At 34.1% G+C, this 72,089-nt stretch overlaps 3 protein-coding genes across 4 annotated transcripts in view; 2 read left to right on the top strand and 1 right to left on the bottom strand.

Annotated features, from left to right (window-relative positions):
* Nucleotides 1–904: 904 nt before the first annotated feature.
* LOC126890132 (cuticle protein 19-like) lies at nt 905–3,972 on the top strand (the record flags this gene model as incomplete). Its single annotated transcript, XM_050658982.1, has 2 exons — nt 905–1,138; nt 3,580–3,972. Coding segments are annotated over 2 exons (519 nt in total), but the record flags the coding sequence as incomplete, so codon positions are not given.
* A 23,635-nt stretch (nt 3,973–27,607) lies between these two features.
* On the top strand, nt 27,608–45,669 carry LOC126890133 (cuticle protein 19-like). Its single transcript, XM_050658983.1, has 3 exons — nt 27,608–27,619; nt 35,158–35,344; nt 45,453–45,669. The coding sequence occupies exons 1-3, from the start codon at nt 27,608–27,610 to the stop codon at nt 45,626–45,628; spliced, it is 375 nt and encodes a 124-aa protein (XP_050514940.1). The 3' UTR covers nt 45,629–45,669.
* A 24,230-nt stretch (nt 45,670–69,899) lies between these two features.
* Nucleotides 69,900–72,089, bottom strand: part of LOC126889990 (adult-specific cuticular protein ACP-20-like) — a 23,756-nt gene continuing 21,566 nt past the window's right edge. For both annotated transcript variants that reach the window (XM_050658791.1, XM_050658792.1), the window contains exon 4: nt 69,900–70,109. In XM_050658791.1, coding sequence (XP_050514748.1) covers nt 70,044–70,109 — 66 coding nt within the window. In that variant the 3' untranslated portion in view covers nt 69,900–70,043. The remainder of the gene's footprint in view (nt 70,110–72,089) is intronic.

The following is a 72,089-nucleotide window of genomic DNA, read 5'->3' on the forward strand; positions in this document are numbered from 1 at the left end:
TTTTCACTTTTTTTAATGTTTGTGTCCCCCATTTTCATTCCAATTTGCATTTGTAGTATTTCGTTGTGTAATAATTTACTTTATATAATTGGGATTCTCTAACTTTAGAACAGAACTTTAGAACAGTTACTTTTTTTGATGTTTGTGTCCCCTATTTTCATTCCAATTTGCATTTTTTTGTAGTTCGTTGTGTAGTATTTTGCTTTAGGTATATGACTGGGATATAGTCTAGGTACAGCTGCAACTATACCACACTCTTAGGTTTCTCAGTAAAAAAATTCATTAACTTCCTATGGATCTTTTACTCTTGATTTTACCTTGCATTATGAGTCTTAATATCCCATTTTTCGCACCTCTGATAATGCGGCCCAAAATATTCCAGCTTTCTTGTTTTCAAGTTCTTTGTGATTTCGCAATCCTTTTGTAGGCTTCTTAACACTTCTGAATGTGTAACTTGTTGGATCTATGGTATTTTAAAATCCTTCTATAGCATTACATCTGAAATGCTTCCAACTTTTTTATATTTAAACGACAATTTTCAGACTAAATTGTTAATAATTATAAAAAAAAGTCCAAAATATCGGTACAAAACATATAGGCCTTTTATATGGGCCTGTAATAACTACAAACTTTTTCAGACAGCTGGATTTGTCACAATCCCGAAGAGGGTCTTTTTTCCCCTGTACTATTAGAACTGTTGATAATTCAAAAAATCAATGTGACGTTGGTGAATTTTTACATTGGTTAATCAGCTTGAACGAGCTGAGCTTAACTGAGTTTCATTGTTGTTTTCTTTTTTTTTTAATTATTTTGTTTCTACTTGTCCTATTTAGTGCCAAATTTTTTAGGATGACCTATGCACTTTTTTTCATTTTTAACAAATAAAATTATCATTTTTTTTTATTTACAGATCATTGCAATTGCTACATTTGTAGCCGCCGCTAATGCAGGTTTGTTAGACTATGGACACGCCCCTGTAGCCCACGCATACTCAGCACCTGTAGCTCACGCATACTCAGCACCTGTAGCTCATGCGTATTCCGCACCAGTAGCTCATGCTTATGCGGCACCTGTCGCCCACCACGCATACGCCGCTCCAGCTTTGGTTAAATCTGCTCACCATGACGTAGACTACTATGTAAGTAATAGATACAATAATGTTCTGGTTGATTTATATAATATTATTATTTACTTTCAAAATCTAAAGAAAGATATCGTTAATGATAAAAGATCACGAAAATTTGGGACCATTTGTGAAACAAAGGAGAAGGTTTAAAGGAAGAAGAAATATACAGGGGTGAGAATAAGTCAAGCAATAGAGGAAAGAAATGAAGCACACAAAATGTACATAACAAGAAGAACACGGGAAAGACGAACATTATTTGAAGTCGCAAGACATAAAGCAGACAAAATATGTAGAAAGAAAAAGAGAGCCTTGAAAATAGACAAATAGAAAAAATAGAAGAAAATTTCAAAAACAACGAAATTAGAGGGGCATACGAATACCTAAAAAAGACAAGAAGTGGGTATAACCTCAAACAAGTCTATGTAAAGATGAAAGAGGGCAAAAAATCAGTGACCAACAGAAAGTCACAGAAACCTGGAAGCATTATTTTCAGACCCTACTTGGAACAAGGTAGACATGGAAGATGAAATGGGTATGAACTACGTAGAAGAGAATAAAATAGATGATGGAGTAGAAGCTCCAACTATAGAGGAAGTTCTCGAAGTTTTTAAGGCCCAGAAAAATAATAATGCTCCAGGAGTTGACGAAATACCAGGAGAACTGTATAAGGTAGGTGGCGACCACCTAGCAAGTCACATCCACGCGCTCATCAAATACTTATGGCAAGAAGAGAAAATACCCGACGACTGAAAGAAAAGTATAGTATGTCCGATCTATAAAAAAGGAGACAAACTCCAATACAAAAACTACCGTGGAATCTCTCTACTATGTACAGCATATAAAGTCCTCACGTATATTATAAACCAGCGGCTCCAACCACTAGCAGATAATATTATTGGAGAGTATAAGACGGGCTTCCGACGGGGAAGATCGACACTGGATCAAATAAGTATTTACAGTCAAACAGATCTTGAGCAAAGCATCGGAACACGATATTGATATTCACAGCGTGTTTGTAGACTACAAACAGGCATACGACTCAGTAAAAAGAAACAAACCATACTATATATTGGCTGAATTGGCAATACAACACAAGCTAATAAGACTCATTTAAGCCACAATGGATGAAACTCAGGCATGTGTAGGAATACAAAACCACCGGCCAGACTTTTTCAAAATTTCGCAGGGACTAAATCAGAGAGATGGGCTGGCCCCAACCTTGTTTAACCTGGCACTGGAGTATGCGGTTAGGCAAATGCAAACTGGACGCAGAAACTACTGACCCACCGAACGGTTCAACTGGCCGCTCATGCCGATTATATTAATATTATAAGTAAAACATCAACAGGAGCACAGGAAATATACGCAGAGTTAAAAACACTAACAAAAATGCTAGGTCTGGAAATTAATACAGAAAAAACAAAAATAATGACTCAGACGAGAAAAAATATAGTCCCAAAAATCATTATACATGAAGATGACATTGAAACAGTTGGAAAGTTTACATACCTGAGAACGGAAATACATATATACCGAAGGATCAGAAAATGGAGAAATACGGAAGAGAATAACGCAGGCAAACAGAGCTAATTTTGCCCTCTCCCATATAATTCGATCTAAAAGTGTGCACCGAAATACAAAGATGAGAATCTATAAAACTTTAATTCGACCAATATCATGCTATGGCAGTGAAGCCTGGGTCCTAAAAGAGACATCCAAAAACAAACTCGACACATTCGAAAGGAAAGTACTGAGGAGAATACTAGGACCCTAGGAAAACGGATTCTTCAGAAGTCGATACAACAACGAACTTTATTAACTTTATAAGGCAGCACCCCTGCCAGACTTCATTAGAATACAAAGATTGCAATTGGCCGTACATATGATAAGAATGGGAGAGGATAGGCTACCAAACAGAGCACTGAATGCTAGAATGCAGGGAAAGAGACCGGTTGGAAAGCCAAGAAAGCGCTGGGAAGACACAGTAAACAGCGACGCACAAGCCCTTTTAAGAGTCCATGTATGGAGAATAGCAGCCACATACAAGCAAGGGTCGAGGCAAAAAATAAAGAAGGCCAATTTGGGCTGTAGTGCCGTAGAAGAAGAAGAAGCCAATCAGCCATATTTCAGTTTCGACTGAGAAACGTAAGAGCACTCAATAAGGAGGGAAGACAGTAGAGAAATATTTTATCAGAATTCAGTATGAACTGTTAACTGTTACAATTGCTTTCACGGTATAATCGCTGATAAATATGCGTAAAATATAAAAACAGACAGTTAAAATTTCAATGGGAAGCTCTCGGGGCTTTTTATGTATCTCAAGGATACTTAGTGATAATAATTTTTCCTTTATAAATAGTACTTTGATATAGGTACTTTGTTGTTAAATTTTTTAATACTTTTTTATATACATAAATGTTTTACAATTACACCGTTTCTTTACTATTTTTTAGGCCCATCCAAAATACGAATTCAACTATGGAGTACAAGACGGACACACCGGAGACCACAAAACCCAACACGAAGTCCGTGATGGTGACGTAGTAAAAGGCTCCTACACCGTAGCTGAACCTGATGGTACCCTCCGTACCGTCCACTACACCGCTGACGACCACAACGGTTTCAACGCTGTTGTAGAAAAATCCGGACACCCCGTCCACCCAGCTCCAGCTTATGGACACGGAAAAGTACTCCTAGCCGCTCCTGCTGCCCACCACGCTCCCTTGTACCATCATTAAGGCACTCGGCATGTTCGTTGATTTTTGTCTAATTATTTATTTTGTGTTTTATGTGAGTTATTGTATATTCCATTTTGTATATATTATTAAAAAGCAATAGACTGAAAATGGCTTTTGATTAGGTTCCTATCTGAATATATAAATATACTTCATGACTTAAATTAACATTAACAGATAAAACACATAGTCACATGATTTGTATAAGAATATTAATTTAATGTTATCTTTATAAAGTATATGTTATCTTTATAAAATAATAGTTATTTATGATATAAGTGTTAAAAGTACACGTTTAAGGCACGCATGTGAAAGTTTGCAGAATGAGCGATAGCAAGTTCTGCAATTCACATGAGTGCCTTAAAAATGTACTTTTTAACACGCATATCATACAATATTTTTTCTACAAACGAAATTATAGGACAATATCTACAAAAACTGTTACTTGAACGTGACTGACATTCCATTTTTATATTTTTGACATTACATCAAAATTGTCTATACGGTCAATACGAACTGCAGTGCCTTAAAAATATTTTAAAGCACTAGGGCCTTAAAGTAGCATTTTTAACGCACGCACGGAGTGCTATGAATTGCATTTTTCTACAACCACTATTCAAAGTGCACTTTTCTGCACGGTTTTATGTTAGCAAACTTGATATTTTCTCACAGTATAAGATATTTGACATTAGTGTGCAGAAAAGTGACGTTTCTGTGCCGAAAAGTGACGTTTCTGTGCCGCAAAGTTCTTTTCTGCACAGTTGACTACCTCATTCTGAGTAACGTTATATTCTGTTTACATCCGTGGACTACCGCATTCTGAGTAACGTTATATTCTGTTTACATCCGTGGTTAAACTTTAGACAAATATATAACCTATAAGACAATTATTATATTTAACTATAGCATAGAAACTAAATTATGGATGTTAAAACTGTTTTATTTTACAATTTTATCCTTATTAAACATTTTATAATTATCAAATAACCAATAAGGATTTAGCAACCTGTGCAAGAGACGTCGAATGAAGTAGGTTTTGTGTAAATCCGTGACTGCATAAATATAATGTCAATAATGTGTAATAATTGTTTAAATTTAAACAAATTAAGGCAGTGCATTAATTTTTTAACTGATTTCTGTGTAATTTATTTAGGTATAAGGAATTTAAATTGATTAGTAGGTATTAATTAAATACAGTTTAAAATTTATCACATAGGTACTTATTATAATTAATCGTCGTTTGGAAATAGTGATTTTTATTTTTAGGAAAAACTGTGCTTGTAGAAAAAGTATAGTGTGAAACACGTGCAGAAAGATAATTTCTCACTCGTTTGAATTGCGGCACTCGCTTGCGCTCGTACCGCAACTTTTCAAACTCGTGAGAAATTAGTATCTTTCTGCACTTGTTGCACAATATACTATTTTAACACGGTTGTAGAAAAAATATATTTTATTAATAATTTGCCAAATAAAAAATATTCTGGACCCGATGGTGTTCCTGCTTCAGTAATTAAAAGTTGTAAATCAAATATAGCACCCACATAAGCTGATATAGTGGAGTCACTGAAGGTTTTCACCTCCGATTTCGTTGAACTTTCATCGATTTTCATGAAAATTGGTGAGTAATTAGAGGATACCTCAAGGAACAAAGGTGACATAATGTTAACTTGCGTTTTTACCCTGGGGGTGGGTGCCACCCCTTCTCGGGGGTGAAAATTATTTTATTAAAAATAATACCATAAATCGATGTAGGGACAAATTATAAGAAAAATTTGTTGTATCAAGCTATTAATATAAATCAACACTATTTGAGTTATTAAAGACCAAAGATTTTATTTTTTCGTAAACAAAATGGATGTTTTAAATCGGTTTTTCACGTATAACTCAAAAACTATAAGCTTTTACATAATAGTTATTATTACTGAAATTGATGCTAATAAAAAACTGAATACATTCCTCTCTAAAAGAACTAAATTAATGTTAGTTCAAAGTGAGTTATTGGCAGTTGAATGTGTATTCTTTTCGACGAATACTAAAATCTAAGTATTCAAGCTTAAATAACGGGAAAACGATGCAATGTATAAAATATACCTGCTAATCTTTTCAACGTTCTTCAAAATACCTATTAAATGAGCTTCAGAACAAGTTAATAGCGACAAAATTAAGCAAGTTATGATGAAAATAAAAGAACCCTTTCGAATTTTTTAGGAAAAAGTGAAAAATAAAAAAGACGCCATTTCCACAAAAATTAAAATTTATAATAATCCTTACAATAACTTTTTTATATTAGCATAAGTAATGATTTCAATAATTTTGACCGGTTTAGATTGCCTATTAAAAAAAAGATGTAATTTAAAAAATCATAATTTTTAAAATTATTGTAATTTTCATATATTCTTTTGATAACAACTCCAAAAATACTCAATATACGTAAAAAATAATAAATACGCAAATTTTAGTTTATTCTGTATCAAATATTTTACCTGTTTTACTATTTCCAGACGGTAATAAATAACCTAGATAGAAACGTTTAAATCTTAAATTTTGCTGTGAAAACCATGCAACTGGGGCCTTTTAACCTTTTATTTTTGAAAAAACCAGGGGACTAAAAGATTAAGTTCGACGTGGTTAAATTGCCCTTGGAATTAACTTCCAAACGGTTTTTAGATAAACCTGATATCTTAAAAATAAATGGAGTTATTAAAAAAAACAATAACATTTTTTGGAAAAATTTAAAAAAAAATAAATTTTGAAAAGTTTTGGTGCATAAATTTTAATGCTATCAACATGTTCGGGGGCTCATTTAATAGATATTTTTAAGTACTTTGACAAATGTTAAATAAGTTTTTGTTATAAAATGCATAATTTTCCCGTTATTTCAGCTTAAATACTCAGATGGTTTTACTCGCCGAAAAAAATATATATTTAATTACCTATATAATAACTCACTTTTAGTTAACACTAAAAGGGCCAATTTCTCATATCGAGTTCAACTCCAGTTTAACCTGAACTTCTAGTAAACGTCAGTTTAAAGTCAAAATCGTCTTTCTCAATTCCCGTTCAACCGATGGCAGTTTAAACTTGAACGATGCTTGAACGGTGGAATTCGGCCGTTCAAAGATTTCAGAACTCAGTTCAGATGATTTCATGGACTACGCATGCGTTGTATTAATACGAAACGCTGTCATAATATCATTATATCCTATTTTATTATATCAAGCCTAACGATAAACGATAACATTATTTGTGTTTTTATAATATTTATTTATAATTATTAAAATGACTATTTGACTATAAATACTTAAATTTAACTTTATTCAAAAACAGCATAAAAAAGGTAGTTCAAAATGGCGACAGTTTTTTACCTTTTGCCATCTATTGGCATTTCTCGAAAGCTGTAGAACGAGCACTGACATGAACGCGCAATGAGAAATGCATTTCAAACAGAACCGGATATCACCCGTGAACCCGGTTCAACTGAACCATAGATTAACGCAGGTATGAGAAATCGACCCTAAAAGGTTTTTCTAGTAAAGGATTTATTTCAATTTTTATTAGCTTCAATTTTGGTAATATTAACTTTTTTGAAAAACTTTTTTGATGAAAGTTTATGAGTTATTGATGAAAAATCGGTTAAAAACATGCATTTTTCTCAAGAAAAATTAAAATTTTTGATCTTCAATAACTCAAAAAGTTTTAATTACCCGTGTTGAGCTGCCCCCCCCCCCCCCCACTTGCAAAAATCAAAAAACAAATAGCCCTGATTTATGAGCTATTTATGAGCTCTCATATTCCGCAAACTAAAAATTTTGAGCTCGTTCCACTGAGCAGGAATTTGATACTTTGTTGGGGGGGGGGGGGGGCTGAGTCAGACCCCCCCCACTACTTAAAAATAGGAATATTGAATCGGTTTTTGCGGCAGAATTACGAGCTATTTATGAGCTCTTGAAATTATATAGTTTAGATTTTTGAGCTCATCCCCTTCACCACCAAACAACCCTTTAATTGATTTAACTTAATAGAAAAATGCTGAGAAAACTTAAAATATATCGTATTGCGGATATAATTTCTATAGCTTATATACTCTAAGAATAAACTATTAAACCACGTGCATTTCGATTATTGAGCTACAACCCCTTCGCAAGAAAACCACCCTATCTTCCCGGCTTAAGAGAAAGTTGTACTTAAAATGCATTAAACTAATTATTTGGCGACTACATATCATTGAATAATTTATAAGCTTCCAAATTACGCGCATTTAGATCAGTAAATTGCAATTTATTTGTATAGTGCAGTCACTGAAGGTAAAAATCAACGATTACCTTCAATTTCGGTGAACCTTCATCGATTTTCACGAAAATTGGGCAGTGGTTAGAGGATACGTCAAGAAACAAAGGTGACATGGTACCACCTTGCGATTTTACCCTGAGGGTGGATACCGCCCCTTCTCGGGGTGAAAATGGTTTTATTAAAAATAACTGCACAAATCAATAAAGGAACGAATTAAAAGCAAAATTTAATATATAAAGTTAATAAAATAAGTCAATAATTAAGTATTTTCTATGGGAAATAAGCCACAATTTTACTAAAAAATGAATTTATTAACGTTTCGAAGCCCAAATCGGGTTTCGTTATCCAAATATAAAATAATATTAAAATAAATTATTGAATTAAAATAATTTGTCAAAATAGAAAATACTTAATTATAAAAATGCCACAAGGAAATAGCTTCAGAATAACAATAAGTCAATACTTTTTAAGTTATTAAAGATCAAAGATTTTAATTATTCGTGAAAAAAATGCATGTTATGAAGCGGTTTTTCGTAAATCACTGAAAAATTGTAAGTTTTTACAAAAAAGTTAATAGTAGTTTAATTCGTATAGCTTATATTCTAAGAATAAACTCTTAAATCACGCGCCTTTCGATTATAGAGCTACAACTCCTTCGTAAGAAAACCATCCCATATTCCCGGCTTAGGAGAGAGTTGTACTTAAAATAATTTAAATTAATTATTTGGCGACTACATATCGTTTAATAATTTATGAGCTTGCAAAATATACGCATCTCAATTATTGAATTGCCATTTTCTTTCTATAGTGCAGTCACTGAAGGTAAAAATCAACTATGACCTTCGATTTCGGTAAATCTCCATTCATTTCCACGAATTAACAATAACAACTTGGGGTTTTAACCTGGGGTATATGTCACCCCTTCTCGGGGGTGAAAATTACTTTATTAAAAATAACCCCACAAATCGAGAGAGGGACAAATTGTAAGCAAAATTTGTTATATAATGTTATTAAAATAAATCAATACTTTTTGAGTTATTAAAGATCAAATATTTTAATTTTTGTGAAAGAAAATGCATGCTTTAAAGCGATTTTTCATAAATAACTCAAAAACTGTAAGTTTTTACAAAAAAGTGTTCATCACTAAAATTGAAGCTAATAAGAAATATAATAAATTGCTTACTTGAAAAACCCTTTAGTGTTAATTTAAAGTAAGTTATTGGTAATTAAATGTATATTGTTTCTGCGACTATTCAAATCTAAGGATTCAAGCTGAAATAACGGGAAAAAATATAACACTTAGGTACTAAATACTTGTCAAAGTACTTAGAAATACCTATCAAAAATGAGCTCCAGAAAAAGTTGATAGCATCAAAATCCGCTCACCAATTTTCGTGAAAATGAATGGAGATTTACCGAAATCGAAGGTCATAGTTGATTTTTACCTTCAGTGACTGCACTATAGAAAGTAAATTGCAATTCAATAATTGAGATGCGTATATTTTGCAAGCTCATAAATTATTAAACGATATGTAGTCGCCAAATAATTAATTTAAATTATTTTAAGTACAACTCTCTCTTAAGCCGGGGATATGGGATGGTTTTCTTACGAAGGGGTTGTAGCTCTATAATCGAAAGGCGCGTGATTTAAGAGTTTATTCTTAGAATATAAGCTATACGAATTAAACTACTATTAACTTTTTTGTAAAAACTTACAGTTTTTCAGTGATTTACGAAAAACCGCTTCATAACATGCATTTTTTTCACGAATAGTTAAAATCTTTGATCTTTAAGAACTTAAAAAGTATTGACTTATTTTATTAACTTTATATAATAAATTTTGCTTTTAATTTGTTTTTTTATTGATTTTGTGCAGTTATTTTTAATAAAACAATTTTCACCCCCGAGAAGGGGCGGTATCCATCCTCAGGGTAAAGGCGCAGGGTGTTACCATGTCACCTTTGTGTCTTGACGTATCCTCTAACCACTGACCAATTTTCGTGGAAATCGATGAAGGTTCACCGAAATTGAAGGTAATCGTTGATTTTTACCTTCAGTGACTGCACTATACAAAATAAATTGCAATTTACTGATCTAAATGCGCGTAATTTGGAAGCTTATAAATTATTCAATGATATGTAGTCGCCAAATAATTAGTTTAATGCATTTTAAGTACAACTTTCTCTTAAGCCGGGAAGATAGGGTGGTTTTCTTGCGAAGGGGTTGTAGCTCAATAATCGAAATGCACGTGGTTTAATAGTTTATTCTTAGAGTATATAAGCTATAGGAATTATATCCGCAATACGATATATTTTAAGTTTTCTCAGCATTTTTCTCTTAAGTTAAATCAATTAAAGGGTTGTTTGGGGGTGAAGGGGATGAGCTCAAAAATCTAAACTATATAATTTCAAGAGCTCATAAATAGCTCGTAATTCTGCCGCAAAACCCGATTCTCTATTCCTATTTTTAAGTAGTGGGGGGGGGGGCTGACTCAACCCCCCCCCCCCCACTAAAGTATCAAATTCCTGCTCAGTGGAACGAGCTCAAAATTTTTAGTTTGCGGAATATGAGAGCTCATAAATAGCTCATAAATCAGGGCTATTTGGTTTTTGATTTTTGCAAGTGGGGGGGGGGGGGCAGCTCAACACGGGTGTTTTAATTTATGTTAATAACTTTATGTAACAAATTTTGCTTAGAATTTGTCCCTCTATCGAATTATGGGGTTATTTTCAATAAAATAATTTTCACCCCCGAGAAGGGGTGGCATCCACCCCCAGGGTAAAAGCGCAAGTTGGCACCATATCACCTTTGTTCCTTGAGATATCCTCTAACCACTCACCAATTTTCATGCAAATCTATGGAGGTTCAACGAAATCGGAGGTAATAGCTCATATCCACTTCCAATGACTGCACTATTATAAATATATCAGGTACTCAAGTTAAGTTTCCGTCTAGTCTGAAACTTGGGTCAGTAATTATGCTTTTCAAAAAAGGTGACCGTCTGAATATGGATAATTATCGTCCTATATCTTTATTAAGCTTGTTTTCTAAAATAATCGAAAAGGCTGTAAGTAGTAGAGTTGAAAAATTCTTATCGAGTTTCAAACTGCTCTGTAATAATCAACATGGTTTTCGTCAAGGATCATCTACTGAGTCTAGCTTGGTAGAGTGTACTCAATTTATTAGTGATAGAATGGATGAGAGTCATTTTGTTGTATCCTTGATGTTTGACTTGAGTAAGGCGTTCGATACAGTTGATCACGTATTCATTAGCATAGTTGATCACGTATTCAATTGTTATCAATTGAGTTCTTTAGGTATTAGAGGTCCACTCAATGCTTGGTTTATGTCTTTGCTTAAAAACAGGAAAATGATAGTGAAAATTGATGATATACTGTCCAGTCCATATGACATAGATATGGGCACGGGCACCCCACAAGGAAGTGTCTTAGGTCCACTATTTTTTTTTAATTTTTATTAACGATCTTCCTTCTTATATATCTGAAGGCAAGGTCCTTATGTATGCAGATGATACGTGTATAATTCTCTTTGATTCTACAGAAAAAGGTTTAAATGAGAAAATAAACATTGTTCTTAATGAATTTTCAAAATGGTGTCATAGTAACAAACTCATGATAAACTATGATAAAATAATCTCCGTCAGTCCATAAACTTCCACACTATTTAAAGATGTTCACCGGACTGTAGTTTTGTTTAATAATGTTTTAATAACACTAACCAAGTCAGCAAAGTTTCTAGGAACAACTTTAGATAGCAGTCTGTCTTGGGTACCACAAACAAATATTACTTGTAAAAAAATAAAAAATTGCTTTTATCTTCTGTTGACATTAGAACAAAATGTTAGACAGGAATACGTTACTATCAATTTATTACTCTTATGCATATTCGTCCCCGCCTTGTAAAGCTCTGGAGAGATTAGGAAATGCCGAAAGGTCTTAATCTCGATGAAGGAAAAATCCGAATCTGCACCTCCACGTGGTAGAAGGTGGGCAACATCAATGTTGATGGCTAACGCAGATAGGGACCGAGTGACTGCCGGTATAAGCAATCCCCTGCTTACTGACCAACGGCTTCGGGCGGCTGAGTCGGTAGGTAGTAGGACACTCTTTTGTCCTGGAGCTGAGAAATCGACTCCAAAGGCGGAAGAACCAATAAATTGGTCAACGGCAGAATAATGCAGAAGGCAACGAGAAACCACTGCATTAAAGGTTCAACAGAATATCCCTAGTCATTCATCATGGCAAATACGCAAAAAAGTCAAGCCGTTACTGATCATGGAATTCGGAAATCAAGATCCGGCAGGGAAGGAAAAGATCATGTAAAAGACGAGGCCTTCCAGGTCGAAAGCAAGCAAAATCCTCGTGTGGATAATAAAATTATTAGTCTAAGAACACACAAATGTAGACCAATAAGACTTGCAACATGGAATGTAAGAAGCTTGTACCAGCCAGGAAAATTAGATAATTTAACACAAGAAATGACCAGAATGGAAATAAATATACTGGGCGCAAATGACGTACAATGGCCATACACCGGTTAACTTACCACCAAAAATGGCATGATGTATTATGCTGGGAACAACGATCCGGCCCATCGCTATGGAGTCGCAATCTTGTTAGACAGAGAAGCTAATAAATCAGTGATCAGCTTCACTCCTTATTCAGAGAGAATGATAATGGTTCAATTGAAGACGACCATACAACAAATTAACTTAATTCAAGTATACACACCAACCGCTGATAAAGACGGAGAGGAGATAGAACATTTTTACATGGAGTTAGACACAATTTTAAGAGCTATTAGAAAAGACGACATTACGATAGTAATGGGGGACTTTAATGCTAAAATCGGGAGAGGAAAAGTTGACAAATATGTTGGGGAATTTGGACTAGGTGTCAGAAACGAAAGAGGTGATAGACTCGTGGATTTTTGTCAAAATGAACATTTTACAGTAATGACACAATGTTCCAGCTACCCGAGAGAAGATTGTACACTTGGAGATCTCCGACAGACAACAAAGACCGCATCGTCAGAAATCAAATAGACTATATACTGGTCAAAAATAGATACAAAAATTCAATTAAAGCAGTAAAGGCGTACCCCGGAGCAGATGTCAACTCAGATCATAACCCGCTGATAGCAGTAATGCACTTGAAACTCAAAAATATAGTAAGACGTAAAAATAAACCATCACTTGATTATACGAAATTAAGAAAAACAGAAATACATCAAAAAATTATCCAACAAGTCAACTCAAATCTATCACAAGTAGAAGAAGAAATTTTAACATCAGAAGATGTCAATGAAAAATGGAATAAAATACACAAGGCATTGGTAAAGGCTGGGAAAGAAAACTTAAAGCCTGCAAAGACAAATAAAAAGCAGAAGTGGATGACTTCGGAAATTCTAGCATTAATGGAAGAGAGGAGAAAAGCCAAAGGGAGAAATGAGCAAAAATACAAATAACTAAAAAATAAAATTAAAGTAGAGATAAAAAAGGCCAAGGAAAAGTGGTTAACAGAACAATGCAAAGAAATAGAAGAGTATGACAGAAAATAGGACAGTTTTAATATGCATAAAAAAATAAAAGAACTAACAAGTACCAACAAGCTAGCACACTATGGGATACTTAAAGATGATAACGGTAAACTCATCGCAGATATCAAAGATAAATTAAGGCTTTGGCAGGAATACATAATGAAACTAGTCGACGATGATAGAATGATACAAGAACCACAGGAACAAACAGGACCAAAAATAATATTGTGCTAATTAGAACAGGCAATTAAAAATGCAAAGACCGGAAAAGCAGTAGGCCCAGATCAGATACCCAATGAGCCAATTAAATGCATTGACGAAGAAACACTGCATATACTTTTAGATCTGTTCAACAAGGTATATACAACAGGAGTAATACCCCAGGATTGGTTGCTGTCCACATTTGTAACACTACCAAAGTCAATACATGCGACATAATGCTCCTAGTACAAAACAATTTCTTTAATAAGCCACACACTTAGATATTTCTCAAAATAATACATGGAAGACTATACAAAAAAATAGGGGAAGATATAGATGACACCCAGTTTGGTTTCAGAGGAGGACTAGGAACGAGAGAGGTTCTGTTCGCTTTTAACGTTCTCGCGCAAAGACGACTAGATATGAACCAAGATCTCTATGTCTGCTTTATAGATCATTAAAAGGCTTTTGATAGAGTACGATATCAGAAACTCATAAAACTTTTAAAAGAGAAGAATGTGAACAGTCGAGATATACGGGTTATTGTCAATCTGTACTGGAATCAAAAAGCAACGGTTAAAATCGAAAAATGTCGAAACAGAGGCCATAAAAATCAAGAAAGGTGTTAGACAGGGTTGCGTGTTGTCTCCATTTTTATTCAATCTGTCATTGCTGTCTATTCAAAGTTAAGCAATGTCAGAGGAAGAACAGGGTATATCAATAAACGAAAAATCTTGAACAACATAAGATACGCAGACAACACCGCTATTTTTGCAGACAGTCTAGATGCACTGCAACTATTAGTAAATAGATTACATCAAGTCAGTATGGACTATGGAAATACATACAGTAGGAAGGTTGGATATCGAGGGAAAACAAGTAGAAAAAGTGAATAACCACAAATATCTGGGAACCTGGGTAAATGAAAACAATGACCAGGGTAGAGAAATCAGGACACGCATTGAAATTTCAAGACAAGCATTTATAAAAATGAAAAAGATGTTTGTTAATCGAGACCTTCCTCTGGAGCTGAAATTTAAAAGAGAATTAAGATGCTACGTGTTCTCGACTTTGTTGTATGGAGTGGAAAGCTGAACACTAAAAGTAGAAAATATAAAGAAGTTGGAAGCCTTTGAGATAGAAGGATTTTGAAAATACCATGGATCCAACGAGTTACAAATGCAGAAGTGTTAAGAAGGCTGCAAAAGGATTGCGAGGTGATAAAGAACATCAAAACAAGAAAGCTAGAATATTTAGGCCACACAACCAGGGGTGCGATATATGAGATATTAAGGCTCATAATGCAAGGTAAAATAAAGGGCAACATATCTATAGGTAGAAGAAGAATTTCCTGGCTAAGAAACTTAAGAGAGTGGTATAGTTGTTGCTCAGTAGATCTTTTCAGAGCAGCCGCCAATAAGGTACGGATAGCTGTGATGATAGCCAACCTCCGATAGGAGAAGGAACTACAAGAAGAAGAATGCATATTCCGGTATTTCATATAATGTAATAGTATGGGGCCAATCCAGTGTCGTACATCGAGTTTTCGTTCTTCAAAAACGGCCGATTCGACTAATATTCGACTTACCATTCCGAACCTCGTGTCGAGATACTTTTAGACATTTTAAAATCTTAACCGTCCCATCTATTTACATCTATAAAATAGTTTCATATGTGTTAAGAACAGATTCAATTTGTTGAAATTTTCGAATGTACATTCATACAACATCAGTGACCAGGCATAAAGACGACAACTTTATTCTGAATAAATTATACCACCATTTTTCAAAAAAATCACCTTTAAACTCATGCATCGCTTTATACAGGGTGGCCCGAAAAGATTGGTCATAAATTATACCACGCATTCTGGGGTCAAAAATAGTTCGATTGGACCTAACTTATCTTAGTACAAATGTGCTCATAAAAAAAGTTACAGCCCTTTGAAGTTACAAAATGAAAATCGATTTTTTTCAATATATCGAAAACTATTAGAGATTTTTTATTAAAAATGGACATGTATCATTCCTATGGCAGGAATATCATAAAACAAAATTATAGTGAAGTTTGTCCACCCCATAAAAATTTTATGGGGGTTTTGTTCCCTTAAACCCCCCAAACTTTTGTGTACGTTCCAATTAATTCATTATTGTGGTACCGTTAGTTAAACACAACGTTTTTAAAACTTTTTTGCCTCTTAGTATTTTTTCAATAAGCAAGTTTTTATCGAGATGCGGCTTCTTTTTTAGTATATTTACATAAAAATTTTATGGGGGTTTTGTTCCTTTAAACCCCCCAAATGTTTGTGTACGTTCCAATTAAATTATTATTGTGGTACTATTAGTTAAACACAGTGTTTTTAAAACTTTTTTGCCTCTTAGTCTTTTTTGACAACTCACCTTTTATCGAGATGGGGCTTCTTTTTCAAAATATGCCTAAAAATGTAAATTATAAATAAATTTTCAGATTATATTAACAGGTCTCTATAATCGTACTTAACCATTAACCATATACAAATATGTGGTGGATTCGACAAATATTCAAAATATGCCGATAAACACTGGCTTATCGAAAAAGTACTAAGAGGCAAAAAAGTTTTAAAAATATTGTGTTTAACTAATGGTGCCACAATAATAATTTAATTGGAACGTACACAAAAGTTTGGGGGGGTTTAAAAGAACAAAACCCCCATAGAATTTTTGCATAAAAACACCTTGCAATAGGCGCGGTTTTAGACTCACCGGGATTCCCAAAAATAAAGTTCCGTTCCCTCCGGCTAAACTTCTTCAATTAGCTAGAAACGAACTTCCCGATGAGTTCCACGAAATTCTAGAAAACACTCCCCTACTATATCGCAAATAACCAAACTGCATCCCAAAAGCTGAATCCAAGAGCCGTTCCACAAGTGACAGCTACCATCGCTGTTTGGCGGGTATCCAACGCAGAGATTAGCAAATACAGGACATAGCATTTCTTCTCGCTCGCTCCAGCTAGCCCAGCACATAGCAAAAAACCACCGTCTAAACCCACACTTCTCAACAACATGCTTCCCTTTGGAATCAACCATGTTCCACACACTCCCGCAAAAAAAAAGGGAGTTCCAGTACCCTGAGGAGGCTCAAGCCTAAACGGGGAATATAAATAATATGTCTTGATTGATAAAATTTTTATGGAGTGCACAAATTTCACTTTAATTTTTTTTTAAGATGTTGCTGAAAATTTGTTTGGCGGATTCTATTAGCGATTCCCACATGTCCATTTTCAATAAAAAATCTCTAAGAGTTTTCGATATATGAAAAAAAATCGATTTTCATTTTGTAACTTCAAAGGGCTGTAACTTTTTTGTGTGCACTATTGTATATAGGTAAGTGAGGTTCAATCAACCTATTTTTGACCCCAGAATCTGTGGTATAATTTATGACCAATCTTTTCGGGACACCCTGTATAATATGCTACCAGAACAATTAAAGAACTCAAGCTTAACAACTCAGTTTAAAAAAAAACTTAAAATATTACCGGAAAATTGATGTTTTTATTCCATCCAGAAATTTAAAGACAGCCTTATGAACTGCGTGTAGTGTAGTAGTGTTTTTGTATGTTATCTGTGTTTTGACTTTGATTATGTTAACACGCTATATTTAATATTATATGTAATTGTAATTATTTTTAGTTTTAGCTTATTACTTATTATTATATACTTATTATACTTTTTTTGACACGTCTAATCTGTATATTTACAGGGTGAAGGGATTAAATCAATTTGATTTGATAACACCAACTTTTGCATACTAGACCAGCTGTTATTCATGTTGTTATGATCCGAATTCAATTTGTTGACGTCATACTCTTTTAATGTCAAGGTCTCACAGCCATATATTAATAGAGACTACACATAACACATTAATCTGTTCTCAATCTTATTGTGATTGATAGCTTGGGGTTACAGAGCATTTTATGCTTGTTCATGAAACCAGACCTTGCTTCTAGAAGCCGATATATTACGTAATTTATCTTTCATATAGTATTAGCTTTCTTTTTGAAATAAGCTTCAATTTTTGATTATGAGGCTGTCATTTTCATATCTTTTATTATATTAGCAAATGGTAATATTAGCTATGTTTATTCTTATGAGATTTTATTAATTTCCTGTTAAGATGGTTTATATTAACTACCTTGCTCGGAATCAACTAACTATGCTATTTTTTATCTGAGTAGTAATCTGTTAACTTCAACTTCCTGGTAGCTTCTTTATGGTCTTTTCTAGGAACTTAGCAAACATTACAATACTATCGTGCTCAATGTTTTTGATCAAATTGTACAGCAAGTAAAAGTGTTGAGTCTAGTATACTACCTTTAGACAGACCTGCCCTAATTTCTCTTAGGCCAAGCAAATATAAGCCGAAGAAAAATCTCGTAGTTGAGAAACCTCAGAGATATCAAATCTAAGGACAGCAATGATGATTGTCAACCTCTGTGGTGGAAAAGACACGTGAAAAAGAAGGTGATTTAATCTGGAAACCAGTATATCTCTCATTAATCTGGAACTTTTCACCGAGAAGCCCAAAATAACATCTGAACATACTTAATAATAATTGCTACCCTACACATCTTACAAAAGCAATAAAAAATTTGTACTACCAGAAAAAATGGTAGCGAACAGTGGTAAGAAAAAATAAGAAATCGAAATCAACCAAGAAGTAGAAAATTCTTGCTTGTAAATATTTAAAGGCATTTATTAAGATATTACAACACTATTTTTTATTCTGGTTACCACACCTTTCTGTTATAAAAAACTGAACATCAATGTTGCGCCGGCACCACTGTCATGGTCAAGTGAATATCTTTAAAAATTTATAACCCATATACTTACATTACAGCATAGACTAAATTATTTATGATTATTGTGATTGGTGACAGCATGGTTGTAATACATATTTGGCAAGAAGATTACTTACAAATAAAGCCCAAATTGAATTTCCTATGGAATAACTGAATGCAATTTACTATGTTTGAATAGAATAAAATATAATATAAATCTGCTTTATTGTCACTGAAAATTTTTACAATTTTATGGACAAGCTTCCATACCAAGCCCTTAGAGGAAATAAGCCACAATTTTGCTTTATTAATAAATTTATTTGACGTTTTGATTTTCACTTCGGAAATCGTTCTTAAAATACAAAACGTTAATAAATTGAACACATTTGGATTTTGTTAATTTTATTAGAATACAGTTCATTCGATTACGTGAAATCAATTTTAACTTAAGAATATCCGTCAAAAAAACTCAAACCAAAAAATAATTTATTTAGGCGAAACATCAAGAATTTCAGAGATAGAATAAGTCTTCAAGAATAAGGAACATCTTACATTAAAAATAGAGAATTTGATAGATCTCAAATATGTAAACAGGCTTTCTCAAAATATCAAGATGAGACTGGTGAATGCCCTTGTATTCTCAATATTTCTATACGGAGCAGAAACTTGGACTCTTCGCGCATGCGAGCGCCAAAAAATTGATGCCTTTGAGATGTGGTGCTGGAGAAGAATGCTGCGCATACCTTGGACAGCTCATAGGACAAACGTTTCCATTCTAAACCAACTTAATATTAAAAAAAGGCTGTCCACAATATGTTTACAACGAATTCGGCAATTCTTTGGTCACGTGGTTCGCAGAGGTGACGACAGTTTGGAGAGATTAATTGTTTCTGGAAACGTTCCGGGAAGAAGATCAAGAGGAAGATCACCAACTAGATGGTCTGACCAAATAAAGCATTCAGCTGGAAACTCATTCTGCGAAGCTATTAGAGCAGCTGAAGATAGAGACCAATGGAGAAACATTGTTAGGAATATTGGAAGAAATCACGATCCTCAGTAATTGGAAAACGACAGGAGAGAGATGTAAACAGGCATGTAAAAATGAACACACAGTTTAGGTGGAAAGATTCAAGTATAGTCTTGATAGAAACAGATGGCAAAAACAGAAAAAATCAAAGAAGCAGCTCTAATTATTATATTAGCTGAAACCAATTATGACGCAATTTCTCGAATATGGTTATTATTAGTAAACCAATAACATATCGACGATACACAATATACAGGGTGTTTGGTAAATAATGGGCCATAGCTTAACCTTAGATTCCTGAGCTTAAAATAGATCGATTTAAGCTAACTTACCTTAGTACGAAAGTTAATAATAACCGAAAGACAAGGTGTCAAAATTAAACTTTTATTTTATTTATTCTTGAATATTTCCTGACAGGCAGAGGATAACAACACGAAATTTGGTAAGCGGAGGTTTTTTGGGATGACAAATATAAATTCGCCACCAAAAATGATGTATTGCCCAGAGGGCGCCACATACGTCTTTCAGCGTTCATTTAATACGTTAAATTTTTTTATCCCCCACGCTATATACTTTTTAAATCAAAACTTTTATTCTCTTAATATTTTTACTTAAAAAAGGTATACTAGATTCATCATGCTAAACGCAACTGTTTTCCAGATAAACGCATTTTGAATCTGCGATACAACATAATTTTTTGTATAATATCATTATAGTTATACTAGAAAAATCAACTTTAAACAATAATAATTGTGCCAGTTCTCATATTTATGTCATTGCATCGCAAATTACATTTGAAGAAATTTGCGATACATTTTTGGAAATTTTTTTGGTTTTAAGTTATTTTTCGGGTGTAACTAAAATGATATTATGCAAAAAATGATGTTGCCACGCAAGTTTAAAATGCGATTATCTCGAAAACAGTTGAGTTAAGCGAGATGAATCTAGTATACCTTTTTTAAGTAAAAATATTAAGAGAATAAAAGTTTTGATTCAAAAAGTATATAGAGTGGGTGATAAAAAAATTGAACGTATTATATGAGCGCTGAAAGACGTATGCAGCGCCCTCTGGGCAATGCATCATTTTTGGTGGCGAATTTAGATTTCTCATCAGAAAAAACCCCCGCTTACCAAATTTAGTGTTGTTATCGCATGCCTGTCAAGAAATATTCAAGAATAAATAAAATAAAAGTTTAACTTTGACACCCTTCTTCTTCACGTGCCATATCCGCGACGGATGTTGATAATCATCATGGCTATTCTAATCTTAGATGCTGCTGCTCTGAATAGTTCGGATGATGTGCATCTGTACCATTCCCTCAAGTTACGCAACCACTACGTTTTGACACCCTGTATTTCGGTTATTATCAACTTTCGTACTAAGGTAAGTTAGCTTAAACCAACCTATTTTAAGCTCAGGAAGCTAAGGTTAAGCTATGGCCCAGTCTTTACCAAACCTGGTATATTTTAAAATAAAATATACATCAGTATTGGGTGGTAGTTTTTAGAGTAAACTAAATGCAAGGCCAAATTCTTGGCCATGTCTGATTTATTAAAATTTTCGCTATACAATGCCTCAAAATACTAACCTAAAATGACAATTGCCAGTTTACTCGTTTATATTGTGAAAATACTTCTAAACGTCAACCCCTAATAATTATACATCCATAAAAATGTAAGTCGCTGTAATATGCAATGTATTTATTGTAATAATTGTAATTCCACTGTATATATTTATTTAAATATATTTATGTATTTATTTATCATCTAACATGTTTTTCGCACAAATCAGACGGATATTTTTAAACTATTTTTATTATAAAAACAATAGAAATTCGAAAATTGCTTACGTTTGAAATCATTTTAGGAAAGTGCCAAATCTGTGCCTTCCAGAATTTGTAAAGCAAACAGAGGATGAATGAACTGACAAGGAATATAATAACACGTCTATTTATCTAAGCGAAAACCACAGCGAATTGATTTCTAGTACTCATATTGCTTAAATAAATGAAAAACACGAAAGACAATTAAGATCTAGTTTTAATACAGAGCAGCACCATTCGCTTAACACGTTGACGAACAGTGCGTCAAATAAGTGTATAAGCAAGTGGTGTGACCACTATACAGGGTGGGGCATTAGTGTGACAAAGTCCAATTACTCGTTTGTCGTAAGAGATACGAAAAAAACTTATTTAGTTAAAAGTTGGGGCACACATAGTACCATAATTTAAAAATATTTTCAAAAATACAGGGGCGTGCGTATTGACAGGGTGACAGAAACTTATGTTTTTTTAAATGAAACACCCTGTATATTTTTACATTTTTGGATTCTCCTCAATGTTTCCTTTCTTAAAATATATGGTTTTGTAATATTATACGAGGTAGTTTAAAAGTTAATTACGTTTTTTTGTTAATTTCGTAGAAATATCTACACCCTGTAGAATTGTAGCGATATAACATCAAATTTTCTAGTTATATTCAAACGATTTTTAATATAGTCTACTACTGTTAACCATTAAGAGTATAGCGAAATGTGTAATTTTAGTATACAGGGTGGGTCGAAACTCGGAATGGGTATTTTCTGAGTTTTCTTAAATGGAACACGCTGTATTTTAGTATTGTAATGAAATGATATTTTATGGTACTTTTTTATTTTTAAAGCATTCCCTAAACCTAAGTGCTTTAAGTTGTAAGTTGTTCGTGATTATTTAAGCCAAACATTAATTGCAACTAAAATTACGTGAAATTGCATTAGGTAGCCGTAAAAATATCCAATCAAAAATAATTTTTCGAAAAAGAAAACACATAATAATCTAGCCTGATCCTTATTTTATTAATATTGGATGAGATAGCCAAATACATTCGTAGTTAATGTTGTTGGTGCTTAAAATATTAATCAAACATACAAAATTCTCCCTAGTTGGCTATGACACAAAATTTGCTTAAACATTTGACATTATACTATTTGTATAGTTGCAGTCGATTTGTTACCATTACTAATATTATTAATATAATATTAATAAAATTAATAAAATAAGAGTATAACAAAAATTAGCTACTTGCAATAAAAATTAATCATCTGCAATTCCCTGATAGACGACAACCAAAAAGACAAACTTTTGAAAGTATACTAAAACGGTTTCAATAGACTAGATACTTAGATTGTAAGAACGGTTGTACTAATATGCAGATCCTCAGTGACACTGAGGATTACATTTAATTCCTGTTTCCTTCATTAACAATAGTTTTTGTTCGATCAGATTTATCGTAATCTAAGTGTCCAGTCCGTTGAAACCGTTCTAGTATACTCTTCTTAGTTGTCGTCTATCAGGGCATTTCTGATGAAAAACTCTTATTGCTAGTAGCACATTTTTGTTATACTCCATTAGCACAAAAATCTTATTAATCAGTTCCTCATTAGAAAAATTCATATTAGTAATGGTAACAAAGCAACTGGAACTATAAAAATAGTATAATGTCAAATTATTAAGGAAATTTAGTGTCGTAGCCGACTAGATAGAATATTGTATGTTTTTATTAATATTTTGCGCACCAACAATCTTAACTACGAATTTATTTGGATATCTCATCCAATATTATTAAATTAAGGAACAGGCTAGATTATGATGTATTTTTTTTTCGAAAGATTGTTTCTGATTGAATATTTTCACGGCCACCTAATAAAATTTCACGTAATTTTTCTTGCAATTAATGTTTGGCTTGAAGAATCACGAATAACTTACAAATTAAAGCACTTGGGTATAGGGAATGCTTAAGAAATAAAAAAGTATCATAAAATATCATTTTATTACAATACTAAAATACAGGGTGTTCCATTGAAGAAAATACTCATTTCGAGTTTCGACCAACCCTGTATACTAAAATTTAACATTTCGCTATACTGTTATTTTTTGACAATAGTAGACTATATTAAAAATCGTTTGAACAGAAAATAAAAATTTGATGTCAAATCACTACAATTCTACAGGGTGTAAATATTGCTAAGAAATTAACAAAAAAAAGTAATTATCTTTTAAACTACCTCGTATAATATTAGTATCCTTTTCATACTTGGCAGGAAGTATAGGTACTGTACAAAATACTAAATTATGTTAAGCAAACCTTTCTGGCTATTACCAGAGGCGTACGGCCGGGGAAAGTGAATGGTTGACCCTTTCCAAATTCTACGCCACTGGCGGAATTGCTATTTTAGTTCAATTTTTGGATTCTCCAATACATTCTATGAAAATAATATACCCTTCATTCGTAACGATAAAGTCATTAATTTTCGAGATATTTGAAGTTAAAAATGAAACGACACGGTTATTTTGATTAATGTATTGTGTCGCTTCATTTTTAATTTCAAATATCTCGAAAACTAATCATTTTATCGTTACGAATGAGGAGTATATTATTTACATAAAAAGTATTGAAAAATAAAAAAATTACACTAAAATACCAATTTCTTCAGTGGCGTAGAATTTGGGAAGGGTCAACCAGCCACTATCCCCTGTCATACGCCTCTGGTAGTAGCTAGAAACGTATGTTTATCTTAATTTAGTAGGGTAAATTAAAATAAACATACATTTACATAGTAAAAAATTAAACGTATCTACAGTAGCTACACTTTCTGCCAAGTATGATAAGGATACGAAAAATAGTTTTAAAGTACTGGGTACAAATAGTTTTTAAATTTTAATTATACAGGGTGTAACAAAAATACAGGTCATAAATTTAATCGCGTATTCTGGGACCAAAAATAGTTGGATTGAACCTAACTTACCTTAGTACAAATGTGCACGGAAAAAAAGTTACAGCCCTTTGAAGTTACAAAATGAAAATCGATTTTTTCCAATATATCGAAAACTATTAGAGATTTTTTATTTAAAATGGACATGTGGTATTGCTATGGCAGTAGTATTTTAAGAAAAAATTATAGTTAAATTTGTGCACCCCATAAAAATTTTATGGGGGTTTGGTTCCTTTAAACCTCCCCAAACTTAAACCCCCCAATTTTGTGTACGTTCTAATTTAATTATTATTGTAGCGCCGTTAGTTAAACACAGGTTTTTAAAAACTTTTTTGTCTCTTAGTACTATTTCCAAAAGTCAGTTTTTATCGAGATATATGAATATTTGTCAAATCCACCACATATTTGTATATGGTAAACAGGGATGGGCGGTGTCGATAATGTCATGTCGACAATTCGATTGTCGACATGTCGACAATCATGTCGATGTCGAGTGATTTAAAGTTGTTGCCAATGTCGACAATGTCGAGTATGTCGACAATTAGCAAACGATCAGAATGACGTTCCGTGCGCACTAATTTGAAATTTTAGGTTAATCTGGCTGCGCTGACTTATTGAAAAAGTATGCATTAATGTTTCAACAAGTTGCAAAGAGACCAAATAATCTCAAACTTTTTAAACTTTTAACCTCACTATTAACTTGCGATTGTCAAATTCATAGGATATTCCATAATTGTTTGATTGCAGGTTTTTCAAGTGTAAATGAATTTTAAATAGATTCATATAGAGACAATTTATTATGTGCAAACCTCATGATAGAGTAATGCAATGTAATGAATCTAAAATATTACCATATAGATGCAAAACCAGAAAAAACCAGCAAAACAAATTTTCATAGATTTTTAATTTTCTATCGTTACTCGTAAACTCGTAACATTTACAGAAAGGTTTAAAAAAATTAAAAAGAAACGTAAACCTAAACGTCATTAAACGAAGTAAGATTCAAAACCACAATCAAACATATCTCAGTACATTGAAACCTTACCTTGTTTCCTAACATTTCGTTTACTTTTTTTTAAATTTTACTAACTCTTTATTATAATAATTATAGTATAATAATTACTGAAACAGTGTTGAATCTCTTCGTGCTTTGGCAGAGACTGCATAATAAAAACATGCAGACGTTTCTTAAAATAAAAGTACGGGACGGTGTTAGTTATCAGCCGATACAAATATCAATTTCAGAGAATAAATCTCTATAGCTATCCAGCTAAAATTAATTAAAATATTTCTTCTTACCTGTGACTTTGCAATCTTGCTACAGCTGTATTTTTTATCACATTTCCACATACACAACATTTAGCCGCGTGCTTTCCTTCTATCTTTAATACTTTGAATGATAATATATCATAGTTTTTATTCAGTTTTCTGCCACTCATTTTGATTCTGATCAGATCAGATCACATTCAAAGTTTACAACTGAATAATTTCATAACATAACCTCACTTTTTTCCATTATGGACACGTTGCTGACATTGTCGACATTGTCGACATTGTTGACACGTTCTCGACATTGTCGACACGTCTGTGTCGACAATTAAAGTCGACGTGTCGATGCCCATCTCTGATGGTAAAGTACGATTATGGAGACTTGGTAATAATATTAAAATTAATTTATGATTTACATTTTTAGGTATATTTTGAACCATATTAAAAAAGAAGCCACATCTCGAGAAAATATGCTTTATCAAAAAAATACAAAGAGGCAGAAAAGTTTTAAAAACACTGTGTTTAACTAATGGTACTGCAGTAATAGTTTAATTGGAACGTACCTAAATATTTATGGGGTTTAAAGGAACAAAACCCTCATAAAATTTTTATGTAAACATATTTAAAAAGAAGCCGCAACTCGACAAAAACTGCCTTATCAAAAAAATACTAAGAAGCAAAAAAGTTTTAAAAATATTTAATTTAACTTATGGCACCAGAATAATAATTTATTTGAAACGGACACAAAAGTTTGGGGGGTTTAAGGGAACAAAACCCCCATAAAATTTTTATAGGGTGCACAAATTTCACTATAATTTTTCTTTAAGATGTTCTTGCCGTAAGAATGCCACGTGTCAATTTTCAAGAAAAAATCTCTAATAGTTTTCGATATATTCGAAAAAATCGATTTTCATTTTGTAACTTCAAAGGGCTGTAACTTTTTTGTGTGCATATTTGTACTAAGGTAAGTTAGGTTCATTCAAACTATTTTTGGTCCCAGAATATGTGGTTTAATTTATGACCTGTATTTTTGTTACACCTTGTATATGAATCATATCGTAAATTACATAATCAAAATAACTGTGCTGCTTCATATTTAACTTCAAATATCTCAAAAACTAACGACTTTCTCGTTATCAACGAAGAGTATATTATGTACGTATAAAGTATTGGAGAATCTAAAAATGACACTAAAATAGTAATTCCTTCAGTGGTGTAGAATTTGAGAAGGGTCAACCATTCACTATCCCCTGTCGTACGCCTCTGGTAGTAGCTATAAACGTTTGTTTATCATAATTTAGTAGGGTGTATGGTAGTCGCACTTTCTGCCAAGTATGAAAAGGCTACGTCGAATAGTTTTAAAATGCTGAGCAATAATAATTTTTAAATTTTTAGATAAAACACCCTGTAACTCAGTAAGGAAAGGAACCACATTTTATTTAAGAGTTTTAGGTTAAATCTTCGTATTTTGTGCTAAGGTTTCTCCAGTTACTATATGAACAATTATTAATGAAACACCCTGTATACATTGCGCTTCACGAATTTTTTGTATTTTTGCAAACATTGATCAGTTGGGCATTTAGTTTAATGTTCCGTATCTTACAATTAAACTCCTTTACCGTGTTATCAGATCCACTACAGTTTCATCAGTATGACATAGAGAAACTTAAGATTTACTAACAATGTTTTATGAAAATATTGTAAGAATTTTAAAAGTTCGCACTTTCGATGCAATCTATTGCGATAATGAAATTATTGTAAATCAGTCAATAATAATACTATATAAGATTGACTTTCAATACATTTGGTCAGTAGATTCGTTGTGCTCGTTCAAAATGTTTGTACAGGTAAGAATAACTTATTTCAGTTATCGCAATAAATATTTTGGACATTAGTGAAATGCTAAATTCTTAAAAAAAAAACAAGTAAAATCCTTTATAAAAGGTATATTTATTAAAATTCCCTAACAAGGGGCTACATCACAAGCAGAACTAGTTTTAAATCTGATAACAGATCATCATCAGTGCTGACATGCTAACCATCAAAATCATTAGGGATTTTTGTATTTTGATGGTTAGCATGTCAACATCTTGTCAACACTGATGATGATCTTGATGAGTTATGAGTCGTGGTGGTCGTGATGGTCGTGATGAGTTATTGTAATTTATCTCAAATTAATGTGATATCTAATAGCATAAATACTTTTCTCGACTTAGTTTTCAGACACAAAGATCAACAAAAATATACATTCCAAAATACAAGAGGACACAGATCCGTTATTGATTATATATTGACAAACAGAAACATCCACCACTCTCAAGTACTAGACATACGATGTTTAAGTGCAGCTAATATTGGAAGCGATCACAACCTAGTACTTGGAAAAATCAGAATAGAGCTACAAAGAAACAGGAAAGAAGACCCTGTTGAATGTGAGACAAGAATAAAGGTAGAACAGCTACGAGACTTGTCAACACGAGATCTATACCAGAGAAGATTGCAAAAAGTACTGAATGAAAACTACATTACACCGGATGAAGACATAGAAGAAAGTTGGAGGAAGATCACGGAAGAGCAACGGAAGCACTTGGAGGACGTAGGATAAGTAAACATATACGAAAGAAAAGGAGAACTCCATGGTTCTGTGAAGAAATAAAAATAAAATGCCAAGAAAAAAAGAAAATCTACCTAGAATACAAGTCCAAAAGAACAAGACAAACATATGAAGAATATAAAAGAGTACGAAATGAATTAAACTCAATAGTAAGAAGGAAGAAAACAGAACATTGGGAAGCATTTTCAAAAGAGATGGAGCACGACTTTTATGGGATGCAAAGGGAAATGTGGAAAATGATAAGAGGTCAAAGAGCAGAGATGAAGGAATTGATAGAGGTAAAACATACTGATACAAATACATGGACAACTTACCTAAAAAACCTTTATCAAACAGCTAATCACAAAGAACTGGAAACACCACGATTAGAATCGGATGAGAAAACAGAAATTAAAGAGGAAGATATAAAGAACGCCTTAAAAAAGATGAAAAATCGAAAAGCTCCTGGGAAAGATGGAATAGCTAATGAACTTTTAAAGTACGGAGGAGATAGACTTCACAAAGAACTGAATATCCTTATAAGTAAAATAATAAATACAGGAAGAATTCCAGAAGAATGGAGAACCACTCAAATGATAGCGTTATTTAAGAAAGGTGATAGGGCAGACCCCAGTAACTATAGAGGGATAAATTTACTGAGCACTATACTGAAACTTACAACAAAAATACTTATGGAGAAAATAATGGCGTGCATAAATATATCGGATGAACAACAAGGATTTAGAAGTGGAAGATCATGTAACGATGCAGTTTTTGTGATAAGGCAAATAGCGGAGAAATCATTAGAATATAACAAACCAGCCTTTTTCTGTTTCATAGACCTAGAGAAAGCGTTTGATAGAATCCAATTAAAAGATGTGATACACCTTCTATATGAGAAAAATTTACCACTGGATATCATAAAACTGATAGAAAACATATATGTAAGAAATAAAATAGAGATGAAAGTCAATGGAATAATAACAGAACCCATAGAAACAAACACAGGAATCCGGCAAGGAGATTCACTAAGCCCTCTACTGTTTAACATAATATTGGATGCAATAATAAAACAAGTGAAGAAAAAAAGAGGGTACAAAATGGGCAATAGAGAGATAAAATTACTCTGTTACGCTGATCACACCGTGTTAGTAGCAGAGTGCGAAGACGACCTACAAAGATTATTGCACGAGTTCAACATTAACGCAAAAGAAATGAATATGAAAATATCAGTCCAAAAAACAAAAAGCTTAGTAATTGCCAAAGAACCAATAAGATGCAAATTGGAGTTAGACAATCAAATTATACAACAAGTAATGACTTTCAAATATCTGGGAATTAATCTATCAGCCGACAACAATATCGAAGAAGAGGTAAAAGACCAAATAATTAAAGCCAGTAGAACGGCCGGGTGCCTAAACGACACAATTTGGAAAAACAAACACCTAAGATTGGAAACAAAGGCCCGAATATATAAGTCAGTTATTAGGCCAGTTATGACTTACACGGCCGAAACAAGACCAGTTACAAGCAAAACACGAAGACATCTGGAAACCAACGAAATGAAGATCTTAAGAAGGATTGCTGGAAAAGGACTACAGTATAGGGTAAGAAGTGAGGAAATCAGACGCATATGTGGAGTAGACAATATAAATACCTGGATAAAGAAGAGAAAAGAAGAGTGGAATGAGCACATAAGCATGATGTCTGAATCAAGGATAGTAAAAATAGCCAGGGACAAGTCACCGTTAGGCAGGAGAAGTATAGGACGCCCAAGGAAAAGATGGAATGACAACTTAGGGGCAGAATGAAAGGCACCGTTGAATAAAAACAAGCAGTACTGCCTATATAAAAGAAGAAGAAGAAGAAGAAGAAGACTTAGTTTTTTCTAGTTTATCTAATATAATTGTGTCGGAACCATCTGATTCCTTGTTTGACAAAAGTGTTCATCATTCTCCAGTTTCTTTGGAATTGTTTGTTAATGTTAACTCATTAACTTTAAATTATGACGAATACTTTTGAGATTTTAGAAATGGTGACTAATTTAGCATAAATTATCTTTTGGCTGAGATTGATTGGAAATTAGTTTTCATTAACAAAAATATCAACGAGGCTATTAAAACCTTCTATGAAATTTTATACAATTTAATACATAATTTTTTACCCATCAAAAAATGTAAAACATCCACATATCCTAATTGGTATAACTGTGATCTAAAATCTTTAATATTAAAAAAGAAAACTGCTCATAATACATTCCAACAGACAGGTAGGGAAGAAGATTATAATATATTTTCAAGTATTAGAACTGAGTGTAAAGAACTTACGAATTCACTATATAAACGACATAATATTCAGGAAACTGAAAACAATAATATATATCTAAAGACCCTAGATCATTCTACCATCAGTTATTAAGTATGATGATTATACTGGGGAAAATAGTCAAATCGTTGATATTTCTGTAAACTTTTTTTCAACTGTCTACAATGATGTAATAATGTAGACAGTTGTAGTTAGTCAAATTCCTTTAAATTTGAGAAATCTGCATCTGCGAATGTAAGCAAGTATGTTGTTGACGTTAAGGAGATAGTTGATAAGATTCTGAGTAGCCCGTGGAAACTTACCAAGGGACCTGACGAAGTTCCATTGTATTTTTTTAAAAAATGTGTATACACTTTGGCAGAACCAATGCACCATTTATTTAACCTATCACTAACATCAGAGAAATTTCCCGATTTCTGGGAATCTAGTTTTTTAAGACCACTTTTTAAGTCTGGTCGGAAAGATATAAAGCTGAAAATTACCGTGCAGTTTGTATAAAGTCAGAGTTACCAAAACTATTAGATTTTTTTGTAAATAGGATGTTAAGTTTTGATTGTTAAAACATAATAATTGGTAAAGAACATGGTTTTAGCCAAGGTAAATCCACAGTTACAAATCTCGTGTATTATACAAATTTTATCATTAACTCATTGGAGTCTGGTTCTCAGGTCGATTCAATCTATGCTGATTTTTCAAAAGCTTTCGATAGAGTCAATCATGAGATCTTGATTGCCAAACTTTGTGGCTATGGCATTAGCGATAACATCTCAAATTGGATTATTAAACATTATTTGTCTAATCGTTCTCAAATGGTTAAATATGGTAGTTTTTTGTCAAAACCAATTCATATAACATCAGGTGTTCCACAAGGTTCTCATTTGGGTCCACTGCTTTTTAATATATTTGTTAACGATTTACAAACAGTAATTAACTCCGACCAATTTCTCTTATTCGCTGAGGACATAAAAATCTTTAGATCTACTCCTAGCCTCTCTGATTGTGAATGTTTGCAGTTGTCCTTAAATAATTTTGCACGTTGGTGTGAAGTAAATATTTTAAACTTTTACACTTACTAGGTTTAGTAAAACACAGGCTTCTTTTAATAATAATTACACACTTAGGTAATGGTACTGTTCTGCAAGAGATATATCAGGTACGGGATTTGGGTATAACATTGGATAGAAAACTGAACTTTAATGATCATATTAATGACATAACTTCACGTGCCCTTAAAATGTTAGGATTTATCCAGAGAAATTCAAAGGACTTTTCAGTTTTTCCGTTTAAAATATTATACTGTTCCCTAGTGCGATCAATTATAGATTTTTGTTGTATTATATGGTGTCCATTTTATAATACCCAGAAAACTCAATTAGAAAAAGTTCAAAACAGATTTTTAAGGATATGTGGTTATAAAATCGGTTTAAGACATGGAGATTATAATTACAGCTATATTCTTAATCAACTTAAAATGAACAAATTAGAGACAAGAAGAGCTGAATTCGAATTATATTTTTTACATAAGCTTCTAAATGGATTTATTAATTGCCTGAAATGTTGGGTTTAATCTCATTTAATATACCTATGCGAAGAACCCGTAATTCTGACCTGTTTTTTTTGTAGATTTCCATTCTACTAACTATGGACTTAATGAAGTTATTTCTAGAATGTTACGTACGGCGAACAATTACCAAACAGATTTAGAATTAATTGATGGATTCGACCGTTACTTGATGGAAGTTCATTTTATCTCACAATAAAACACTGAAAAACGTTTGTTTTCTATACTTCCACAAAATTTATTACAACTATGTTATTACTACAACTGTTTCGGCAAAGTGCCTTTCTCAAGTGATATATTTTACAATATGTTTGCTTTTTAAGTCTTTAACGGAAGAGGTTGAGGAGTGGGGAGCTGTTTATCTCGAGTTGGTCATTCAGAATTATATCTGTATTTTTCAATTTATTAATTTCCATTGATTCTAAAAGTGATAGCTTAAGGCCTTTATTTTGAATATGTAGAATTTGAAACTCTTCATTCAAAGAATGATTATGATCTAGAAGGTGAAGTGCGTATGTAGAAGTGTCTGTTTTTCTATTGTTGAAAGCCCTTTTGTGTTCTGCTATCCGTTTGTCAAAAGTTCTGCCAGTTTGACCGATGTAAGTTTTCGGACAGTCACCACAAGTTAGTTTGTACTCACCACTCTGTAGTTGCTTTCTCTTTCGGCTTTTATTGTTTTTAATATGTTTGCTTAAGTTGTTGTTAGTTCTAAAAGCTGGTGTTATTCCTTTCTTTTTTATGTATCTGGCTATTTTTGTTGTTATTTTGCCAGTATATGTGAGAGAGCAGAAGATACTGGGTTCTTTCTGTGGTGGTAGATACACTAATTTCAAGGCTTTCTTATGGAGTTTTTGGTTTAAAATGTTGTTAACTGTTTGTTCGTTATAGCCATTGTTTACTGCTATTTGTCTAATGATATTTAGTTCTGTCTCGAAGTTATTTTTTGTCATAGGAATTTCTGTCAGTCTATGTATCATGCTATGGTAGGCTGCTAATTTGTGTTGTGTAGGATGGGATGATGAATTGTGCATAGTTGTGTCAGTATGGGTAGGTTTATGATATACGGAGAACTCATGTTTGTTGTGTAATCTGGTACTATTGGTGGAGATACGTGGATGGCATACTAGTCTGCTTTACAGGAACTAACAGACAACTTGACCAATTTCTATCATACATTAATTCACTTCATAGTAATATTGAGTTCACAATAGAAACAGAACAGAATAATTCCATAAACTTTCTAGATGTAACGATTACCAGACTACACAACAAACATGAGTTCTCCGTATATCATAAACCTACCCATACTGACACAATTCATCATCCCATCCTACACAACACAAATTAGCAGCCTACCATAGCATGATACATAGACTGACAGAAATTCCTATGACAAAAAATAACTTCGAGACAGAACTAAATATCATTAGACAAATAGCAGTAAACAATGGCTATAACGAACAAACAGTTAACAACATTTTAAACCAAAAACTCCATAAGAAAGCCTTGAAATTAGTGTATCCACCACCACAGAAAGAACCCAATTCCTTCTGCTCTCTCACATATACTGGCAAAATAACAACAAAAATAGCCAGATACATAAAAAAGAAAGGAATAACACCAGCTTTTAGAACTAACAACAACTTAAGCAAATATATTAAAAACAATAAAAGCCGAAAGAGAAAGCAACTACAGAGTGGTGTGTACAAACTAACTTGTGGTGACTGTCCGAAAACTTACATCGGTCAAACTGGCAGAACTTTTGACAAACGGATAGCAGAACACAAAAGGGCTTTCAACAATAGAAAAACAGACACTTCTACATACGCACTTCACCTTCAGGATCATAATCATTCTTTCAATGAAGAGTTTCAAATTCTACATATTCAAAATAAAAGCCTTAAGCTATCACTTTTAGATTCAATGGAAATTAATAAATTGAAAAATACAGATATAATTCTGAATGACCAACTCGAGACAAACAGCTCCCCACTCCTCAACCTCTTCAGTTAAAGATTTAAAAAGGCAAACACATTGTAAAATATATCACTTAAGAAAGACACTTTGCCGAAACAGCTGTAGTAATAACATGGTTGTAATAAATTTTGTGGAAGTATAGAAAACAAACGTTTTTCAGTGTTTTATTGTGAGATTTAGAATTATTTAATACTTCAACTGCATCATTTAAAAAACGTGTTAAAAACTGTTGTAGCTAGGCTTCCGCATCTTACTGTATTTTATACATATTGTACAAAAACTGAAAAAGGGTTTGGCTTGTTAATAAATAAATAAATAAATGATCTGTTATCAGATTGAAAACTCGTTCTGCTGGTGATGTAGCCATTTTTAGGGAATTTTGATAAATAGTCCTTTTATAAAGGATTTTACTTGTGTTTTGTAATATATTATTATTTTTTTATAATGTCCCTGTCATAAGATTAACGTGAGCCACATGTCTATTTTCAATAAAAAATCTATAATAGTTTTCGAAACACCTATTAGAAAAAACTGATTTGCATTTTGTAACTTCAAAGGGCTGTAACGTTTTTTATGTGCACATTTGTACAAAGATAAGTTCAGTTAAATCAAACTATTTTTGACCTGCCTTTTACACCCTGTATTTTACCAATTATTTTGGTAACGCAAAATATTTTTTATGGAAAAATTGTAACAACTTTAATTTTTCATTTAGTATTTTGATGTTTTAATAAATATATTTTATTGTCTTTCATATTATAACCTAATAATATACGATATAAAATAAAAATTACCGATTCATTGAAAATAGCAAGAATCTGAAATGTTTGAAAAATATTCAATTACTTTTTTAAATCCCAGATTAGTACTAAATGAGTTGTTACTGAACAATGCGTTATATGTTTACATCTAAAATTCTTTTTTTGCAGATTTCGCTCTTTTGTTTTATCTTTGCCACGTGCTCCGCAGGCATAAGTCATTATCCCCACCCGCAAAATAAATATGACGTAGACTATTATGCTTACCCAAAATACCAATTTAAATATGGTGTAAATGATCCTTATACCGGCGATAAAAAATCACAGTATGAGACAAGAGATGGTGACAAAGTGAAAGGTAAAATTTTTATGGTTTATTTTATTTTTTTTTATTTCTCAATGATGATGAATATTAGTGATAAAGCGATGTATTACAAATACTGTATCATATTAAAGGGCAAAAATAAGCAAAAAATAACCATGTTGGTTTTTTTCTAGTAACATAAGGTATAAAAAAATGAAGATCCGGCAATTCTATAATGCATCTGAGTGGTATATGAATGATAGTGGCTGAGTGGATCAAGCAATCCTAAGCATGAAATGTGAAAAATTTTATTGTTACCATGAACAAAAGTTAAAGAAATATTTTATGTGTTAAAAGAAAGATTAACTTTCAAAACAGCGTATTCTAAATTTTTTAAATTATTTAAATAGTCCAAGGGTGTGGGTTTTATGACTTCCCGGCTTCTGTATTTCGTTCTCGTCCCCAAAAATTCCAAAAATTTCGAAAATTTTAGTACGACCTCTACGGCTTCTGATCGTTGAAATACAACAAACCGGCATATTTATGTTTCGTGGACCTTACGAAAGCATTTGACAGGGTCACATTAAAGGACGTTATTCACTTGATTTACTCGACAGAGGAACCTCTGGGAATAATTAAAACGATAGAAAACATCTACCAGAACAACACAATATAAGTAAAAGTGAAAGATGAACTAACTTACCCAATTGAAGCCGGCAATGGGATAAGACAGGGGGATTCCTTAAGTCCTTTATTGTTCAACCTGATCACGGACGAAATAATAAAAAAAAATAAGAACTAAAAAGGATACCAAATGGGAGAAAAACAACTTAAAATAATCTGCTATGCGGACGATGCAATACTAATCCCTCAAAGTGAAGATGATTTACAACGTATGCTGCAACAATTCAACATAATCGCCAGAAAATTTAACATGTTAATTTCCTCAATAAAGACAAAATGCATGGTTATAACAGCAGATCCAATAATATGTAAATTGGAGCTGGAAGGTCAGATAATAGAACAAGTGACGGAGTTTAAATACCTAGGCATCACACTATCTAGCTACGGAAGACTCGAAACAGAAGTGGAAGATCAAGTCAATAGAGCAAATAGAGTCGCAGGTTGCCTGAATGAGACAATAGGGAGAAATAAAAATATCGGAAAAGAAATGAAAGGCAGAATTTACAAAACAGTCATCAGACCAATAATAATATACGCGGCAGAAACACGACCCGACACAGAGAGGACAAAAAGATTGCTCGAAACAGTGGAGATGAAAACCCTTCGAAAAATCGATGGTAAGACTTTATGGAGCAGAGCTAGAAGTACAGATATACGACCGAGATGCAAGGTGGATAACATTAATAGCTGGATAAGAAACAGAAGAATATAATGGAATGACCACATCAGCCGAATGACAACAAATAGGGTAGTCAGGACAGCGAGAGACGGTTCCCCAATAGGAAGACGATCAGTGGGAAGACCACGAAAACAATGGAATGACAACTTACTAGAGGCACATTGAAAAAACAAACAGAGTCATGTCTATACAAAAAGAAGAAGAAGTATCTTAGGTTAAAAAAAACACGAGAACCGTAAACACGCCAAGTTTATAGCAGTTGAGTTAAGCTTTCAAATGGTGCCTAAGTGGTCAGGATCGGACATATACATGGCTCAGAGTAGCCGAAAAACTGAAAAATTTAACTTTGAAAATTTTGATTTTTCGACAATTACCAAAAAGGACATCGCACACATCTTATTGAAAATATAATGTCACTCAAATTCAATAAAATTTATACGATTAGATTCGTTTTAATAAAGCGATCAATTCTTATCATTGCGCCAACTCTTAATTATGATTAATTACGGCGCAAATTGCAATTAAAGTTTATCGAAATCACATTTTTGGAGTCCATAAAATGTTCGTTTACAATCATTATTGCTCTGAGTGCTATTCATAACAGCTTAAATCCCGCTGGGCCTAAGCGGATTAGTGAAACTAATCCGCTGATTTATGGAGTACCGAAAATCTGGGTATTTTAAAATATTTTTTCTCTCTCTAACTTATGTACCTACCCATTTGATTTCAGATTTATTTATATCAATTTCCGCTCTTATTTTTGAAAATAGAGAGTTGGCGCAATGATAAGATTTGATCGTTAATTTAAAACGAATCTATTGGTATAAATTTTATTGAATTTGAGTGACATTATATTTTCCATAAGATGTGTGCGATGTCCTCAACCTACAACTTGCGCCAGTAGCTAAGGGTTTGTAGGAGGACTTTAGACGTATCTAACCGTGTATAGCTCTTATCTGTGAAAATTCTAATTTTTAAGTTATAGGCCTCATAATTATGATCCAATCCACTTCTCATAAGAAAAACGGTTTTTCAAGCTAGCTAAATTATATACAGTCAACCCCGCTTAGTGGAATAGCCTTAGTGCCAAGTAAAAGTATTCCTATAACAGGGATACTGTAATAACCGATCATTGACGGCTTGTAGAACAGTTTCGAAATCTCAAATTTCTATTCCTTAAACCGGGATATTCCTATAACCAAATATGATTTCAGTTATCATCTTGTTGTTATGACGCATATAGTAGTTGTAGTTGTTACGACGCTAAATTTGAACGAGCACTCAGAGTTCAATATTTTTCAGTTATCCAAATATTTTATTTCAATCTATTCCAAGTCGAAAAAAAAATCCAGTGCACATTCGATACACATCAGCAATTATAATAAAAAAAAAGAATGTGTGAATACTTTGTACACACGTAAGAAGTTATACTTATAACAGAATAAAACACATACAAACACATTGAAAAATGCCACAAATGATTTCTGAACAATAATTGTTGGAAAAATTTTAATTAAATACGCATTTAAAAAAAAAAATTATATAATAATATACTTACAATCATAAAATGTATAAAAAAAATAAAAAAATAAAAGTTTGTATTGGGGATTGAACCCACGTGCATTATTGTGTTAAAGTTCCAGCACCTTTGGATATCGGCTGCGGGGACATATTATATGCATTATACTGGAAGATAGAGCAACTGAACAACTCTACACTTCCGAATTTAACCACATTAGTTTGATGTCTACGGAACTCAAATATTACAACACAACAAAACAGAGCTAGAAAACAATATTAGATGAATATTTTTAGAAATTTTGTTGGTTAGGTAGGTAGGTTTATTTTACATACATACTAGGTAGGTTTATTTTACATTTTCCAAATAGGTTATGTAATTTTTTATTGCGATACTGAAACATTTACAATTATTATTACGTACCTGTTGCTTTTAAAAACTATTTAAAAAGTCACTACAATTTATAAACTTTTTTGTTTCTGTCCTCACAACAATAAAACTAATATATTATACATTTGTTTACCTCCATATTGAACAATTATTATTGACAGATCATTTCATCACCCAATCAGAGCCCGTATAACGACTATTACCATACTGTCGGTGTGCGCATGCGCGCAGATTAATAATAAATAATCACCCTCAATCGCGCCTAAAGAAGTATAACTTCAAAAAGTATTGGGATGGCTGGAATCTGAATTCGGTTTACCTTACCACAAGTTTAGTGTCGTAACCACTGGATCATTTGGGCGATAATGCGATAAAGACGACCATTAATAATGCTTAACCTGTAATTGAGAAACACTACATCCAAGTTCATACATTTAAAGGTAAAAAGGTAAAGTTTAGGAAAAAAGGTAAAATTAAAGGAAAACCTTTCATGGTTGGTCACTTCGAGTATGGAGCAGCAGGCCTATGCCTATCCGAAGATGACTCCAATAATTACAGTCGAAAATCGTCGGTTCAGACTGCTGGACTGCGCTCCGTATTCTAAGTGAAAAATAAGATTGTTTTGCCTTCGCATTGCAACTGAATAAAAATGGTATACATTTTTGTTTTTATTAATATTACTCCTATAGAGTAACTAGGTCCATTTTCCGTTGGAACTTTATCAAGCTGCAGACGGGAGTTGTGAATTGCATAGTGTAGAATTCTTCCCTTTTGTCTTCACTGCAGCATCGATCTGGCTTGCATATTGTAGAAGCCTTGGAGGCGTCACCAGGGAAATGGACCAATAAGTTTTCAATTAAAAAATCTTTTAGTAATATTTTTAATATTTTTCAATATTATTAATGTTGCTATTAGGATTGAAAACTTTACCTTTCAATTGCCAGATGACGCTAGTCACCTAATACATACACGTCAGTTACAATGTGGGGATAAGCTTTGATACGCCTTTCCGAAGATGACTCAATAAGAGTCGAAAATCGTCGGTTCAGACTGCTGGACTGCGCTCCGTATTCTAAGTGAAAAATAAGATTGTTTTGCCTTCGCATTGCAACTGAATAAAAAGGGTATACATTTTTATTCTTAAAAAATAGTAAAATCCTGTATAATAATAATAATAATAATAAAATTTATTACACTTAAATACATAAAGTTTACAACAAAAGAAATATAAAAAGCCAGTCGAAGATACAAGTTTCAAATTATGACATACATAAAAGTAAAAAACAATAATTAGCAAGTGCACTACTTACATAAGTTTATATAGGTACATTTAGATATGTTAGTTCCATGTACTATTCATAAAATCGTTTGTTGTATACGGTTCTAATTTGCACAAAAAGCTTACAATTTCCCTGTTTATCATGGAGATATCATCAGATATCTTCAAGTGTAGAGGCAGGTGGTTGTAGAATTGTATACCTGCATATAAAGCTCCTTTTTCCAGTAATGTGAGCCTATGGTAAGGAATATTGTAGTTGAACTTGTTTCTGGTATCAAAGTTGTGAGATATGTTAAATGGCTGAAAGTACTGCTTGTTGGTGTATACAAGTTTGAGACACTCGTATATATATAGAGCTGGTATAGTTAGTAACTTTAGCGATTTGAAATGGCTCCTACATGATTCAGAGTATTTTAACTGCTTCATGACGCGTACTGCTTTTTTTTGTATTATAAAAACTTCGTTAAAAGAACTTCTACCTCCCCATACTATGATATTATATCGAGCTCTCGAATAAAAATTAGAAAAATAAAATGACTTTACTACATTGATGTTAACATTTTTTACAAGAATTCTCAAACCAAAGCAAGCTCGGCTTAGTTCTTTGCATAGATTCTCGATATGATATGTGAAATCTAAGTTTTGGTCAATCCAAACCCCTAAGCATTTGACATACTCAGAAAAGGGTAGCAAATGTTGATTTAGGTTAATATTGTCAGGTGTGTCTGGACCTCGGTTTGTTTTAAAGAATACAGCTTTAGTCTTATCAGGATTTAAAACTAGTCTTGAATTCAAAAACCAGTTTTCTACTTCTGACATCAAATAGTTACCTGCCAGAACTAGTTCAGGTAAATTTCGGGCAGAAACCAACAGTGTACTGTCATCTGCATAGTTAATAATTAATTCCTTAGTTTTAGCAACTGATGCCAAATCATTTAAGTAGATAATAAATATTAGCGGTCCCAAAACACTTCCCTGTGGAACACCCCTAGACACTGCCAGAGGCTCTGACCGCACATATTGCATTGTTTTGTCCTTAATTTTTAGTGCATGTGCACGTCCAGTAATGTAGCTCTTTAACCAATTTAACTCCACACCTCTAACCCCGTAGTGTTCAAGCTTCACAAATAAAACATCAAAATCAACGCAGTCAAAGGCCCTGCTTAAATCCAGAAAAATCCCGCATGAGACATTCCCAGCATCCAAACAATTATATATCTCATTAGTTAATTCAAATAGAGCAGTCTCGGTGCACCTACCTTTAAAGAAACCGTGCTGACTATGGCTGAATAATTCTTCTTTAAGGAAAAACTGAAACAGTTGATCATGGACAACCAATTCAAAAAATTTTGAAAATGAGCTAAGCAGACTAATTGGTCTATAATTATCAAAAGAATCGATATCACCCTTTTTTAGGCAGGGTTTAATAATCGCAAATTTCAGGTTGGTAGGAAAGCTCCCAGTTTGAAGCGAAAAATTTATTATATGTCTAAGAGGTTTACAAATATGAGGAAAACATTTTTTTAACAAGTACATGGATACTTCATCATATCCTGAACTCTTTTTCGATTCAATTTTTTGCATTATTTCTGAAAGTAATTCATAAGTTATTTGCTTAAAAATAAAGGTGTTTTTATTGTGCGGAATGTCGCATTTATACGTATCTTGATGTGGAAGTTCATTAGCTATTAATGTACAAGCTTTTTCATTAAAGTAACGATTAAATAAATTTGCCCCTATAAGAGTATTCTCAAAATATGGCTGATCATTATTTGTTTTTTTATGTTGTGTAAGTTCATTTATGATTTGCCAAGAAGTTTTACTTTTATTTTTTGAATTAGCTAATCTATGCTCATAGTGTTTATTCTTCTCTTTTTGTAATAACTGATTATATATTTGTTGAGAATTTTTAAACAGTTGTTTGAATTCTAACGACTGAGCCGATAAGCGCTGAAAATTAATCATTTCATTTTTGGCAGCTATTAGTTCAGGTGTTATAAATGTAAACTTAGGCTTTTTATTATTTGTGATTTTAAGAGGAAAATGTTTGTTAAAGTACAACAAGAAGGTGTTGATGAATGCATTGTATTTAGCATCTACTGATTGAGCACAGTAAACATTTTCAAAAAGTTCGTTACAAATGTCACAACAGAAATCTTCAATAGCTTCGTTCGACATAAATCGAATTTTATGTTTTGTTTCACTTTTTAGGTTGTGCAGATCTAAAAACAGTACCTGGCAATAATGATCAGAAAAATGAGTTTTTAAATTTTTTGAAGAGAAGTCTTCCATTTTACTTATTATGAAGTTATCGAGACAGGAACCGCCACTATTATTTTCACGTGTGATTTCTTTAAAAACAAGTTTAAGATCAAACGATTCTAATAGGTTAGAAAAATATCGAGAATATTTTGACGTAACTAACATATCTATATTGAAGTCACCTGATATATAAGTCTTTATGTTTTTTTGAAAAACTATAGTAAGTAGTGCATTCAGTTGTGTTAAGAATATATCATTATCACTACCTGATGCATGGTATATACATATGACAATAAAATTTAACTTACAGCTAGTAATCTTCACAGCACAACACTCAAAAATATTACTAATAATTAGATCATCAAACCAATGTATAGCACTAGCCACTATATTTTCATCACAATAAATTGCGACGCCTCCATGTAGATTCGGTGGACGACAAAAACTGGATATCAACTTAAAGTTAGCAATTTTTAATATTTGTATTTGCGAATCCGACAGCCAGTGCTCAGACAGACATAAAATTCGTTTACCTAAAAAATCTTCCAGAAACTCACTTAGTTCATTAACACAGTTATTAATACTCTGGATATTTAAATTGATAATGGATAATGCCGTATTCCTTTTCACTTGTGTCTTTTGGGTCGATTTAGGGAGAGGACCTTCTAAAAATCCTCATTTCGTGGACTATACTGATGGTACTTTTTAAAGTAAAATCTTTTATAGGCTACATTTTTTGGCCATACAGTGGATTTGTAGATCTCGTTTTTTAGTTCGAAATCTACGCCGCACATGAAACATTTATTCTGATTTTCAGTAGTGGGTAGCTCTTTCACAATAATATTAGCGTTTTTGAAAACTTCTTGTTTTTTTTAGATAGTCTGAGATTCTTTCAGCGGTTATATCTCGCTTAATTCTGTAAAGATAGAGCCATGCTCTTTTTTGGACACCAAAGTCTTCGGATACATTTTCCCCAAAAACTTTTTTCGTGTTAGCTTGACTTTGTTTCTTATTTTTCACTTGCACGTTTTGTTGTTGTTTGTTCGGCACGGAGGTTGAGGTTGATGAGGTTGATTGACTGGATATAGCGTTGGAACTATCAAGGTTGTCATTCTCTGTGTGATTTGAACTACTATGTCGTTTGGTAGCTTCAGAAAAGGACATTTGTATTTTTGGCAACTCTGGGTTCGCTTTGAGTGTGTGCTGTGTATTTATCACTTCATCACAATCACAAACTGGTTTAATTATTCGATTATTCACTAAAGTAGGCACTGTTCCTCGATTGTTAGTGTTAGATTGGTTATTAAAATCGATCTTATTTGAGGTTACATTTAAGGATGATATTCTATCAACTAATAGGCGGTTATTTTCCTTTAAGATAAGATTTTTGTCATTCATCTCTTCAATTAATCTATTTAATAACTGCACTTCCTGTTTTAACATTTGATTCTCAGATCTTAGTTCGTCTAATTGAGAATTGAATATAATATCCTTGTTGACATTTTTTTCACAACATACCACATGATTCTTATTTAAAAACTTGATATTTTTCTTCTTTGCACAGCTATCATGATATAATTCATCGCAATTTATGCAGAAAAATGTCTTACATTGTTTTTTTGCACAACACTTATATTTTTTAATCACAGAACTATTTAAATCGGTTTTAATACTACCAGTATCCGATACCACTTCATCATCTGACGCCATCTTGTAAACGTCTATAAAAGGTATATTTAAAATCCCTCAAAAGGGCCACATCAAAATCACATAACTAGTTTTCGACTGGTTTACCAGTCATCATCAATGCTTACGTGCAATGTACATGCTAACCATTAAGATATTATTTAACAAAAATATGTGGGTCAAAGCCCAGTAAAAGTAGTCCGTCAAGGAGACATTGGTTTAAAATGCTACATTAAGCTAGGATGTTTAAAATATTTAGCTAATCTGCCCCAGGTAACATCTGAGCTGTGGATTTGACTTGTTCACATGTTGAAAGTATGACGGCAAGTGACTAGAGCATTCTGAAGTATAGCATTCTGAAGCTATTTTGTGGCGCGTTCTACTCCAAATTTAGCAAACATTGTGGAAAAATCTTTTAAAATAAAACAATAATTTTATTTTACATCAAAAGGAAAATACATTTTTGCGCCACGTAATATTCATACCTATCAGATCTTTTGTAGCTGGAATATTTTTAGTCCTGTCGCCAGGGGGGGTACAACGGCCTCGTTAATTCAGATGGACTTACCCAAGTTTTTTTTATGTATTTTGACCCGTAGAACACGAATTTTTTGGGTAACAGTTGATCCGGATGTCGATAAGATTGTTATAGACCAAGAACTTGAGGAATCAAATAACAGCGATTTTTGGCAAAACAAAACAATATTTTGTATTTTTTGGGTCATTTTAAGCAAAAAATATTTCTACAAGTTTTTTAGTAGGATGCACAGTTTTCGAGATAAACGCGGTTGAACTTTCAAAAAATCGAAAAACTGCAATTTTTAAACCCGAATAACTTTTGATTAAAAAATAAAATAGCAATTCTGCTTAGCGCCTTTGAAAGTTCAAGTCAAATTATGTCGGTTTTGATTATTTGCATTGCTAAAAATTTATTGTGTTATTGTTAAACAAAGCTACAAACAACTAGTGCGTGAGTGATGTTTCTATGATTTCTCATTTAAAATCGAACGAGTAGGTAGAATAGGTACTAGTGCAATCAAGACTATTTCTACGTTACATGCGTTAAAACGCATGTAAAAGCACGGGAAACCCTACGTGTTTATAGCTTTGTTAAACAATAAAAAAATAAATTTTTACCAATGCAAATAATCAAAACCGATATAATTTGACTTAAACTTTCAAATGCGGTAAGCAGACTTGCTATTTTATTTTTTAATCAAAAGTTATTCGGGTTCAAAAATTGCAATTTTTCGATTTTTTTAAAGTTCAACCGCGTTTATCTCGAAAACTGTGCATCCTACGAAAAAACTTGTAGAAATATTTTTTACTTAAAATGGCCCAAAAAATACAAAATATTGTTTTGTTTTGCCAAAAATCGCTGTTATTTGATTCCTCAAGTTCTTGGTCTATAACAATCTTATCGACATCCGGATCAACTGTTACCCAAAAAATTCGTGTTCTACGGGTCAAAATACATAAAAAAAACTTGAGTAAGTCCATCTGAATTAACGAGGCCGTTGTACCCCCCCTGGCGACAGGACTATTTGGGCGTCACTCATTTTTACGCGGTTTCACAGTTAGGTCAGGTGTAAGTTTCCAAACAGAATATTGTATTAATATATTGTAAATCATCCGTGTGACCTTAATTTATTGTTTTATTTAGGTAGCTACCAGGTACACGATCCTGATGGTACACTCCGAACAGTGACATATACAGCTGATGACCACACAGGATTTGTTGCTAAAGTAGACAAAGCTGGTACAGCTATCCACCCTCAGGCATATCATAAAATAGACGCAACATCATATTCAAAAACAGGGCATCCATCATATCATTAAGTTGATTTTATCAATATTTTTTATAAATGAATTGCATGAGAAGTTAAAGAAGTATTTGTCATTAAATTGTGTTAATTCAAATGAGTCAATATTAACCAATTGGACGTTATTCATCGTGGAAATAAAAAATGCATGTGTTTTTAAAAATAAAGAGTTTTTTCATTTTTCTTTTATATTGTTAACTCCCTCCCATCTTTATCATACCATACTGCCCAACCATAGGACTACTACAACGTTAAGAGACATCAAAAAGAAAGTGCCAAAGGAAATCAGAAAAGATCTAAGGAAGTTTAAAACTCAAAGCATCCAGAAAACCACAGAAGACAGTGTTGTATAGTGTACAACACGAGAGAAAATGACATATTTCTCTCTCGCTCGATTTGTTGGCACTCACCTCGTGCCTCGGCTCGTGCCAACAAACTTCTGCGCTTGTGAGAAATATGTCTTTTTTCTCTCTTGTTGTACAATATACTATTACTTCGGTCAAGAAATTAAAATTGGCAGAGATAACCAAACATGCGAAATAAAAAGAAGATTAACTCTTGCTTGGGCAGCCTACGGAGCTCTGAGAGACAAATTTGGAGCAGTATACCGATCGGTTTAAAAAGACAAGTGTTTGACCAATGTGTGCTGCCGGTAATGACATATGGAGCAGAGACACTGACTCTAACCAAGACAACAACGTCGAAAATGCGGGTTGCTCAAAGGCGTATGGAAAGATCCATGGTGGGCGTGACCTTCGGGATATAATATGAAATGAAGATCTCAGACAAAGAACCGGTATCGCAGATGTTATAGAACGTATCACCAGGCTCAAATGGAACTGGGCAAGACACGTCGCCAGGGTGAAAGATTCAAGATAGACACGAAAGCTGATGGAATGGAGACCAAGAGAAGATAAACGCAGTAGAGGATGCCTACACGATGGACATATGATATCAGGCGAATTAGTAAAAACTGGCAACAATCAGCACAAATCCGTGAAGTGTGGAAACAATTGGGGGAGACCTATGTCCAGCAGTGGACGTGAATTGGTTGGATGATGATGATGATAGGACTACTAAAAAGAATATGAAATATACATACTTAATTTTATTTTTTTTGTCAACCTACATGAGCACGAGAGAATTGCAAACGTTGTCTTCGATGAGACAACTATAATATATAATAGAGAGCCTTAGGGCCGAACCAGACGGACCACTATGCAGCGCTACTTTGTGAACCCGCACAGCAGCTTTCGATGATTTATCGTGGGTTCTTATGTGAAGTGGACGTTGCACCCCAGACGAGCGTCTGTGGCCAGCCACAGTCGCCGAGCCTCACTGCTAGTGGCGTCCACTAGTACACCAGGGAAATAAGGCATAAATATACCATGCTCGGGACACTTGAGCAGCCAGGTTGCAAATGGGGTTTTTGGGTACTACAGGGCGAGTCGTGAGGAACTGTACATACTCCTACCTCGTATAGAGGCCCCTATGGGGAATAACAAATGACCATTAAAAAGTGTCTGCTCCCATTGTTTAATAATATACAGGGCGAGTTTCGGATTTTGACAGAAATTTGTATTCGTCATAATTGTTGAACGGTCAGATTGATGTGTCTCTTATTTTGGTCAATCGTTACACTATTACCACATAATCAACTGATTTATTCAAACTAGAAAAAAATCAGGTCCGGCTTCAAACAAACTAGTTCGTTTGGGTCTTAGAAAAAATTTCACCCTGTATACGCTTTTTGAAAACTATAATATAAATTTTACAAATTAGATAAATAAGCAATTAAAATGACATATTTATTTTTTCCCCACACGATTACTTATTTTTTTATAAAAAAATCAATTTTGACTATGAATTAAAAGTTTGGTAAAGTGAAGCATAGATTTAAAAAAAAAATAACTTTTATTACAAAAATAAATTTTTTTTGAACAAATATTTAAATTATATTACCACCTAATCAACTGATTTATTCAAACTAGAAAAAAAGCAGGCCCGGATTTAAAAAATTAGTTCATTTGTGTTTTAGAAAAAATTTCACCCTGTATACGCTTTCTGAAATTTCTAATATGAATTTTAGAAATTAGACAAATAGGCAATTAAAACGGCATATTTATTTTTTTCCCCACACGATTACTTAATGTTGTATTAAAAAATCAAATTTGTCAAAATCGGAATTTTAACCCAAAAATGAAAAAAAAAATGAAATCACGGTTTAACTCGCTACAACTCTGTTGCGGTTTAATAGTTTTTTGCTGAAATTTTTACAGCACATATCTCTTACTATTGTGAAGACTATGAAGATTGTTGTAGCCTTTCAGTCTTCTTCTCATAGAATTTATGAATTTTTAAAAATGAAGGGTGCATATTCGTTAATTGCAAAGTTAAATCGCAAAAATCAAGTGAAAAAATTTAAAATTTATCTATTTAATCACGTCTATGTTAAACTATAGAGTCCAAAGATAAGTGTTATGGGTTTTAGATCTAGGCGTGGTATGGAAAAAAAAATGGTGAGCTTTTAATTTTAAGAAAAACGTTGTTTAATTTTTTTTTATTTTTGTGGTTAAATTCCGATTTGGACAAATTTGATTTTTTAATAAAAAAATAAGTAATTGTGTGGGGAAAAAAATAAATATGTCATTTTAATTGCTTATTTGTCTAATTTATAAAATTCATATTATAGTTTTCAAAAAGCGTATACAGGGTAAAGCCGGACCTGATTTTTCTAGTTTGAATAAATCAGTTGATTAGGTGGCAATAGTGTAACGATTGACCAAAATAAGAGAAACGTCGATCTGACCGTTCAAAAATTATGGCGAATACAAACTTCTGTCAAAATGTGAAACTCGGCCAGTATATTATTAAAAAATGGGAGCAGACACTTCTTAATGGTCATTTGTTATTCCCCATAGGAGCCTCTATACGAGGTAGGAGTATGTACAGCTTCTCATGACTCACCCTGTATATACCTAATACATTATAAATACAAAAATGCCCGTCACAGTTTGGACAAGGAATATAGTTATTAACAAATAAGGGTCAAAAATGAGAGTTTTTTCGTTTAAATGGCTACAGGTAAAAATAGGGTAATTCAATGTCTTATTTATAATATTTTTCTTTTAGTAGATTAGCCAAGGTTTAAAATAGGGTTTATTGTATTTTGGTCCGATTATTTGTTGTAAATTTCGAAAATAAAAAATTTGCTGTAACTTTTGCGAAAATGAATTTAGGACTTTCATATTGCATGAAAAGTTGAGTCAAACAGTCCATACAATGCACAAACATTTTTAAGACATAGTCAATTAGTTTAAATTTTGTTCAATTTGTTTATCCCAAAGAGCATTTTTGTCGCAATATTATTGTTCAGAAAATAATAATGATACAGCAATTCTGTGAAAACAACATGAAAGAAGAAGAATAGTCATATTTTCAACGCATTTAAAAAAATAATTAAAAAAACATTTTTATCAGTCAGAAAACATTTTACTAAAATAGAGTCATTTTTGGCTTATAATCAATTTGAATAACTTTGTTAATATTGACTGTAGGCTAACACTACAATGAAATTTGAAAAACTGGTATTTTTATACGAATTTTCAAAGAAAAACGTTTCGCCTAGCTTAATTACGTTCAAAGTTAGCCACTTTTTTTTATTCAATTGACGGCTACTTTGTTTATAGCAATTAAGCAACCTAACTAGAGCCATTTTGAAGTTGAAGATATATAGGTTATGTGTAAAAGTTTGAGTAAACTTATAACCTCAACAAAGTGGTTAATAAAGCTTTAAAAGTGGCGTCCGAACGGAATGAATTCATGGTCGGTGGATGGGATGTACTAAAATACGTGCACTCAAAAAATGAAACTGATTCTGCAAACATATGCTGCGATTAATACCGCTGGAACTTGTTGATGGATTTTGATCATAATTTTTTTAATATATATGTACTCGTAGTCTTATGGAGTACGTTATGTACACACAACCCTACCTAACATTACAAAATGTTATGGGGAACTCCCCTTATCACTCAGGGATATGAAAAATAGATTACGACCGATTCTAAGACCTACCGAATATACATAAATAATTTCATAAAAATCGGTCAAGCGGACTCGGAGGAGTATGGAAACTAACACTGTGACAGGAGAATTTTATAGATGTAAATATATAGATGGCTATAAACAAATAGGAGTTGGTGATAGAAGAGTGAAAATTAAGGGTTGTATGTATTTTTTAATTCTAATGTCAGGGGGCCAACCCCCGTTATAACTTATGGGTATAAAATATACATTAAAACCCCTTCAAGGTCCTGCAGGATAAACGTGTAAAATTTTATAAAAATCGGCCAAGCCGTTTCGGAGTAGTATGGTAACTAACACTGTTACAGGAGAATTTGATGTATAGAGAAGTAACTGCGAATTAAATAATAAAAGTAGTTAACTTTGAACATAATTAACTTGGGCAAAAAGTTTTTTCTGAAAATTCGTATAGAAATACCCGCTTTTCAAATCCTAAAGTAGATTTACTGTATAGTCAATATTAACTAAGTTATTCAAATTGTCTAGAAGCCAAAAAATGACTCTATTTTACTAAACTTTTTTCGGAGTGATAAAAACGACATTTTTATGATTTTTTCCAATACTTTAAAAATATAACTATTGTTCTTGCATGTAGTTTCCACATAATTGCTATTTCATTATTATTTTCTGAACAATAACATTGCGAAAAATTGCTCTTTGCGATAAACAAATTGAATAAAATTTAAACTAATTGATAAATCGTCTTAAAAAGTTTTGTGCATTATGTGGAATGTTTGACTCAACTTTTCGTGAAATATGAAAGTTTTAAGGCCATTTTCGCAAAAGTTCTAGCACATTTTTTATTTTTGAAATTTTAGTTTTATTTTGCACTTTCCGAAACAAAAACGATCGGACCAAAATTCACAAAGTGCCATTTTAAACTTTGGCTCATCTACAAAATGGAGAATAATATAAATAAAATATTTAATTACCCTATTTTTACCTGTAGCGATTTAAACGAAAAAACTGCCATTTTTGACCCTTATTTGTTAATATCTAAATTTCTCGTCCGAACTGTGACGGGCATTTCTGTATTTAGAATGTAATAGGTATATAGTACCCAAAAAATCCATTTGCAACCTGGATGCTCAAGTGTCCCGACAAAATCCTTATTTCTCTGGACTATAGTGGTAAAACCCATTCAGACGGACCACTTTTGTAGCTGCCGCAGATGTTTACGAAAGTTTATAGGGTGAGCACCTAAAATAAATTTCGATTCGGAACGGTTTTTGATTGAAGTATAAAACAGACCGGCTATATGGGATACAAGAACCCCAGGGCAGATTTATAGGGCATTAAAAGGAAAAGCGTGGGACGTCATCTTTGAATTATTTGTTTCTGATTTTAAAGAAGGAAGCCCTATGGAAAAGAATAAATTCCGTAAGCAATGTTTTCTCTATTTATATTTACATTTTATTACACATTGGATGCATTTGAACTGAACAAAACAAAGGGCAAAACCAGACGGACCAATCTGCAGCGCTACTCTGTGGATCCACAAAGCAGCTTCCGCAAGCAATTTGATTTAACCCAACCTGTGGGATTTGTTCACCCTCTCGAAGGAGTACATTCGGGTGTAACAAGTCATTGGGGCGAGGTGTTTTGACCCGAGTTATACAGGGATCACCCCACCTCGCTCCAATGCCCCAGGCCATCCCTTTCCCCCCCATAGCACGCTGATGCGCGATGGAGGCACAACTATCGTAGCCAAATGCTCTTCACAATGGAACCCTGGGTAATAAGATTCCACTGTGGTACCCTAATTGAATGCAAAAAACTAGGCCCAGCGTGATGCGCTCTATGCCTTTATCTTCTTAATAACTTATCCGCGGTACTAAAAATTGCTTGCTTGGGCCCCGAGTCATCGTGCCGAGCCCCACTGAGCCCTGTTGGGCCCTGCTGGGCCCCGCCCGATGACTCGATGCTCTAATTTTTATGTGTTTTTGGTTTTTTTTTTTAATTTTTTTGGGGGCTTAAGGCCCTTCTAATTTTCTAATATTTGCTTACCTTGGAGGTGGTCGTGGTACATGGACTTCGTGGGTAACGCTATCTTCGGCACTTGTTTCGAGCTACGAACACACTACTATCACTTATCACTTTTAGTTTATCCTATAATTTGTTGTTTCGGGCGTCTGTGCTTCCATCGGTGGAACTCGTCGTATCTTAGCGTCTCTCGCAGTATGTAATTTGGGTGATGTTCTAACTCTGCGAATTTGACCCTTGCCTTGTCTGTCATGGTTTCTGTGACTCTCACCTGTTGGAGTTCTCTGAACAGGAATCTTTCAGCTACATATCTTGGGACTCTGACGGCCTCCCTCAAGCTGTTGTTATGGACTGCTTGGATCTTCTTCTTGTGTGTATTACATACGTGTCCCCATGCGAGAGACGCATAAGTTAATACCGGTAGGATTATACTATTTATCAATCTTAACCTTGTTTTGAGTGTTAGTTTACTTTTTCTGCCTGTGAGTCCTCTTAGATTCGCTCTTGCTATGTTGGCCTTCTGGACTGTGGCTTCTACGTGTTTTTGGAAGGTTAATCCTTTATCCATAATGACTCCTAGGTATTTGGCTTCGTTTTTCCACTCGATGGGCCTGTTCTGCACCCTCAATTGTTCCTCTGGCTGCTGTCTCCCTTTCTTGTACAGAACCGCTTGTGTTTTCTCTGAATTTATGGCTATCTTCCATTTGATACACCATGCTTCAATTTCTTCTAGTGCAGTTTGTAGGTTGGTCACTGCTATATCTGCGTTTCTATGCTTGGCCGCTATTGCTGTATCGTCGGCGTAGAGGCTCATGAGGGTACCTGGTGTTCTAGGTACATCTGCGGTGTATATCGTGTACAGCAGGGGTGACAGGACCGCTCCCTGTGGTACTCCAGCCTCCGGGATTCCGAGTTCGGACAGGACTTGTCCTATCCGAATCCTGAACCTCCGGCCGCCCAAGTACGACGAGATTAGCCTCGTCATCGCTCCGCTGTACCCGTAATCCCGCATTTTGAATAGGAGCCCCTTGTGCCAGACTCTGTCGAATGCCTTGCTTACATCCAGGAACGCTGCTCCAGTGTACTGCTTATCATTGAAACCGGCTGCTATGTACTCGGTTAGCCTGAGGACTTGTAGTTCGCTGGAGTGCTCTGCTCTAAATCCGAATTGAGCCTCTGGGATGATATTTAGTCGGGTTGTTTCCGCTTGCAGTCTGCTGAGGATGATTCTTTCCACTATCTTGCTGATCGCTGGAAGTAAGCTGATTGGCCTGTAGTTCTGTGGGAATGTGTGATTCTTGCCAGGTTTTGGAATCATGATGACACGGGCCTCTTTCCATCTGTTTGGGAATGTCTTGAATCTTAATATTGCGTTTATAATATTTGTGAAATACACTATAGCTTTTCTGGGCAAATATTTTAGGGCTCTGTTGGTTATTTCGTCGAGGCCAGGCGCTTTTCTCGGTGAACTATTTTTGATATGTTCATTGATTTCTTCCGGTGATGTTGGGGGGATGAAGTCCTCTGGGTCTTCTGGTCCTTCTTCTTGTTCTTCGACTTCTTCCAGGAAGTCGTCGTCTTCGTCTTGGTGGAAGTTCAGTCTGCATTCATCTTCGAGTGTAGTCCTCATCGCCTCTGCTTTGTCTTCTATGGTGTATACCATGCCGTATCTTCCATGTAGTGGGGGGATGGGTTTCCTGTCGCTTCTCAGCATTTTCTGGAGCTTCCAGACATTTCTCATGTTTGAGTCTTGTTCTTCCATCTCTTGTACGAAGTTGTCCCATTTTTCGCTACGGTGGAGTTTTAGGGCCGTTTGGACCTCCCTATTTAAAATATTTGCCCAGGATTTATCTACTCTGTTTCTTGTTCTTCTTGCTGTTTTCTTTGCTCTATTTTTTTCCCTTATCAACTCTTGTGTTTCTTGTGGTATGTCTTTGAACCTTCCTATGAATATCTCGACATCTTCCTCTGTTGTGCTGTTTCTAATTGCCTCTTGGATGATATTTTCGAACTCTAGGACTTTTCCTTCTATTTCTTCTGGATTGTTTATTACTGGCACTATGTTTATTCCTTCACTTACTAACCTTTTGTAGTTAGTCCACTTTATTTTCTTTTTTGTTCTTTTTGGCGGGTTTGTCTCTTCCCATGTTCCGATTTCTAGTAGGATGGGGTGGTGGTCAGTTGATCCTTCGTCCAGCGTGATTAATTCTGATTGCAGTCCTAGGTTTTTGGCTACAACTAAGTCGATGTGTGTCGGAAGTGCGTTTCCTGGGTAGTGGGTAGGTTCTTCTGGGCCCATTGCCATTGTGTCTTCGTTGTTTTCTATGTATCTGTTTAGTAGTCGTCCATTTCTGTTCGTAGCTCTGTCGTTCCAGTTGGGGGATCTTGCATTCAGGTCTCCTATTATGATGGATGGTTCGGCGATGTTTAGGAACGCATCTAGGTCATCGTCCATTAAAGGGTCTTGTGGTCTTACGTAGGCTGAAGTGATCCTTATTGCGCCTTGCCTCATGTTAACTTCTATTGTTGTGGCTTCCATGTTGACCAGTGGTGGAGTAGTGTAACTGGTGTGTCTAATACCCTTCTTTACTAGGATGGCCGTTCCTCCTGATCTTCTAGTGAGGTCGTTCCTATATACGTCGTATCCAGGAAACTTTAGGTTGAAGTTGTTGGTCAGTTTTGTTTCCTGAATTGCTACGATGTCCATCTCGTATCTGTTGGCGAGTTCATCTAGTATGTTCTGATTTGTGGTTATGCCGCCCGGGTTCCAGGAGCCTATCCTCAAGTATCCCCTCTCTGCCATTAGTTCTGTGCCTGCCTGGTGCTGATTATCACCTCTTGGACTACCTTAGTCACGATGTTTGTGACCATCCTGACTAGGTACTCTTCGTCTGGGAGGGTTGGTCGGTTGGACGGTGTGTTGTTCTGCGCTGGTTGGTCTCCCTGCGCGGCTTTCGCGTAGGATACCCCGGTTGCCTGCTGTCTTCGGTTTGGTGGTGGTCGCTGTTGTGACCTCTGTGGTGGAGGCCTCCCCCAGGTTGGGCACCTAGGACATCCTCTGTAGTTGGCTGGGTGGCTCCCATTGCAGTTGGCACACGTTGCCTTGACTTCTCTGGCTCTCTGGCACTGCTTTGAGTGGTGTTCCTCGCCGCACTTCACACATCTCGGGTCCTTGTGACACGAGTTCTGGGCGTGATGGTACCCTTGGCAGTTGAAGCACTGCGTCGGTCCTGCTGCCTTGCGTAGGTCCTCTACCACAACTTTCATGTGGCACAGGTTCGTTACCCGCTTTGCTTTTTCCACGTCTTCCTGATTCAGTGTCATGACAAACATGGGTAGTGGCCTCCTTTTCCCTACTCTCGTAGACATGTTACGTGCTGTGTGGCAGGTTATTCCATATTGGTTTGCCATGTCTTCTTGGATTGCCTTCTCGGTGGTATTCGTGGGCAATCCTCGTAACACTAATTTTGGTTTCCTGTCTTCGTCGAGTGGAAAGGCTATCCATTGTAGCCTCTTTTTCTCTTTGGCGGCGTATGCTTCTGCATATTCCTCCACTATCCTTGTCATCTTTCTGTAGTCATCCGGGCTTTTAGCCTGGATGAGCGTCTCTCTGCCACTTCTGGAGATTTTGTTTGTGGTGATGATGCCTTTGCCCTGGGCTATGGTAAGAATAGCCCCTGTCTCGCTGACACTCTGTAACTTAATTACAGGCGGTTTTCTGTATGGTGTTACCTGGTTTTCAGGTAACACGGCTTCTTCGGCGTCTTCTTCGTCTTGGTTTGTTTCCATTGACACTGTATCAGTTTGACTGGAAGCGGCAAGCGCGTCCCTATCTGTGCTCGTGGATGGCACTGGTTCCTCGGGGAGGGGTAGCTGTACCTGGGGAGCTAGTTTCATGGCTTTTTCTTGGTTGGACGTCCATGCGGCGTCTTCCTCGTCGGTTAGTGGAAGGCAGCTTCCGATGATTGGCCATGGGTTCTTATGTGGAGTGGACGTTACACCCCAAACACGCGGCTGTGGGCAGCTGCAGTCGCCGATCCTCACTGCTAGTGGTGGCCACTAGTCGCGAAACCTATCCAGACGGACCACTTTTGTAGTTGCCACAGATATTGACGAGAGTTTACACGTTGAGCAAGTAAAATGAATTTCGATTCCGAAAGATTTTTAATTGGAGTCCAAAACAGACCGGCTATATGGGATAAAAGAACCCGAGAATATAGCTATAGAGCATTGAAAGGAAAAGCGTGGGACGAGATCTTTAAATTATTTGTTCCTGATTTTAAAAAAGAATCAGACAAGGGGATAGCTTGAGCCCATTGCTTTTTAATTTAGTCATGGACAAGATCATAGAAAACAGTAAAGGTACTGGAAAAGGATATAAGATGGCGGAAAAACAAATAAAAATCCTTTGTTATGCTGACGTCGCAATCGTAATATCCGATCACGAGGATAACCTACAGCGAATGGCACAAACTTTCAATACAGTGGCGAAGAACTACAACATGAAAATATCAACAGCCAAGACAAAATCCCTGGTAGTGTCAAGGGAACCCATAAGATGCAAATTAGTAATTAACAACGAACTAATTGAACAAGTCTCGAGACTCCAATATCTGGAAATCGAAATATGTTATTATGGAGATGTTAAAGAGAGCAAGCAAATAAAGCCAATTACGTGTCAGGATGTCTGAGGGATGTCATCTGGAGGAACAAAGATATGAGGCTGGAAGGAAAAGTACGCATATACAAATCATGTGTAAGACCGATCATGACGTATGCGATAGAAACAAGATGTGACACAGCAGAAACCAAGAGGATACTGAGAACATCAGAAATGAGAACGCTGATGTCAATAACTGGGAAAACACTGAGAGACAGAATACCGAACGACAGAATAAGAGATCTCTGTAACATACAAGATATAGTACGGTGGGGAAGACAGAGACGACGAGAGTGGAATCAGCATGTGACGAGAATGGACAGCGAGAGAATAGCCCGTATAGCCAGGGATTCGAAGCCAACAGGCAAGAGACCAATTAATAGGAAGGCCCTTTAAAAGGTGGCGAGATAGCTGGCAGTCAACATCACAGCTACGAATACAAGCTCAAAATCGGTAAGAAACAGACCAAGAGGCCTATTATAAGAAGAAGAAGGTTTAAAAAGGGTAGCCCTATCGAAAAGAATAAATCCGGTAAGCAGTATTTTCTCTATTTACATTTACATTTTATTATATATTTTGACGGTCTGAATCCATAACTGAACTGAACCAAACAAATACTTACAGTCTTGTTTAAAAGTGTTTTAATGTGTTTTATAGTGATTTAATGTTAAATAGTGGGGTCCCATCCTGGACCAAAAAAGATTTTATTGTTTGTTGTTGAAAACAAAACGATAAGATATCAGTTAAAAGAGGGTTGCATTCTAACATGTTTAGATATATTCAATGTCATCATTTCCTTAAGTGCCTCTTTCACTCAGTTGTCAGGTTGTATCAAACTATTTTACGCCTGTAGGATACCAGATGTACTGGTTGATTTTTTATGTGCTTCTTTCTGTGATATAGCTGTTTTTGTCTAAATTCTTAATTCCATTTATGGAGTTTATTGGTATTTTTTCAAAACCCTTGATTGACGATGACATTATCCATCACCTTACTTTTCATCTTCTTCTAGAAGTTCCTCTTAATTTTCGCTAATGCCACTGTTATCAGTATTTAGAACGGTGGGGTTGGAGCAATAATTGCTACCTAAACATTCTTACATCTTCCCACAATCTGTTGTACAGTTAGAAAGTAGCATTCTTATTATGTTAGAGGCCTGCGTCTTGAATCATCCATTTGAGAGATAACTCATCATTTTCTAGCTCTAAACGCCATTCCAACGGATTTATTGCATGCCCATACCATGCCTGAACTAATACATAAACTCTTTTGATTTGTTGTATGTTTTCGTCCACTGTGTGCCTGATTTTGACTAAAGCTTTTTAGACTTCATAGCTGCCATCATAATATACATTCTGAGACGTTATCTTTCAGTCAGCTCGATCTACGGCTGATCATCGTCTCTTATGTAAAGAGATCTAAAACTGTAGGGCGCACCATATTATAACCCTAAAAAGTTTTGAATTATAGTTAAATTTTTTAAATTGTTCTGTGAGCTGGTGTAGATCTATATTTTCTTGTTGCAAGGACTGCTGAGATTGTATCACAACCAATAAAATAGTATAAAACGGATATTTGACTGTATGCATTCTGATTGAGAAGATAGACTTTTGAAAGTATATACAGCTTCAATGGCAGAACTAAGCTAAATATTTAGGACTCACAATGGACCAAGGTCTAACATTCACATCACATGTCAAGGCAACAGTCCAGAAAACAGCAGCGGCCAGAGCGGCAATAAGAGGACTCACAGGAAGAAGAAGCAAATTAGCTACGAAAACAAAATTAAGACTGGTAAATAGCTTTATAATGCCAATAATTACATACGCATCTCTTGCCTGCGGTCACGCAAGCTAAAGTAACAAAAATAAGATACAAGCGGCACACAAAAACTGCCTCAGAGAAGCTGCAAATGTGCAGATATGTCGCCGAACGGCTCTTATTTAGAGACCTACAACAAATAAGAGTACTGGATATGATGGAGGAAAAAGCCAGAACAAAATTTGCTGAGCTAGAAGACCGCCCAAACCGGATCCTGCAAGAGATATTAAGTTATGATGTGTACCATAGATGGAAACACAGAAGACCCAAACAGCAAATATTAGTAAATATATAACAAAGGCTAGATAATAACAACTTTCTCATCTTTGGCATCTCATTATATTATTTATTAATGTTGATTTTTATACGTTTCAGACATCCCTCAACAAAAAATCTACAAAGAAAAACTCAAAAAACGGCTTCGACCACTAAAAAAAAATCAAGAAAACATTAACAGGTGCAAGCCACAAAAAAATAATAAAACCCAAGAAAACCGGCATGAGGGGCCCACATCCTCGGGCGCCGAGTGACCGAACTGGACATAGCCCAGAGCGGGGACTCGGCGCCCGAGCAAGCAATTCAGATCGAAGATAAGTCACTAAAGATAGCGGGAATAGAGCGCCTCACGCTGGCCTGCATTGATCGGGGTAGGATTTCATGTGGGAGTCCGTGTACCCAGGACTCCCATATGATAAGCACTTTGCTGATTGAGAGCCCCTATAGCGCATCAGAGTGCTATGGGGGGAAAGTGGATGGTCTGGAGGATTGGAGCGGGGTGGAGTGCTTCCTGCTTACATGAGTTAATCATCCTCACCCCGATGAATTGTATCACCCGAATGTATTTCTCTAGGGGTGAGCAAGTCTCTCAGGCTGGGTTAAATCACTATTGCTTGCTTGCTTGCTATACAGCTTCAACTTTTTTGGCTCTAAATTCCAAATGATGACGTGCCATAGCAGTAAGCCTGGGCAGCAGGTTCACCTATGACCAATTGTGAGGAAGTATTTGTGTTCAGCGACCCCAAAACAGGTCCTGCTAACAGGTCCATTCTTTAACGGTAAAATATTGCAAAACCTCTAAATTTTAAAGAACCGCTTGGATTAACATGAAATTTGGCATACACATAGCTAACAGGTCAAAGAAAAAAAGTGATATTGTGCCGATACGTGCTTTTGCCCTGGGGGTTGTTTTCACCCCCTCTTGGGGGTTAAAAAATATTCGTCCAAATAAAGTCTGGAAATGGGTAAACTGGCAAAGTTTAAGTAACTTTTGTTCTATAGAGTTTTTTCGCTAAGTCAATACTTTTCGAGTTATTTGGCAGTGAATATGTTCATTTTTTCAACAAAATAACCACGCTTTTAGACGGTTTTTCGCAAATAACTCAAATAGTAAGTATTTTGTCGAAAAAGCATTCTTAGAAAAAATATAGCCTACAGAAAATTTAAAAAAATGGTGTATATATTACGTCTTTTTATTTAGTAGAAGCAGAGTTATAGCTAATGAAAAATAGGTTCATATTCGTCAAATTCCAAATGGAATACTTTAACGTGAAATAACCAAAAATGAAGCACATTTCGGGGAAAACTCATTACAACTTATTTAAAGTGTTTAAAAAAAGCTTCATTTTTGTTTTATAAAAAAAATTTCTAGCATAAAAATTAAACAAGTTACGCTCAAAATAAACTTAGTCCCTTTTGGTTTTGGTAAAAAAATCGAGAAAATAACCCCCTAATTAGTATCTTAAATGAACTTAATCGTAACGACTTCACAAGTTTCTTGACTCGTGTATATATTGTTTATGTAATCTGTAAATTTCATCGGTTCAAAGTCATTATTGAGAGGGCTGTAGTTAAAAGGGATTGAACGAGTCACTGATCACGAATGTATGCAAATTTAGAAACACCAAGTCTTGATCAATTTTTGTCTAACAGAAAAACAAAAAAATACATGATATTCAGAAAAGAAAATCTGAGTTTTTTTGTTTTTCGACATTTTTGGTATCTCTAACAATTTTTAAGTTATTTTGAAAAAAGCATATTTTTCAAAATTTAGATTTTTAAAAATTTTACCTTGAAACCAAATTTTTTCAAAAATAAGCACTTTGAATCGATAAAACTTACAAATCATATAAACACGATATAAGTAAAATAATTTGTGGAGCGGCAACGATTAATTTCATTTAAGTTGCTAATTAAGGGGTGGTCTTCCCGATTTTTTTTGCAAAAACAAAAGGGACCAACTTTATTTTGAGCGTAACTTGCTTAAATTTAATGCTAGAAACTTTTTGTAAAAACAGAAATAAAGCTTTTTTTAAACACTTTAAAAAAGTCATAATGGGTTTTCCCCAAAAGGTGTGTAATTTTTTGGATATTTCACGTCGAAATTTGGTGAATATGAATCTATTATTCATTGGCTATAACTCTGGTTCTACTAGATCCAGAGACCTAACGCGTATACCATTTTTTTTTTACTTTTTTATAGGCTATACTTTTGCTAAGAACGTTTTTTTCGACAAAATACTTACTTTTTGAGTTATTTAGGAAAAACCGTCTAAAAATGTGGTTATTTTGTTGAAAAATAATCATATTCACTCGCAAATAACTCGAAAAGTGTTGACTTGGCGAAAAAGCTCTATAGAACAAAAGTTACTTAAAATGAGTCAGTTTACCCATTTCCGGACTTGCTTTGGACATATATTTTTTCACCCCCAAGAGGGGGTGAAAGTCATCCCCAGAGCAAAAGCACACATCGGCACAATATCACTTTTTTTCTTTGACATGTAAGCTATGCGTATGCCAAATTTCATGTCAATCAAACCGGTTCTTTAAAATTTAGAGCAAAAACCGTGAAAGAATGGACTAAGACTGATTTTGAAACTTTTGGATGCATTTTATGCACTGTAAATTAAATTATGAATTTCCACCAACGAACTGTCAACACTGATGGAATGGGCATGAAGCGAATTTAATGCGGCCAGGATGAGACAGCGTAGTCAGGGAAGGATGGAAGATAATCGTCATCTTTCTTAACCAAAAAATTGCTAGTGGTAGTCACGGTTGCCAGATTGGGGTATTTTCCCACAATTTTGGAGTAATTTGAAAGCGTCTAGGAATTTTTCTAAGCAGAAATGGTTGGGGATTTTTGAGGGGGGACAATTATGGAAGATTTTAAGAAGTCATGGTAAATTAAATTTGCGAATATCCAGGGTGTCCCGAAAAGATTAATCATCAATTATACCACAGATTCTGGGGTCAAAAATAGGTTGATTGAACCTCACTTACCTATATACAATAGTGCACACAAAAAAAGTTAATGCCCTTTTAAGTTACAAAATGAAAATTGATTTTTTGTTCATATATCGAAAACTCTTGGAGATTTTTTATTGAAAATGGACATGTGGCATTCTTATGGCAGCAACATCTTAAAAAACATTCAAGTGAATTTTGGGCACCCCATAAAAATTTTATGGGGGTTTTGGTTGTTTAAACCCCCCCACCCAACTTTTGTGTACGTTCCAATTAAATTATTATTGTGGCACCATTAGTTAAACACAATGTTCTTAAAACTTTTTTGCCTCTTAGTACTTTTTCGATAAGCCAGTGTTTATCGACATATTTTGAATATTTGTCGAATCCACCACATATTTGTATATGGTTAAGTACGATTATAGAGACCTGTTAATAATCTGATTTATTTATAATTTGCATTTTTAGGTATATTTTGAAAAAGCAGCCATATCTCGATAAAAGGTGACTTGTCAAAAAAAGACTAAGAGGCAAAAAATTTTAAAAACACTGTGCTTAAATAATGGTACCACAATAATAGTTTAATTTTAACGTACACAAATATTTAGGGGCTTTAAAGAACAAAACCCCCATAATCTTTTTATGTAAATATATTAAAAAAGAAGCCGCATCTCGATAAAAACTGGATTGTCGAAAAAATACTAAAAGGCAAAAAAGTTTTAAAAACGTTGTGTTTTACTAATGGTACCACAATAATGGATTAATTGGAACGTACACAAAAGTTTGGCGGGTTTAAAGGAACAAAACCTCTATAAATATTTTATGGGGTGTACAAACTTCACTATAATTTTATTTTACGATGCTTCTGCTATAAGAATGATACATGTCAATTTTCAATAAAAAATCTCTTAAAAAAAAAAAAAATAAAAAACACTTTTCGATATATTGAAAAAAATCAGTTTTCATTTTGTAATTTTAAAGGGCTGTAACTTTTTTTATGAGCACATTTGTACTAAGGTAAGTTAGGTTCAATCGAACTATTTTTGACCCCAGAATGTGTGGTATAATTTATGACCAATCTTTTCGGGACACCCTGTACATGAATATATACATATCAGTATGTATTGACAGTTCGTTAATTTCCATCCATTTTTCTGTTTTCCTTTTTCCTGACTTCATCCCATATACAATGAAAGAAGATTTGGTGTTTATTGTTCTAAACTAAGTAGGATCATGCCCCGCGCACTCTAATAAAAAACATGTAATCGTATTTATTTTCCTTCCATTTTGTCAGAGGCGCTGATGTCGGCATTGTGATTGGTGGAACATGACTTTTGACAAATTCTGCGCTATCTGTGAATCTGTATTCAGTGTTCGTGTTCGTTCGTTCGTTGTCGTTCAGTTATTTTATATGGTCGGTTATGTGATGTGTTTGTGTCACCATAAAAAGCTGATATTCAGTCGTGTTTTTTGATATTTTGTAATCGAGTACCTTTTTACAGGTAAGTTTTTCTGATTGTAAATAAGAGGTTTTTTGATTGCAGGTACTGTTTATCCAACAGTTTTAAAATACACACTTTATTTCGCGTTTTGTTGTTAGGTCTAATGGCTCCGTTCAGCTGTTGTGTGCAGACGGTGGAAAAGTTCAACAAGTAAACATTTATTTAATCCAAATTAAATACTCATATTTCTATGTAAAATGTCACATTATTTTATAAATAAATAAGTAAGAAACAAAAGTTGTTTATGTTTTACCCTTATTGTCCACTTGAATACTTAAAATATTAAATATTGGAAGTACCGTATGGAGGCTATGTACCTAGCATGGATGCTAGATTATGGCACCCTTCCTATCCAATCAACAACAAGAACGTTTAAAATTTCACACCTATCATGTCGAAGCTACCGACCACTTATGTGGAGGCCAGATTTGTAGTATCCTTCCATTTAACCAGGTGCTGAGATGGCGCTGAAATACGTGACATGTTTTTTTAAAGAGTAAGATCGCATTCTACCAAATCACACAACTCTTTTTTCTATGAGTAGGATTATGAAACCGTGACAGCAGAAAAATATTGAAATATTAATTTATAATGTCAAATACGGCATATTTATTATGGCAAATACTACAAGAAATTTCGACGTATATGGAGTAGAACAGACTTTTACCGCAGTTCCTGTTCGTCAAATAAATAGAAGAAATCAAACAAACTCCGAAGGGAATAATCCGTTAAAAGATAAAGGTTTGTTTGATTATCTAACGCCAGGTTCATTTTGTCTATTTTGGACAGTAATCACATTTTTAGCATACATATTATGTTTTGGGATTGCTCTGTTAGTCCTGATAGTGGATTTACCATTTATTTGTGGTGCTTATAATGATACATGCAAAACAAAATGAAGTATTGAATTTTCCCAACTTCCAACAAATAAGCTACGGGAAATGAGACTTTCTAGTAAATATTTTATTTCCTAAAAGGGTTGTATGTATGTAAATTAAAAAATTAATTAAAAATATAGTTTTACCTATGACTGATATATTTCTACTTTCATAAAAGAGAACTGGAAGAGGGCTAAATACTTCAGTAATAGGTAAGTTCGGCGAAGAAGTGTCAAGTAGTAGCGGAAATAGTATGTACCTACACAATTTGACCTGAAAAAATTATGATTTGATTCTATCCCCACAAAAATATCCCAAAGAACGGCAGTCCTCGCCAGTGGCACACAACCCCCTACATGGGACACTATACAGGGTTTCTAGAAACTCTACCGACAAACGAAGACAGGAGATTCCTCAAATAATTTTAAGATATTTTAACCCAATTCACCTAGTCCGAAAATGCTTCCTAAGGGACCTAGAGCTCTTTGAAGATGGCGTCTTGTAATTAGTTTTCCTTAAATAACTCAAGAACTCTTTTATTGAGAAAAACAGAAATTGGTACACATATTTATCTTCCAGAGATAAATCGATTCCATGCATTTCGAATTTCTAGTACCGGTCATAGGCGTGCGTTTGGGTAGGGCAACAGTTATTTTATCGCATAACTTTTTATCTTTAATTTTTAAGCATTTTTGACTCTTGATTATTAAATTGTGAGATATTCTACAACTAAAAGGTACTCTTGTTTTAAGTCGATAGAATAAACAGTTTTCTAGAAAAATCGATTTGAAAATTTTTCTTTTTTAAATTTCCAAAATAATAAAAAAAACATTTGGAAATCCGAAAATTGGTACGTTTATTTATATTATGAATCGATTTCATTAATTGCGAATTTCTAGCACGGGTCATATGCGTCCGTTTTGGGTAGGTCAACGGTTATTTTATCGCATAAATTTTTTGTATTTAATTTTAAAGCAACTTTGACTTTAGATTATTAAGTTATAAGGTATTCTAGTACTAAAAGTTACTCTTGATTTAGGACGGTAAAATAATACCGATGTTTTAAATGTTTTAATTTTTGTTTTAAATTCAAAAAATCGAAAAATTTTAAATCAATTTTTCTAGAAACCGGAAAAACGAAAACCGTGTGTCCTACTGACTTAAAGCAAGAGTACCTTTTAGTACTAGAATACCTCACAATTTATTAATCCAATATCAAAAATGCTTAAAAGTTAAAGAAAAAAAGTTATGTGATAAAATAACCGTTGCCCTACCCAAAACGGACGCCTATTATCGGTACTAGAAATGCGGGTTGGATTGAATCGATTTATCTCTGGAAGATATATACGCACCGATTTTCGTTTTCCTAATTTATGCGTTCTGGAGGTATCTAAGGAAAACTAATTACAAGACGCCATTTTCAAAGAGCTCTAGCTCCCTTACTAAGCATTTTCGAACCAGGTGAATTGAGCTAAATTGCCTTAAAATTATCTGAAGAATCTCCTGTCTTGGTTTGTTGGTAGAGTTTCTGGACACCCTATATAATATACACTGTACACGGAATTTTCGATTCTATCAATCTGACTCAATTGCCAAATCCCATTTTAAAATTAAGAAAAATACCCGCCAATTCTATATTATGTCAACCATCCATTTTGGTCCAAGGGGGTGGGTTTTATGGCCCTCCTCATTTGGGTTCTGTATTTCGTTCTCGTCCCCAAAACTCCCAAAAAGTTCGAATATTTAAGTCCGATCCCTGCATCTTCTGATAGTCTTGGTCAATATGTCTCAACGCATATCTAATTGTTTAAATCGGTTATATACCATTTAAAAGTTACCGATCTCAGAAATTTTACTCAGTTTCTATTAAAAAAAAGAGAAAATCTTGTCGCTATGTGAGTATGTGTGTGGAAAAGTTACACCGATCTGAATTTTTTTTTCTATATTCTATCAAGAGGGATCGGGGCCAATTCAGAACTGGTGTAGTTTGTGACTTTTGACTACCCATAAGCCAGCTATACGACTGGGTAAGTACAAAAGGGTATATTTTTTGGGTGAATGTATCTCTGGTTCAAAGAGAGATAGGAAAACTCCACACCAAATAGATAGCACTTGAGTTCAGCTTTCAAACGGTACCTATTTAAATGGTTAAGATCTGTTGTAACAACGGCCCATTGTAACAAAAAATGAAATATTGTGCAACAAGTGCAGAAAGGTACTAATTTCTCACGAGTTTGAAAAGTTGCGGTACGAGTGCAAGCGAATGAATATTTTCATTTTGATCGAAAATAAAACATTGCTCTATAAAACAGTGCTCTGACGTCAGAAATATTGACTGACGTAAGTAGGATTTTGTAGTAAAAACGATATATATACAAAATAATTATACAATTAAAAACAACATATTTTATACAAACTCTAGTGTCTGGTCTTTTATTGAGTACAAACATAAATACAACGCTACATGCACGCTAAAACAAGAACAATACTTCAAACAACGTATGAGGTATCTAGGGTGTTACCCATATACTGGATGTTTGGTAAACAATGGGCCATAGCTTAACCTTAGACTCCTGAGCTTAAAAAAGGTCGATTTAAGCTAACTTATCTTAGTACGGAAGTTGGTACTAACCGAAATACAGGGTGTCAAAGTTAAACTTTTATTTTATTTATTCTTGAATATTTCCTGACAGGCATGAGATAACAACACGAAATTTGGTAAGCTGAAGATTTTTTGGGATGATAAATTTAAATTCACTACAAAAAATGATGTATTACCCAGAGGGCGTTACATACGTCTTTCACCGCTCATTTAATACGTTCAATTTTTTTATTCCCCACTCTACACACTTTTTGAGTCAAAATTTTTATTCTCTTAGTATTTTTACTTATAAAAATTATATTACATTCATCTCCCTAGACTTAACTGTTTTCAAAGTAAAAGGGCAACAAAAGAACGGGATATTTTCCCATGTAAAATCCCATAAGAAATCGCTAAGGCCTATTCTGCTCGTTTTTGACGCTTTTTGACGCTCTATGGTTGTTTGTACCTTCTGTAAGCGTGTCTCTGATAACGTCTGTACATCTAAGGTACCCCTCTGAGCCGTCGGTCCTCCACCAGAAATAGCGTCAAAAAGAGCAGAATGGACCTTAGCGATTTCTAATGGGATTTTACATGGGAAAATATCCCGTTCTCTTGTTGCCCTTTTACTTTTCGAGATAAACGCAAAGGAATTTATGTCAAAGTACGCAGAAAGAAATGGTGCTAGATTCAGCATGACGACAGAAGTTCAGCAAGATTTGTTTAGTGTTCTGACATCTCTCTAGCCCATTGTGTTGCCCAATATCTCGAGATTACTAAAGGAATCTCGTCCGTATTCAATAGAAAGTACGGCCTCCTGGACGAGTTAAGAAATCAGCAGCCTAAAATTGGAAGAATACTGCGATTAGAAGATGGTTCTCGATCTTTGCTGTTTATGGTGACCAGGAAGCCTTATATGGACACCCCAAGCTACGAGAATATATATGGCGTGCTCTAACTAATTTGAAGAAAATCGTGCGTAATTGTGACATCAAAAATTTGGCTTTGCCAAAAATAGGCTCTGCAGTAGAAAATCTAGATTTTACAATTGTCAGAACCATGCTTGAAGTAATCTTCCGAAGAACCGGCATGAACCAAAAGATGTCATACCCTTCAAAGACAGTAGACTGTTATTTTTGAAGTTATACTTCTTTACCGGCGATATGAGGGTGAATTTTTATATGTTAAAACCTATGATCCCGCCGCATGCGCATTATAACTTTGTTCTGATTGGATGTTCAAATGACATGTCAAAAATTATTCAATATGGCGGCTGTGGCACAGTTGTACGTAGTTTAATTATTTATGGTTGTTGCGTTTTGAAATTTGTGGGAAAAGAAACAAAGTTAGTTAATAGTTATACTGCCTCTTTAACCCGCCATTACACGCGCTATGAGGGAATCCCTCACCATATTTGTTTATAACCAATGAAATTGTGTAAACTAATACGATAACCTTAAGCACCCAGGAATGCCTTTAGCATGGTTCATGAGAGGGTATGAAAAAGTTATAGAATATTTCAGGCGGTCAGTGTGCTGTGTGATAGTTGAAAGAAGAGACATGCCTCTTCAAGTGAGGGAATTCCTCACTGCGCGTGCAATCACAGTGAAATCACGTTTCTATTATCTCAAAGAAACTTTTAGGTTTTTATTTAATATTTAGGTAGGTTTAATTAAAATATTATTGTTTGGATTAGGTTAGGAACAGTGGCACACCGAGGGGAGGTTTGGGGGTTAAAATCCCACCCAGAGCATATAGAAATATATATAAAAGAAAGTAGGAAAATGTAACTTGTCTTTCACAAATAATACAAAAAACTTTCGGTGCCCAAGCAAACCCCCTCCCCCCCCCCCAGAGGAAAATTCTAGGTGCGCCACTGGTTAAGAACCCATTTTTAAATTTACCTATTCTAATTGGGAAATAAGCCACAATTTAACTTGAAAAATTGATTTTATTGACGTTTCGAATTCCACCTCGGACGTCGTTATCAAAATACAAAATATTAATAGTTAATTACATAAATGCCACAAAGAAATAGCTTCAGAACAGTTGTTAATTTTAATTTGTATTTTTAGTAAAATTAATTGGCGTAAAGAACGTTAATTTCTTCAGTGGCTTGCTGAAATTGAAAATTAAGAAAACTTGCTTTTGATCTATATTATTTTTACTTTTGTTTTGTTAAATTAATAAAAAAAATGGTTTACGAGACTTTCTATAATATGTGAGTACAACCCATTTTATATTTATACATGTTGACATTCATTCTTCCTCGAAATAAGTCGAATTTATGTAGGTGAGGGCGACGCTCATACGCGTGCAACCACGTCACAATAGAAGACGCGTGTAACGGCGGGTTAAATAGTTTTCATATACCTATATTTTTGGACTATTTTGGACAAGGAAAACTCATTCTAATTTAGTAAGTAGTTTTTATTATAATCATATTGTAATTATACATTTGGATTAGGTTGGAATACATACATTTATTTTCTCAAGAATGGGGATTTTAGAGAGAAATTCCAAATTAGGTCCGATTTTTATTTTTAAATTATGATTTTTTGGCGTAGATTTATTTATCTAGTAGGTATGTAATGCTTTGATTTACATACTTAATTTGATTACCAACAAAAGTTCTACCAATCTTCATCTAATATATTGTTTTCTTACTGTTTTGTTATATTTTAATATTTTCTTCCACAAAATTTAAACTACATAATTTAATTATATTCAAAACAACAGTAAGTCAAACAGTAAAACGTTCAGTTACCCTATTTTTCCACATGACGAATAATGTGGAATTGGACGAGTGAGTCTAGGCTTCGATTACGAATCAAAGCGCCGCGAAGTTCACGGGTTCGATTCCCGATGCAGTTTTTATTTTTTTATGCATTTTATGATTGTAAGTATATTTGTTATATAATTTTTTTTTCAGAAAATGCGTATTTAAAATTTTTGCCCACAATTAATATTGTTCAGAAAATTTTTTTTTGTGGCATTTTTCAATGTGTTTGTGTGCGTTTTATTCTTTTATTTTTTAAATTTTTGGTATTGTCTTAAAAATAACATAATATGTAGTAGAAGTATAACTTCTTACGTGCGTACAAAGTACACACACATTCTTTTTTATTTTTTTTTTCTAGGGGTGTATGCAGAGCTGGAGAGTTCTGTAGATTCCGCCATCATCGGTCTTCATCTAGAGTTGCTGCTCGGGACGTTCAGATCTTAAGAGGGGAGGAGTGTAACGAAAAAGTTTCGAAGAGAACGATAAACGGTTCCCATGACTAGAAAATTTCAACCGTTCGAGAGAACAGTAGACGTGACGTTAGAGAATCGAGCGAGTAGCTAGAGAGGAGCGCGGATCTCTCCTGAATGTTCCAGAATAACGTTATCACATATATAAACCGAGGACGATGTTACTTTAAGTTAGTTATAAAATTAAATTCGTACTGTAAACTTGTATAAATAAATTTCGTACAAACGAACCGCTCGTATTATTTAAAACACTACAATATTTATCCAATGAAAACAACATATTTTATACAAACTCTAGTCTTTTATTGAGTACAAAAATAAATACAACGAAGATGAGATACATGCACGCTAAGAGAAGAACAACACTAAAAACAACTTATGAGGTATATACATGAATGAGCAACATTTCTAGCCGTCTGAGATCATCAATGGTAACCATGTCCACCGCCATGTCCTAGCGCAATAGCTACTGGGGCGTATTTGGTGACAACCTGAAACACATCAAAGAGATAAAAATAATAATACGGTTTCACCATGGGCACAATAAATTAAATAATTTAAACAATAACAACAATACTAGGTATGCCAAAAAATTTTTTCGATTACTATATTCTGTTTTTAAACCAAGAGGAGTAATTTAAATTTCCTGCGTCGTAAAGAATGTTTGTAGTTGGTCCAACCTGAGGTAAGTTTACTCCACTGTTATCAAATTTTAACACTGACGACATTTTTTAAATTTTGACACTTTGGCATTTCATAGGTTAATTAAGATATATCAGCGATTTTTTGTATTTTCTGCGTTATTCCTTTAATTTTTAGATTTTTAGTCTGTTTTATATAAAAAAACAATTGTTTTTAGAAATCTTTAGCGATGTATTAGTATAATTTAATATTTATGGATTACCCTCAAAGGCCTATATGTTCAACCAAAAAAGAAGATGTATTTGGTGATATTTCTAGTGACTTTCTTAGGTGTGAATCTGTCTTTTTAGTTTACTCCTCTTGGTTTAAAAATAAAGCTTAGAAAATTAAATTCTATTTCAATTAAATTAAAATTATTTTATTTAGCAATGCAATTTTGCTCATCAAAGTGGTATTGGTAAAATGTACAAATTAGAACGATAACAACAAATAGAAAAAAATAGGAAGAGACAATAACACTTCGGAGAGATTATACCAAAGGAATTCAGATATGCTCTCCTACAAGCGCTGCAAGTCATCCTGCAAGAAAAATATTTGGAAAGCGCGGTGCAGAAATAAAATCCTGAAAATCCCTTAAATAACCTCAGAACCTGGTTCAACACAACATCTGTGCAGCTTTTCTACACTGCTGCAGATAAGATAAAGATTGCCATGATGATCGCCAACATTCGTCACGGATAAGCACATCAAGAAGAAGAAAAAAGTTCGATGAATAATAATCTTTCTTCCAGTCAAATAAGCAATCGAGTTTGTTCTCAGGCGAATCAATCCCTCTGTCGATGGTTTTCATTTTATATTCCTTATATGACTATTTTATTCTATTTTTATAATTAGTGTCTATTTGATTGTTCAATGTAAATTACATTTTATTCTGATATCGTCACTTCTTATTCGAGTTGTCAGCGAATTTTTTCTGTAATATTTTTTTTGTAATAGAAACGTATGACAACTTGAAAACTGAGGATCTCATTTAGTCTGTTGTCATATGTAGCCTTTTTAAGAGAATAATTTTTAATAGAATGGGATCTAAGTTAGATTTTCACCAGCCACTAGAACAAGCCGTGTTTAGGAGTGGCTGTGACATGAGTGACCACTAACAAGTAATAAGATCCTTAATAAAGAAAGTTATAGAATACAACAACCAACTAATGATAATATTTGTACATATTAAGGAAGCCTTTGACTAAGTCCAGCATAGTTCCATGCTAAGAGCGCTTACACAGAGCAAGTATTGATTAAATATACACAACTCCTCTCCGAAGCAATACTTCGCTGTTATAATAGCGCAACGGCTGTAGCCAAAATGTACCAAGGCGACAGAAACACATTTCTCTTGGAGGAGAGTATTAGAAAAGTAGACACCATCTCCCCTTAACTATTCACCGCTCTGTCGCGGAGTGCTATGAGAAACGACAATTGGGGAAATATTGGAGTCAACATACAAGAAGAGTTTCTGAACAGCTTTCTTGAGGTTTGCAAACGACATATTCCATACAGACCTGATGAATCATGCATGCGGTTTGCTTCAAGACCTTCAGGTCTTGTGCATGAGTTGGCCTTAAAATTAAATTTTCCAATACACAATATGTGATCAACCTTGTACTGGCCAAAAACATTTTAAGGTATGACACCCAAATTGAACAAGTGTGTACCTATAAATATCTAGGACATAAGGTTAAAATAGAAAGACACAACCAAACAACAGGATTAAATCGAAGAACAAAACTAAAGTGGGCAGCTTATGGAAAGTTGAGGGAAGTCGTTAGATC

This window comes from Diabrotica virgifera, chromosome 8, assembly GCF_917563875.1.
Source record: "Diabrotica virgifera virgifera chromosome 8, PGI_DIABVI_V3a".
NCBI classification, from domain to species: Eukaryota; Metazoa; Arthropoda; class Insecta; order Coleoptera; family Chrysomelidae; genus Diabrotica; species Diabrotica virgifera.

Coding starts and splice junctions, on each gene's coding strand:
- LOC126890133 (XM_050658983.1), top strand. Junction 35,345..45,452: donor AGATGGTGACAAAGTGAAAG/GTAAAATTTTTA, acceptor TGTTTTATTTAG/GTAGCTACCAGGTACACGAT.